At 33.5% G+C, this 67,452-nt stretch overlaps 6 protein-coding genes and 1 long non-coding RNA gene across 9 annotated transcripts; 4 read left to right on the plus strand and 3 right to left on the minus strand.

Annotated features, from left to right (window-relative positions):
- Positions 1-2,831: 2,831 nt before the first annotated feature.
- Positions 2,832-5,367, minus strand: LOC126709623 (uncharacterized). Its single transcript, XR_007649446.1, has 3 exons — positions 5,131-5,367; positions 4,126-4,192; positions 2,832-3,158 (listed from the first exon to the last, which is right to left on the minus strand). It is a non-coding gene; the product is annotated as an uncharacterized LOC126709623 (long non-coding RNA).
- Positions 5,368-10,013: 4,646 nt separating this feature from the next.
- LOC126709581 (F-box protein AFR) lies at positions 10,014-11,629 on the minus strand. Its single transcript, XM_050409874.1, has one exon. The coding sequence runs from the start codon at positions 11,391-11,393 to the stop codon at positions 10,287-10,289; it is 1,107 nt and encodes a 368-aa protein (XP_050265831.1). The 5' UTR covers positions 11,394-11,629; the 3' UTR covers positions 10,014-10,286.
- A 12,674-nt stretch (positions 11,630-24,303) lies between these two features.
- On the plus strand, positions 24,304-30,852 carry LOC126709295 (pentatricopeptide repeat-containing protein At5g10690). Its single transcript, XM_050409482.1, has 12 exons — positions 24,304-24,610; positions 24,738-24,920; positions 25,090-25,222; positions 25,449-25,546; positions 25,763-25,924; positions 26,031-26,099; positions 26,495-26,630; positions 27,738-27,970; positions 28,724-28,801; positions 29,230-29,298; positions 30,027-30,203; positions 30,561-30,852. Exons 1-12 carry the CDS (start codon positions 24,443-24,445, stop codon positions 30,819-30,821), a joined length of 1,767 nt encoding a protein of 588 aa, XP_050265439.1. The 5' UTR covers positions 24,304-24,442; the 3' UTR covers positions 30,822-30,852.
- Positions 30,853-32,993: 2,141 nt separating this feature from the next.
- LOC126709016 (54S ribosomal protein L24, mitochondrial) lies at positions 32,994-39,250 on the plus strand. The gene is made up of 2 exons (XM_050409080.1): positions 32,994-34,334; positions 38,653-39,250. The coding sequence occupies exons 1-2, from the start codon at positions 34,138-34,140 to the stop codon at positions 39,083-39,085; spliced, it is 630 nt and encodes a 209-aa protein (XP_050265037.1). The 5' UTR covers positions 32,994-34,137; the 3' UTR covers positions 39,086-39,250.
- Positions 39,251-39,954: 704 nt separating this feature from the next.
- LOC126708210 (uncharacterized) lies at positions 39,955-40,329 on the plus strand. The gene has a single exon (XM_050408012.1). It carries the CDS (start codon positions 39,955-39,957, stop codon positions 40,327-40,329), a length of 375 nt encoding a protein of 124 aa, XP_050263969.1.
- Positions 40,330-42,784: 2,455 nt separating this feature from the next.
- LOC126709915 (suppressor protein SRP40) lies at positions 42,785-46,735 on the minus strand. Its single transcript, XM_050410283.1, has 2 exons — positions 46,515-46,735; positions 42,785-44,316 (listed from the first exon to the last, which is right to left on the minus strand). Exon 2 carries the CDS (start codon positions 44,311-44,313, stop codon positions 43,000-43,002), a length of 1,314 nt encoding a protein of 437 aa, XP_050266240.1. The 5' UTR covers positions 44,314-44,316; positions 46,515-46,735; the 3' UTR covers positions 42,785-42,999.
- An 8,505-nt stretch (positions 46,736-55,240) lies between these two features.
- On the plus strand, positions 55,241-60,840 carry LOC126707915 (E3 ubiquitin-protein ligase MBR2-like). Of its 3 annotated transcripts, none has more exons than XR_007649164.1 (6): positions 55,241-55,409; positions 57,431-58,631; positions 58,734-58,784; positions 58,857-58,955; positions 59,185-60,231; positions 60,425-60,614. XR_007649164.1 is itself a non-coding variant. In XM_050407654.1 (6 exons), exons 2-6 carry the CDS (start codon positions 57,456-57,458, stop codon positions 60,581-60,583), a joined length of 1,665 nt encoding a protein of 554 aa, XP_050263611.1. In that variant the 5' UTR covers positions 55,241-55,409; positions 57,431-57,455; the 3' UTR covers positions 60,584-60,840. The 3 variants fall into 3 exon arrangements, 2 of the variants coding, with proteins under 2 accessions (XP_050263611.1, XP_050263612.1); XM_050407654.1 differs by having other exon boundaries at positions 59,185-59,364; positions 60,425-60,840; XM_050407655.1 differs by having other exon boundaries at positions 55,260-55,409; positions 57,428-58,631; positions 59,185-59,364; positions 60,425-60,840.
- The last annotated feature ends 6,612 nt before the right edge of the window (positions 60,841-67,452 follow it).

The following is a 67,452-nucleotide window of genomic DNA, read 5'->3' on the forward strand; positions in this document are numbered from 1 at the left end:
TTTGTTATGAAAACAGCCTATGTATGGCTTTGAGCATTTGAGTATGTTGAGGAGAGCTTGCTTGGAAATGTCATGTGCACCTTGTGATTGAGTAGCATAATTTTGCTAGATTATATGCACTAGTTTCTCGAGGATGACTTGTGCTTGAATTGGGTAGCTTGTGAATATGGCTTTGCCTTTGCTTGGGCAAGTTAGTAGACATGTTACTTGGTTCTCATGCCTTTGTGGATAGGTTTTGGCTAAGCGCACGTCTTGCTGTTTGTGCGCCATTTTTTTTAGCGATATTTTGATGAGCAAATTTTCTTTCACAGAAAGCAACCCATATATATTGAAACTTGACTCACCACTTGGTAGTTGACTTACTCTCGACATTTATTAAGTTGCTATTTTGTTAGTTTCAAGAAGCCCCCACATATGGGCTGCATTTTCGCGCATTGCGGCTCATGGTGCATTTGTTCGTCACCATTTCATAGGGCGATCACGTTCTCACATACAATGCATAGGCTTGCTAAGTTCTTGAGGAAGAATTTTATCCTCACGTATAACAAACTACCATGTGGCAATGAGGTAGTGATCCATTGCATCGACTTTCCCATATTTTCAAGGGATGGTTATGTCCTCACATGTAGTGGATCATCGCGCTTGAATTATAAGACATTATGTTGGCTTCCCTACCGCTTTGTAAGGTTTGCCGTTAAGAAAATGTTGGCTTTCCCTACTTTGTCGAGGGCATTGCATCCTCGCAAATAGGGGTCTTGCCACATATGAATGATATGACATCTCGCCGACTTCCTAATCATTCAGTAGGAATTTCCTTTTGAGGACGTATTGGCTTCCCTACCTTGTTGAGGGCTAGTTGTGCCCTCACAAGTAGGGGTATCACCATAATAAAACGTCTCATTGGCTTCCTAGCCATTTGATAGGGCTTACCATTGAAAGAGTATGTGTTTGGCTTTTCCTACCTTATTAAGAGTATTTTTTACCCTCGCATGTGGAGGCTTTGCCGTAAGAGTAATTTGTTGGTTTTCTTACACTTCACAAGGTTTCTCATTAGAAGAAAGTTTTGGCTTTCCCTACCTTATTGAGAGTATTTTTTACCCTCGCATGTAAAGACTTTGTCGTAGGAGTAATTTGTCAGTTTTCTTGCCACTTCGCAAGGTTTCTCATTAGAAGAAAGTGTTGGCTTTCCCTACCTTATTGAAGGCATTGCACCTTCGCATGTAGGGATCTCACCATGCTTGGATAACATGATAATTTGTCGGCTTCCTAGTATTTCATAGGGCTTGCTTTCGAAAATTGGTATAATCGAGATGTATTGTTGTCGCTTATAAATGAGACGACAAAGCGACAAATGATATGCTTCATGATGAGTTTGGCTATGACCATTGCCATTGCTTTTATGGAGTGGATTTCCAGCAACTAGCATGTGATTTTTGAGCTTTTTGACTTCAATATCTAAAGCGAGGTTTGTCAAAGAATTCTTCAAAGGCACGCGCACAAACCCTTCTTATTGGTTGGCTTAGTTGCGGATTTCATTTGCAAGAGTTGAGTGACAATAATAATTTTCTTGAGGATGAAAACATTGAGAGAGGTCATGAGGAAGAGAATGAATGTTCCCCTATACCCATATTTCCACCCCCCTAAGGTTCGGAATTGTGAGATTGTTGATCGGAGGAATGGATTTTTGCTCTGAAGTTTCAGCTCCCTAGGTAGAACGTGGTTGGTTGTTTTTTTAGTTGAAGAAAGACTCTTGTATTAAGCTTCAGGTGTTGCTCTCAGAGTAAAACCTCCTCCCCTGTTTTGAATCTGATTGTGGAATTTATATTGAGTTTAGGGTGCTCTAAGTGACTGGTTTTTGGTCAATAGAAAAGGCTTTGGACCCCAAGGTATTAAGCAAGTAGTAATTTTCAGGTTTGCTTTTGTTTGGATAAAAGGAAGGATTACTTTTATCATCATTAAGGGAAACACTTGACTAAACCCTCATTGGCTCCTCATTTTCAGTTGTTTCAGACCATTGGGAGGCTCAACTAGATGAGAGCTAGCAGCTGAAGTTGGCCAATGAGAGCTAACCATTTTTAAAGGAAAAAAAGGGTTTGGACAGAAACTTTGGGCCGCAGTCACCCAGAGCATTAAGTTGTTTTGGGGTGGAAATTTTGAATACAAGACCTCTTCCATGAGCCTGAGATGCTACCAGTGTCCCTTACCCACTTGGTAGCACGCATGGGCTAGGCTCATGCAAAAGGTCCGAAAGGAACTAACTCGTACCCTCCAAACCACACTTTCTCAATTTCCCCATAAGTTGCATGGACTTGGGTCATGCTTAAAAGAATAAAATATAATATAATACATGAATTGAGCCCACAAGGAAGTCAGGCTTGTTTGAATCAGGCTTGTAAGAAATGTGTCGTGAAAATGGGTATCAACAATAAGTTACACCTATATCTGGTTTAGAACTATGCAGAGACAAAGGCCCCCATCCTCAACAAACTTTAATATTTTAATTTAATTTATTAACATTAAATCTTCATAGAGTTTGGTCTTTCAAAATTAGTCCATCGCGCGGTAAAAAAAAAAAAAAAAAGCGCCAAGAACCTTATTTCTCTTTATTAGCACCTCGTGGTTTTCTAACAAACACGGTCCAAAATCCAAATCCAATTACAAGAGCAGTGTCACGACCCAAACCTGTATTTCAGAGTTTAGAGCATGACCGGCACGTTAATATCAAGTTTACCTCAATATTAACACGAACCAACCTAACTGAAGGTACATATCAAGAATTGTTTGTTCAATTCTTGCTTAGTGTCTTGCATAAAAGCCAATATATACAAAAATGATGGCAACCCTGACATTTCATTTCTTTCGAACTTGGAAAATAACACCTGGCTGAAACTTAAGGTATTCAAGTAAAAATTTACATAGCTAAACGTTTAGCAAAACTCTTATTACAAACCTAACCCCAAAGACATACAATTGGGGTTCAAAACAAACTACAGTACCAAATTACATATGTGCTCAAAGGATCAAGTACATCTTGATTCCTTCTATATAACAAAAGAGCTAACTACTATACAACAAAACTCTACATTCTAACAAAACGAGAAAACATAGAATCCTTACCACCTCTAATACTCTCGCTGCTTCCAGGAAGAACCTGTGCACTGAAATATAATAGGATGAGCTGCGAAACCCAGTAAGGTTTTAAAGCTCCATGGGCCTTTAATAAGAATGCATGTAAAACAAATAGTTTATGGATATGCCAACTTTGATCAAATAGCCTTCATACTATTCATATTGCTCTTAAATAACTTATGAACTTTTCAAATAAAAATATTTCATTTTCCTTTCATATAAAAAAATAAAAGGACATAATAAGGAACATACGTATAATTTCGTAACCTTATCTTTAAAACAAAGACTATAAAATGTTTCATCATAAACTTCTTTTCATGAGAGCTTTTAATTTTCATAATGCATTTTAACAAAATCATTCTCTCATGCTCAATAACATAATGTAGCTATTCATAACATATTGGTTAGTCCACCTTTGATAAGCCTGTACAGAGAAGGCCTCATCACATTTGGGTAACCTCGTGTGCATGATATTGTCCTCTTTGAGAGGCCTGATGGCACATCTCCTCAAGGTTTTATTCCTCCCCGTCGTCCGTACACATTGGGGAGAAGGCCTTATTCATATTAGAGTTACGAGCAACCCCATTTCCTCTACTTTAAATGGCCTAGAGTTACGGGCAACCCCATTTCCTCTACTTTAAATGGCCAAACAGATAACATTTTTCCATGGAAAGCCAATAATTAACCCCTATTGGCTGAGTTCAGAACATAACAGTGGAATAACCCGAACGCTATATTTTTCTGATAGCTATACTTTTACATAATTATTTCATAATAATAGCATATCCACTTCATTCTAAAATATTATGTTCATGACATAGGTACTAGCATTAATATGCAAAAATTATCCTGTACATAAGATTTGAACAACTCACGAACATATACTTTACTTAAATCATGCTTATATGTAATATCTCAAATCAAAAAGTTTTAATGCATATTAGTTTTCGAAATAAACTTTATACTTATTAAAAGCACACGTCACAAGTCCCTTACCTGAAAACAGAAGGCGCGAGAGATTGTACGCGGGGAGCTCAAGTATCCATGTTCTCGTTCTCGCCACCTAAACGAAAAGAACCAAAACTTATTATGGACAAACTCTTCCTAATATATAAACTTATACCTAAATCACCACCTAACTCTCAAACTCAAGAAAATCCTAATTCCCATCACATAGAGTTTCCCCAAAACATATAATACAATCATCAAACACATTTTGCAGCCAAACCATAGAAAAACCAATCCATAAAATTTATATATGCTTCAAACACACCAAAGGATGAATGTATAAAATTATAGCTCAAAACATACACCCTAACTTGAGAATTAAATCCACAAAGTTAGGTGTAGCATAGATTGTTCACTGCTCATTACAGTCACGTATGCTCCATTTGTAAAATACAAACGGGCTGTCTACACACCTCCAATTATCATGAAATTTTATAGGACTACTCCCCTGTATGTCTAGTATAAACCATAAAAATTTCGGAGTCAAATCATTAACCCATGATTTACTAAAAATCGCACAAGACAGTAAACTCAAATCTGTCCTGACAGAATTTCTTGCAACTTTCAAATTAAACCACTAATTTTATGTTCATCCAAATACTGTGAAACCACTTCTATAACAACCATATGTGTCTTAGAATTCAAAAAAAAACTATTCCTTGCATCCTAACTCACAAAATACAATTTAATACAGAATTTTCTTGTAGTAAACATCAAATCTGTCACAGAGTCAGCTTCAGTACATATTCTTACAAAATCATCAACAAATAGCAATAGGTCTTAATTTCATTTGGATATTTTTATACCTATATTATACATATTAAATTACCCTAATAAGCATTCAATAGACCACAATATCATCAATATTTCAAGTAACTAAAACAGAATCACCAAATCAACTTCCAGAAACAGAGTAGAGAACAAAGAGGGAAAATAAACAAACAAATTTTACTATCCAAATACACAAAATCAGATGAGGTTTAACTTACTTACCCACACACTTTGAAGATAAAATCTTAGGGTTAATTGTCTAATTTCTTCTTCAAAGAAACTAGAATTTTTTGGTGAGAAAGGGAGGGAGAGATGTTGCCGTGTAAGGAAGGAAGAAGAAAGAAGAACAAAGAAAGGGGAAATAGAGAAAGAAGAAAAGCAGCTGCTGGACTTCAGAAGCAGCCAAGAAAATCAGAAAAGTAAGAAGACTTTTGGGGTTGGGTACGTGTATGGCTAGGGAGAAACAAATATCACAAATACCTTTTCCAATTTTTCTTGCATTCACACACACATATAAATATATATATATATATATATATAAACTTTGCATTCACACTTACTTTTTTTTTTCTTTGCATTCACACCTATCTACAAAGAATAAATAACACATTACCCACACACACAAATATATATTCTTAATTTTATAAAGTTATATCTAACACATTAAAATGGCATGCATGTTCTATAATATCACAAAATCAAAGTTTCCTGCACTTAAAAGTAATTAAAATAATGACATGCATATAAACTCATAAAATTAATTAGGCAATTAGGTTGGGGTGTTACAAGCAGGGTAGCCCATTTGGGTTGGCTAAGTTCATTCTAGCTTTGGGGATACAATACTTGACAACAATGACTATAGCCCATAGGCAGTTTTTTCTTGAGCCCATCTCAAGTTCAACATAGCTAGCAAGACTATGTTTTTACTTTTTAGCTCTTGCAGCGTGAAGGCCCAAACCCCACTTTTCTTGGGCTTAACAATCTTATTCAAACAAGCCGAATGGAGTTTACCATTTTCATCCCATAGCTGTTTCACAGAAAACCTTTTGTAAAGATAGTTTTTCACATTTTTCTATATATATGAAAAACCTTAATAAAAAGAATGCTTATTTTCTGTCACTTGTTTTCCAATAAAAATATTCGGAAAACAAGCTCTCTCCTTCACGGCTCTTAACCCCTATACATATTCTCTTTTGTTTGCCACGGGAAACAATATTAGTTTGGCGCTCTTTCACTCTTTTTCACGGTAAACACTCTTAAATCTTCTTTTCCCTTCACTTTTTCTCTCTTCTCAGTTCTCACGCCCACACTGTCACTCTCTAGTCTCTTCCCTTTCCATTGATTTCACTTTTTATTTGTCTCTCTTTTCTCTCTGTTTCTCTTCCCTCTATAACATTATTATCTTATAAGTTTTTTTTTTTTTTTTTTTTTTCTCCCTCATAGATCTATCAGTAGCTCTTCCTTGCAAGGACGAACAAATCTGTAGCAGTACTTTTTTTCTTTGTTTTCTCCCTCACAGATATGGTGTTGAACTCTTGTGTTTATTTGTTTTCTTTAGTACTTAATGTTGGCTTTGTTTGGGCTAGTGCTACAGATTTTTATGCATGTTTATTAATATTTATGTGTGAAGCCAAAACCAATAGGGTCTTTTAATATAACAACCCCACATGATTTTTAGGATGTGTGAAATCCCTTTTTTTTCTTTAATCAATTGACAAGTGCGGTAGGAATTTTAGCATTTCCAAAGTAGTGTGACAATAAAACAAACTGCTTCATTATAATCAGTAGCGTTTCCAAATAATCCTTATAATCAGTTGACGTGTGCAGTAGGAATTTTACTATCACACTACTTGGCAGGTGTTACTTATCATCATTATAAGGATTCTTTAATATGTGAATAATTTACCAATAGCATTGCAGTGATTTATATTGCTATACTTATCATTATATACCTATATACTTATCATATAACAGTGAATTTTGTTCATTCCTTTGTTCCAAAAGATTGCTATTAACAGTGAATTTTTTTCATTCCTTTGTCCAAAATATATTAGATAATGGATGTGAATTTTTTTCATTCCTTTGTTCCATAATATATTAGAATAATCAATGTTCTTGTATATATGTTCCATGAAAATTTTATTTTTAAGTATACATTTAATTTATAATTATCATATTTTTGGAATGTAGATGGATAACTCATCACTTTTTGCTGCCACAATGAGGGCAGCTACATCTGTTATTGCTTTGAGTGTTGTTCTTTTGAAATGGCTAAGATCTAGTAGTGTTATACCTAGAGAACCTCATGTCAATCGAGACTATGAAAGAGAGTCATATATGAGTGATATTCTTTATAGAGGTGATGCGTGTTGTGTCCATAATATAAGGATGAGACCCTTTGCTTTTTATGCGCTATGTAGAATTCTAGGTGAGAATAATTTACTTCAAAAGACCATTCACATGTCCATTAGAGAACAAGTGTTAATTTTTTTACACACTATTGGGCATAATGTGAGGTTTTGAGTTGTTGGTGGGAGGTTTTATAGATCAGTTGAGACAGTACACCGATATTTTAAGCATGTCCTTAAAGTAGTTCTACAATTGTACAAACATATGATTAGACTACCGGACCAAGATACACCCTTGGAGATAAGGAATAGCAATAGGTTTAGCCCCTATTTCAAGGTAAGTTTTAAAGGCTTTCATTTTCCTTTTTTTATACGAATAAAGATGTAAAATGAATGTAACTTAGGCTGCATTTGTTTCGATTGAAAATGGATTCGGGAAAACAAGTTACACCCTATCGTGTGTTTGGTTGTGTATGGAAAATTTGGTTAAACGGAAAATCATTTTCCGTTGACTGTAAAATACCCACCCCAAATCCGTAAATCATTTTACACTTTCATTTTACCTTCAAACCATTTCCACTGTCGTCAAAAAATTTCTCTCCTCACTCACTCTCATCACTTATGCCAAGCCCAAGCCGAAGGACAGAGAGAGCTATTGTCGATGAAGCCCAGATCTAGTCCCCGACCCACGACCCCACCGGTCTGATCGCACCACTCAAACCCATTGCCAATCTGATCGTGCTGCCTCAGCTTCTTCGTCGTGCTCAAACCCATCTCCGATGAACCCAGCTAAACCCACCCCGATTTCACCACATCCCAATCCCCAACCCATGGCCTCACCATCGTGCCTACAAGCCCCTCTGCCGACGAAGGTAGTTTCTCATTTACTTCACCTTCGTCCTCTCTCTCACTCATCAAACCCATCCTTCTTCCACCCACACAGTCACTGCCTTAAATTTTTTTTTTTTTTTAATTGTAAAATAACATTTTTGCTTGGCTTTTGGAGGATTGGTGGTTGGGGTGATTCATAGGTTTCAGTGGTGGTGGGTTGGGAGTGAGTTTAAGCATTGATGGTGGTCGATTGGGGGTGGTGGATCATTGGCTATGATGGTTTGTGGGTTTCAATGGTGGTGGATTATGGGTTTTGGTAGATGGTTTTGATATTGATTTTGAGATTAATGGGTTTTGATTTTGATTATGATTTTTCAGATTAATTGGTTATGTGGTGGATGATGGTAGCTGGGTTTGGGAGCTGAGAAAATGTGAAAAATTTGTAGAAAAATAGCATTTTCAGAATGTTACCAAACACCAAAAATCGTTTTCTGGACTATTTTCCATTGCAGAACCAAACACCCAGATTTCATTTTCCTTACGAGAATTCACTTTCCCCTGCATTCATTTTACACTCGAAATTCGATTTATATAGAACCAAACGTAGCCTTATATTGGTCGTAATTAGTATTGTATGGGAGTGATTGATGGAACTTATGTTCGTGCATTTGTTCCACTTCAAATTCAAGGAAAGTTTTGTGGCTAAAAGGATGGAACAACACAAAATGTCCTTGTTGCTGCTACCTTTGACTTAAAATTCACTTATGTATTAGCTGGTTGAGAAAGAAGTGCATATGACTCACATGTCTTAAATGACGCATTATCCAGGCAAAGGGGATTAAAAATTCCTGAAGGTATTATAGGACTAGAAAGTGATTTTATTATAGATACTAGCTTTGGGAGTGATTTCTTTTCCTTTTTGGCTATAAACATGTAGGTAAATATTATCTTGGTAATGTCGGTTATGGAGTTTGAAAAGGAATTATCTTCCCTTATCGTGGTGTTCATTACCATTTGAAAGAGTTTAGTGATAACCCACCAAGAAATGACAAAGAATTATTCAATCTTCTCCATTCTATTTTACGCATACCAAATATCAGAAAACATTTTCATACGCATACCAAACATCAGAAAACATTTTCAAACTCATTTTTAAGGTCATTACTAAATACCAGAAAATGAGATAGTTTTCCAAAAAATATTCTCTAAAAAATGGCCAATTTTCTAGAAAATGTTAATGCTAAAACAAACAGAGCATATATAAGTAGCGGAGTAGCATTTATCGAATTGAAAGTTATAAGTAAGAAATATTATGCCCACAATATTTTCATAACACTTTCATAACAAATCTTAAGTGGTAGGATGTTATTAGTTATTATGGGTTGGCAAAAAAATAATTTAAGTTGTAAATTCAAATTTGAATCAATATCAACTTATCACTTATAATTTATTGTAAAAATATTATTAATAAGTGATGTGCAAGCCTGAAGCTCATTTCTAAATTTTTGGACCAGGCTTGGGCATAAATAATAATGTTTGTATCGGACTTTCCCTTCACGGTGGGATCCACACATTGACACACCGTGGAGTGTGTAATAATATCTAACCTAAAAGATAAGTCCCTGGCCCAGTCAGGACAACTTCTTTCATCAATCATTGAATGTCATAATGCACTATTGTATAGTTTTTTTTTTTTTCTTTTTTCTTTTTTGGTTAAATATTGTATAGTTTGTAGATGCAACTTCTGTCCACTTCAACTTTTTGTTAAGTTAGCTTTTAAATATTAAAAAAACTCAATTATTGAGTCTCCACTTATCTTTTGGATATGAATCCTATTGAAACACTACAACTACTAATAATATAAAAATAAGCAATATCATTAACTATCAATATAAAAATTTCCCAACATCAACAAAGCTTCAAAACAAAGTAGAATCTTTTTTTTTTTTATTTAATTAACACGTAGAATCATATACAATAACCTAGCCAAAAACAATTGAATCCTACTCTGTCGGCCTTATCAGAATGGCAATGAATCCAATATTTTGAGTAAGACCCGTACCACAACAATATCTACAACTTTGCACAATTAGTTCATGGGGTGAATTGTGAGTGAAAAAATTATAAATCCATTTTTTTTTTCCATTACCCACGACTCACCTGACAAAAATGGTGAAAATTGTGCTTTTTGAATTCTTATTATCCATAAAGCACCTGGCAATTCAAAGCAGAGAAGTCGCGAAAAGCCTCAGGACCATCCACTATTTCCCACTCTACCTTAAAATCTCCATTTCCAACTTCACCTACTTTCCCTAGAGCGACCTTCAATCCAAATGACACCACGCAAATTTTCCCATCCACACCATTCACAGCCAAGGGCTTATTCATTTCCTCACGTGGGAACTTTTGTCCACCCACGTACCGCCACGTGTCACAATCAGGATCGTACACCTTCAATGGACAATCTCCATACTCTGATATCACAAACAGCCTGTCACCCAAAACAACACTCAGTCCTGTCCACCCCTCCCTCATCGCTTGACTTGCCTCTCGCCACGTGTCACAATCAGGGTCGTACACCCCACCCCTCGGCGAAAATCTTACCGGCCACGTCCACCCTTCCGTAACGTACATCTTGTTACCGACCACAGCAGAATCGTACCTTTTCAAGCACGTGTCCATATTAGCTACCGGAGTCCACGTGTCACCTTCTGGGTCATAAGACTCAACGGCTGTGATCGCCCCAGTTGAGCTGGTCCCACCTCCGCCAACGGTTATGATCTTCCCATTAATACTCCCAGCTGCGAAACACGATCGTGGGGTCAGCATGGGAGACAAAACCGACCATTGATTGGTTGATGAACGGTACATGATCGTGCTCTGTGTGGAACTCTCCGTATCTGATCCCACCCCACCCAAAACAAAGAGTTTCCCCTGACGTGGCAGTGAGACACACACAAAGCCAGGAGGGCACTCTGGCATCGGAGGCAAGACAAACCAACGGCCGGACCTGGGGTCAAGAGCATGCCACTGAATCCTGGCCGTTGATTTGTGAAATGCAGAAACGAATACGTAAGGCAAAGAGAGTGAGAGAGCATTTCTGGTGACAAGAAAAGTTGGGTCGGTGATGAACCTTTTCCATGAGGAACAAACTGAACGTACCAAAGGTTGTTCTGGGTATGGAACACGAAGAAGACAGAGCTCGACGATGTGGTCTGGTAAACCTGGGATCAACGGCACAGAATTCTTGTCAGCTTCTTCGGAATCTTTGGTTTCTAGCTTCGATGAAGACCCCGGAATTGTCATTCTTCAAACTGAAGTTTGACAAGGAATAATAATTATAATAAACTACTTTATGGTTGCTGAACCTGAAAGTTTTAGAATTCGGAACTTGTAAAAAATGGGTGGTATTGAGTTGCAGAGAAGTATTTTTGTTGTGCTAAATATATAGCCGAAAAAAGCCACAGAGTCAAAGATATAGAGAGGCAGAGAGATAATGAATACTGATAACGTGCGATGATTCTTCGAGTTGTTTAGTGCTTTTCTGCCTACTGTCCTTTTTTTTTTTTTTTTTTTGGGAGGAAATAGTAATACTGTCAATTTTTTATTTTTTTTAGCGGTGTGTTAATGTGTTCAGTATTTTTACTTAGGATAAAAAAAATAATCGTTATAGTCACTCCCAAAAAAAAAAAAAAAACGAAGCCTTATCGCACACGCTACATACGTGTAATGAGGTTTTTTTAGATAGTTTTTATTTTTAATAAAAACTTAGGGTAGTTCTTTTTTTTTTTAGACCACATGGTAGGTTTTTTTATATGAACAGGGGTAGTTTGGGTTGGGTAGACGTGGGCAGTGGGAAGTTTTATAAAACAGGGGGTAAACTTGGGTAGGTCTTTTGTTTTTAATTTTTGTCAATCTACAGTTTTAAACTCTTTTTATGGTTTTAGAAATAAGGATAAGTTAATTAAATTAGGAGTATTTTTGAAAGTTAAAAAGACAATAACTAACTTTTTAAATCCTCTTAATATGTAGAGATATAAGGAGAAGGTATTTGGTATCAAATGATATCATGTTAGCGGTATCAAAATTCAATAAATATAAGATATGTTGGTAAAAAATAACTACCCTATTGACAAAAGAAAGACACGTGTTAGTGAGCAATTATTTTTACGCACATCTCTTTTGTTTATTAGATTTTGATATGGATGATGTGATATTATCTGATATAAAATACTTTTTGTATAGAAGTTAAAATTTTATATATTTATTAAAAAAAATTAAAATAGACTTACTCATTCATCACTAATAAAAAGAAAGGACGAAACTAATTTTTTTAGTAAAACCTGTAACTTTATTATTACTCCCTCCGTCCCACTTTGTTTGTCCTCTATTCCATTTTGGAATGTCCTAAAATATTTTCCTATTTCTAAAAATAAAAGTCATTAATTTACTAATGTTCTTATTATACCACTATTTTATTAATAATTCAATTTTTTGATAAATTTATTTAAGGGTAGTTTTGGAAACTTATACATTTTTAAAAGGTAGACAAGACAATAAATGATGTTCCCTTAAAAATTTTAATTTTTCAAACAGGACAAACAAAGTGGGACAGAGAGAGTATTGTTTTTAAAATAAAAATAATAATAAAAATTCGTTTGTTAGAGCACGCTTATTGATATTTCTATTTCATAATTGAAATTTTATTTATTTAATGTATTTATTTTATCTAAAATATATCTATTTTCATTAAAGAAGATTTTTTTTTTTTTTTTTGATAAAGCATTAAAGAGGAACTTAAATCCTAAGGAAGAATGCATGTGGAAACAATGGTCCCTTACGGCCTGGTTGAATGAAGGTGATAAAAACTCTGGTTATTTTCACTGTAGAGTAAACCAAAGAAATAAACGCAACCAAATTCTGGGCTTAGAAGATGGGGACGGAGTTTGGGTTGAAGAGGAAGAGGTAATGGGCAGAGTGGTGGAATCTTAATTCCAATACTTGTTCACAACCTCAAATCCAAGTCAGTTTGATGAAATTCTCATGGGCTTGCAACCGGCGATCACAGAGGACATGAGTGCTGCCTTAAGCCGTGACTACAAGGCAGATGAAGTGCTCCTTGCTCTCAAACAAATGGCCCCACTCATTCCTTCGGGCTCGACGGTATGTCTCCCATTTTTTACAAAACTTATTGGCATATTGTTGGTGAGGATGTAGTTTCTATTGTCCTTAATGCACTAAACTCGAGTATGGTTCATGAATCTCTAAATTCTACCTTCATCTCCCTTATCACAAAGGTAAAAAACTCGAAAAGTGTATCAGAGTTTAGACCAATTAGCTTGTGTAAAGTGGTATACAAATTAATTGCTAAAGTGGTGGTCAACCATTTGGAAAAAAAGTTTATCCCATGTGATAGATGGTTCTCAAAGTGCTTTTCTCTCTAGTAGACTTATTACTGATAACATACTCGTGGCTTTTGAGACCTTGCATTACCTTAAAAGAAAAATCCAAGGCCAATTGGGTTTTATGGCTCTAAAACTTGATATGAGCAAGACTTATGACCAGGTAGATGATAGTGTACTCTTTTGCCGGGCTACAGTGGAGGAATGTTAAAGGGTCATTGATTTACTCTTAGTCTATGAAAAAGGTTTGGGGCAGAAAAATAAATAGAGAGAAAACAAACATTTTCCTCAATGCCAACACTTAACAACTAACAAATTTGGTGTAAGAATTAAAACTTACAAATTTTTTAAACCATGAATTTCTAAAATATGTAATGGTTTTTCATTTTATATATATATATATATATATATAATTTAGAATATGATTGGATCTAGATTTTTCAGTTTTTGCACCCTAATTCACTTGCCACAAAAATTAAAAAATTAGATGGGACACATGACAAAAAATTGAACTTCATTTAAAATTCAATTTAGAATCTAATTAAATTTAGACTTTTTGATTTTTGCTCCTTATAATTTATCACTTGACACATAAATTTAAAAATTAGATGAGACACATGGCTTAAAATTAGATTCCAATTTATAATTTAATTAGATTTCTCTCAACTCTGGCTATATATATATATATATATATATATGTGATTTAGAATCTAATTGAATCTAGACTCTTTGATTTTTGTACCTAATAATTCACTTGCCACAAAAATTAAAAAAATTAGATGAAACACATGGTACAAAATTGAATTTCAATTAAAATTCAATTTAGAATCTAATTGAATTTAGACTTTTTGATTTTTGCACCTAATAATTCACTTGACACACAAATTTAAAAATTAGATGAGATACATGACACAAAATTAGACCTGATTTAAAATCTAATTGGATCTAAACTCTTCGTTTTTTGTACCCAATAATTCACTTACCACAAAAATAAAAAATTTAGATGGGACACATGACACAAAATTGAACTTCAATTAAAATTTAATTTAGAATCAAATTGAAATTAAATTCTTTGATCTTTGTACTTAATAATTCACTTGACACGTAAATTTAAAAATTAGACAAGACACATAGCACAAAATTAGACATGATTTAGAATCTAATTGAATCTAGACTATTCGGTTTTTGCACCCAATAATTCACTTGCCAAAAAATTTAAAATTTTAGATGGGACACATGGTACAAAATTGAATTTCAATTAAAATTTAATTTAGAATCTAATTGAATTTAGGCTCTTTGATTTTTGCATCTAATAATTCACTTGACACAAATTTAAAAATTAAATAAGACATATAACGCAAAATTAGACTCCAATTTAAAATTTAATCGGATTTTCTTTGGGTTTTAGCTATATATATATATATTATATATGATTTACTTATTTAACTTTTTTGCTAAAAGTTAAAAATACAAGTGGATTGATGATTTACTTAAAGTACTGTAGTCTGTAGCAAAAAGAGAGCTAAAAATCTAATCCCAAGCGTACACGTGTCCATCAAAATATTTGCCTCTAAGCCTTCTATTATAAAAAACAGAATACATGAACACAAATCCGAAAAACAGAGACAAAGGAGAATCATCTGATGAGGGTTGAGTTGATCTCTTCCGAAAAAGTATTGGTTGAGTTGATCTTTCCAGAGAATGGATTAGTTGAGTTGATCTTTTCTGATAAAAGATTTGTTGAGTTTATACCCGATTAAGCGCAATGATACTAGCATGATATTGATACATATATGTATATATATATATATATATATATATAAAACATTGGTGAATCTACCGCAAAATCGTTAGAAGTATATATTTTAAACAGTTGTGGACTAATTATGATTACTGCTGTTAAGATACGCAGATCGTATTGTATTGTATTTTTTTTTTTCCTGGGTGTGTTTTACTTTTGTGTACCAATTTTTTTTATTTTGATGGATAAAAATTCATTTGACTAACATATTGGTAATATTTAATCTTATATCTTATTAATTTTTTAGATAAGCAATCTTGTCTTATTAATTTAATACTGTATTTGAATTTTGAGTTGGCGTCTCACCTAATTACCTCACGTTCTAGTTGTACGTGATCTGTTATTAGAAGATTTCCCCCCCTGAAAATCATATACCAACCTCTTATAAGAAAATAAGTGTTTCACGTTTGGATTGACATTTTATTTATTTATTAAAAATGAGTAAATTTGTTTGTAGATAAAGCAACTGAATAGCAAAATAGGGGTTTTACTTTTATCCATAAGCAAAGGATAAATTAGGAACTTTATCACTTAACTAAGGATAACTAAGTTCAAAGAAATAGGGTAACTCGAGTAAAATAAGGATTTCTTTATATCTATTATGTTTATTATTAATGACAATAGACTAAAAATAAATTAGAAAATTACAAGAAATTCAAAATTAGAATGAAACCAGGAAATCAATTTGAGATACAAAAATAAAAATTAGACCAAAACAATCATGATGAACCACATCACTGTCACTTTGTTTAAGAAGATTCAAGCCCTTTACTATTAGCAAAAGTCATATACCAGACTACCAGTGCAATAAATTTTCTATTTGATTTGTCCCCTATAGAAGACAATAACCCGATTGAATGATAGTATAACTTAATCTAATCACCAAATAAAACACTTTTCTTTGTACAAATAAATATCTCCAAATATAACTTATAAAATTATATATAAACTCATTTGGTGTAACTTTGAATATTGTAAGCGTGCACAAGGGATTTTTTATAAGACCTACTCAAAATTAAAAAATTATAAACTATTTATTTACATAAATATTGTGTGATATAATTGTTATGATGTTGAGATTCTAAGATTAGAATTAGAATGCATGTAAGAACTCCATGTTAACAAATTGAACTATCGCATCTTTTCATTTACCAACCCACTTTAATCCAAATAAATAGCATAATTACAAGAAAATTTACCCGTAATTTATTAATAGTATATAATATATTAAACTTTTTTTTTGAGAAGAATATAATTTATTAAACTGAAAGCTCAATCAGAAATTCAAATTAGAGTTTAATTGTACTCCGATCTTATACTAGGAGTATCATTCTTATTGTCCTATAATTTGATATCAAGTATCTTTGAATTTCATGTTAATTGTGAAGTTTCATTTCAATTACAACCTTTTATGACTATAACTTATTAAAATGGTTGATTGTGAATAATATACAACACTGTCATATAAACTCATCACTTTTTCTTCACTATTCATCGACGACTACGCTGTTGTTGTGACACAAAAGTTGTATCCTAGACTTTCTTTTTCAACTATAATCAAAATCATATATCTAAGTCAAGCGCCTTGTAAAGTTGTAATTTACTTTGTTAACATATTTTGATGTTTTTAATTGAAACATCTAGGAGTAAGATTTCTCTTCCCGTCGTAATTATTGAATTGTAAACTTATTGTCTGTTTCATAGAAATATAACAGCTCACAGCATGACAAAATTGACACACATAAACTGTATTTTGAATATGTAGTGGTCGTGACAAATATTAAAATGCACCAATATTTTATCACTCCTGTCTACAATCAGTAAGAAATGGCGGAAAATCATGCAACCAAATCTTCATGTCAGAACATTTGAAATCATAAGCAGCTAAGACTTTTGCAACGAACAGTTTATAATAATGTTATTAAATTGTTGCTGAAGTTAGTCAAAATTAAGCTACCCTCTCAAATTATATTAAAAGTATAATTTAAGCCACAATGATATATATATATATATATATATCATTGTGGAATAAAAAAGATACAAAGAGGGGAATATAGATTTTGTGATATTCCAATTTGATTGATTTGTATGATTTATATGAGTATGTAATGAGTCTTACATCGAGCATATACTGGGTTAAATTGAGCTTTATTAACAACTATAAGGAATCTCAATTGTGACTAGTCCTTTTGAGGTATAGCGTAGATGTGGCTAACGCTTTTTCTTGGGTCGTTACATATGGTATCAGAGCCGGCCCAATAACCTCATGTGGGCTCAAGACACTACCCTATAAAGTGGGCCCTAACAAGGATATTAGGGATTTAAGTGGGAAAAATTGTGATGTCCCAATTTGATTAATTTGTGTAATGTGTATGGGTATATGATGAGTCCCACATCAGGTATGATGTTCTTAATTAATATGTTTGAAAATAACATTTTACTTTAATTAATTTTAAGAGAATGAAATAAATTTTTCTTAATATTAACTTTTTTTTTTTAGTAAACAGTAATACTTATTAGAACACACACGAAAACAATAATAGTTTTTTAAATCGGGTTTATAATACATTATATAACCAAAGTACAACTACAAAAGGGCCTAACATTTGTAATTATAGACTGGAATTATAAACAACAGATACTAGACACACACAACCAATATGGGACAAACACCCTTATTCTTTACTAGACACACACAACCAATATGGGACAAACATCCCTATTTTTTTTTTTAAGTAAACAGTAATACTTATTAGAACACACACAAAAATTATAATAATGTTTTAAATCGGGTTTATAATACATTACATAAATAGAGTACAATTATAAAAGGGCCTAACCTTTATAGTTGTAGACTGAAGTTATAAACAGCGGACACTAAACACACACAACCGTTAACCAATGTGAGACAAACATCATTATTCTTAATTTTAACTTGGTTTAGCACATTTTACAATACGCATTGAAATACATTGATATAAAAGATTAACATTTTATTTTATATTATGTCCTTATTATTATTTTTTTCATTTTTTTCACGTTAATATGATATTCACCTGTTTTTCATTTATATATGGTGGTATACATGAAAAAATCACATCTACACCCAAAAAAAAACCAATTAACATGAGAAGGATTAAATTTAGTTTTTTAGGTCTTTTTAAGGGATTTGTAGGGTTTTGTTCAAAACCAACTTAAATCCTATGACGCATGGCGTGAGACTCACTATATCAAGGCATGTAACAAATTATTGAAAGGGTAAATACTAGATGGAGGAAATTTTGGAAGGGGTTGGGGTCCTTAGGGGTGGTTGGATGAAAAAAATGTCAAGAAAATTTTATATAAATGAGAAAATTTTTTAGTAAACACATCGGAAACAAAACTGCATAAGAACACAGATTTACATGAGGATGAGAAAGAGAATACGTAATCACCTGGTCTTCATACAATGATGTTACTACGAACTTTGAGCTTTGAAACTTTATTTTAATAAAAGAAAATGCTAAAGTTAAGAATTGCCTAGTTATAGTCTTTTAGTTTAGGCAGTTCAAAACCAAACTGATTATCTGTGTTCGCCTAGTTGGATTAACTACCAGAAGTCTTTGGTTTCCTGGTTGGATTGATTTTTATTTTTATTTTTATTTTTTTGAGTAAAAGGTAAGTAAGGTTGGATTGATTATATGTGGTTGGTTGATTCCTAGTTTTTTATTAATAATATAATTAGGTTGCGTTTGACATTGGTTTAAAAAACCAGTTTTTTTTACTATTCAGTTTTTTTTTTGCTACTATTCATTAGTCTTATTGCACTTTTTGGTACTATTCATGGGTCTTACTGTACTATTTCAACTATCTTTTAGCTTTATCTACAGTACTTTCAGTAAAAAGTTTTTAGTTTCAGCTAAATAAGTTGTTTCCAAACAGACTTTTATGGTTTGTTTGGAATTCATTTATTTTACTGAAACTGAAAATTTTTTGCTAAACGTACAGTAGAAAAATATAAATGTTAATTGAAATAATACGGTAGGACTCATAAAGAGTATCAAAAAGTACAGTGAGACCCATAAATAGTAGTAAAAATAAGCTGAATAATAAAATAAGTTGGCAAAAAATAAACTAGCCAAACAAACACTTATATTAGGATCAAAATTATCGTCCAAATGAGTCATGATAGACTTCTAGGTATTCTCTCTCGCCACTTTGGCATTTTCAAAACTCTCAAATTTCTCACCTGTTTAACTTTAAACTAAACCAATCGAAATGAATAATGACAAAAATGAAAAAACCCAATCAAATTATTTTGCTGTCCAAGGGGTCAATTTGGAGTTGGAAATTGGTCTTTCTTTTTGGGGGTAGTTGGAATGTTGGATATAAAGTAATGAAGCTAAAACATAGATCAATTATATAAATTGACTCCATTCATATTTTGAATTGACTCAATTCGATTGAGTGATGGAGAAGTTTAAAGCCAAAAACATGCGTATTAAAATGCTTATGATTTAAACCTTTCAACTACCGTCATTAAGATGGGGTCCTGTAGAGTATGGATCAATCAAACACAAAAGTAGGACATCTACTCTCATTTTTGTTTTTAGAATTTAGATATGTTGAGAGTTGAGGCCCCCACCTCCTTCCCTTTTAAAACGGTGTGTACCGTCTTTTGCGTATCATGGTTTGACATATCTATACTATATATTAACATTATCACATTCGCTTTGAACGTGTAATAAGATTTTTTTTTAGATAGTTTTTTTTTAATATGAACTTGGGGTAGGTTTTTTTTACTTTTTATTTTATTTTAAAGAACATGGGGTAGTTTTTATTTTTATTTTTTATAGAAACATGGGGTAGTTTTGGTTGTAAACATGGGGTAGTGGGAAGTTTTATAGAACATGAGGCAAGTTTATAAACATGGGTAGGTTTTTTTTATTTTTGTCAATTTATTGTTTTAACCTCTTTTTTATGTTTTAGGAATAATGATAAGTTAATTAAATTATGGATAATTTTTATAGTAAAAAATGCAATAAATAACTTTCTGAATCCTCTTAATATATAGAGATAAGAGGATTCCCCTATTGGAACTGGACTTTTATATAGTTTAAAAATACCTCATTAATGAAGAGTAACTTTATTTAGAAAAAAAGTTATAAATGTCAAATAACAAATTTCATTTTGAATTGAAAAAGAGAACTCCTAAAATTTAGGATTTTTTTCCCCTTCATGTTCAAAAAATAAATTATTCTAAAGTTTATCCTTTTTATTTGTTTGAAAAATAAAAATATATATTTCTAACATAGATACAAAGTATTAACCTTTACTCAAAAAAATAAAAGAGTCATATCTTAAAGACTAGTGTGTGTGTGTATATATATATATATATATCATCAGTTAGACCCAAGTGTTTATTTATTTATTTTTTTTTGGAAAAATTGAGTCTACAACTTTTTTTTTTTTTTTTTTTTTTTTTTTTTTTTTTTTGTGTGTGTGGAGGAAACAATGAAATGATGTAATGAGTAGGTAAAAACAGTTTACTAGTTTGTTTGGATTAAATCTCCCTTAATCATTATTGTTATATATATATATATATATATATATTTAGGAATACCTCTTCCTTTATTAAAGTTCAGTAAAACATAAATGTGGAACTAGATATAACATAAAGCATGTTCATAATATAGATAGAAGAGGAGTAAATATAGATTGAGATCCAGGGCAATAACAATACATTTTGAATGGTTTAGATCAAAAGTTGAAAGATTAACTTTTGATATAAACCATTGGGTTAAGAAAGTTAAAAAAAGTAAAAAAGTTAGAGAGTTAAAAAAAAAAAGTCAGAAATTCTGAAAAAGTGTGTGAGAGAGATTGTATTATTGCACCGGATCTCAATCCGAGTAAACACTATAATATAGAATATTGTAGTCTCAACTGGGTTTTATAAACACTTAGAAGTTCAATGAAATGATGTAATGAGTAGGTAAAAACAGTTTACTAGTTTGTTTGGATTAAATCTCCCTTAATCATTATTGTTATATATATATATATATATATATATTTTTTTTTTTTAGGAATACCTCTTCCTTTATTAAAGTTCAGTAAAACATAAATGTGGAACTAGAATATAAGATAAAGCATGTTCATAATATAGATAGAAGAGGAGTAAACATAGATTGAGATCTGGGGCAATAACAATATATTTTGAATAGTTTAGATCAAAAGTTGAAAGATTAACTTTTGATATAAACCATTGGGTTAAGAAAGTTAAAAAAAGTAAAAAAGTTAGAGAGTTAAAAAAAATAGTCAGAAATTCTGAAAAAGTGTGTGAGAGAGATTGTATTATTGCATTGGATCTCAATCCAAGTAAATACTAATAGAATATTGTAGTCTCAACTGGATTTTATAAACACTTAGAAGTTCAATAAATTATGTAAAATGGATAAAAATAAGAGAAGTGTTACGTCCATAATATTTTCACAACAAATTATAAATGATAAGTTGTTATCGGTTTTAATTTGAGCTCATTACTGAAATTATTTTTTTGACCATTTAGTAACAACTAATGACAACCTACAATAATTCAATTTATAATTTGTTGTGAAAATATCATAGATATAACATTTTACTTAAAAAAAAAAAACGGTGGAAATAAATCGTTACCAACTTGGAGAAGTAACCTGCTCACAAAGTAGCATTTCAAAGTGAATGATTGGGTCTATCCGAAAAAAAAAAGTCAATGTTCGGGAGCTAAACTGTAGGCCGGTTCGCCTGTAGCTATTGCTGCTTTGGTCATAGGCATTAGGTGGTAGACAAGGCTTAGTTTCCAAACAAGGCTGAATTCTTCTTACTCATAACAAAGTTTCTTCTCTTTGAGAAATAGTCTCAATTATCAAAGGCATTAAACAGTTTGAGGTGTTTCTAATATAGAAATCAGCCAATGCAGCTGTTGACCGTTTACAATTGAAATTGGATTGATTTGCACTGCACACTCACCGTCTATCTAGTTCACACTTTATCTAAAGATGACCTTCTTGATTCACCTTTCACGTAAGAGGAAAAGTCACCGACTAAAATTGAAACGGACAATGTTTGAATCTTTGTATAATTACCGAACAAAATCAACATGGAGTATCAATTATTAGAAAAGATTATTCCACTTAATCAAAGAGCAACACGCGTCCTTAATTCATAACACAAAAAGATTTCATGAATCATCCTTAGCCGTTTTACATGTCATTCTATGTTATATCAACACAAGTAAAACAACCACATTTGAAAACAATTTTATAGAAAGAATAATTGGAAAGGATAAGCATATATGTTCGGGCTCTGACTTACAAAGAGATAGAAAGAGAAAACGAGACTAGAATAAAAGTAAGGAAAAAAAAGTAAAGAAATTTTTTTTAATTATCTATATAATATCTAAAAGCTAAACCGTATTATTTATTATTGTTATGCTCTTGTTGAATCATATTAGAGTAGCATTTCAGTCAGTTTAGTCCAATTCAGTTTATTTATCAAGAAAATTTTTGTATACGATCGGGAATATCAATAAAGATAAAATAATGTACTCAATAAGGCAAGAAAGACATATTTTAACAAAGCATAGGAAACCTGTTTAGCAAAGCTACGACATACGATAATGTGTTTGGCAAGAGGAGAAAATATATTCAGCAAAAATGGAAAAAACATGTCCAACATGGCTAAATAATAATTTTTATATTCCTTATGAAATGGTGGTTTTAACAGTTGGTTGATGAAAAATAGGGGTGAGACAAGCAGATAGATGCCTCTTTTCTTTTTCTTTTTTTTTCTTTTTTTTTTTCATGTTTATATTTATCTTTCCTAGTATAGTCTTAGTCTTTTTTTAAGTGCATTACAAGTTCACAACATTAGGCATCCTGATGGGATAAAATCAGGGGTTTCCTCACCTGGGGCTGAAGGGTTTTATTGGTACAACAATAAGGGCTGGTAAAATTTTGTACTTGGTTTGGTAATTCGATTATGATGAGAAAATTATAAAGCTTTATCTCCTAATTACAGTTTAAGAGAGCAAAGTATATGGATTGGTTTCATACTTACATTCTAGGAAATGAAATGAATGAGTTCTTATCTTATAACCCTCAATTTAAACTCATAAGCTAATGAAAATTAATATTAGGCATTCACTACACATAATCAACAAATAAAATCAAAAGCAAAACTAATGAAAATTAATATTTTTTTTCTTCATCTTATGTTAAAAAGACACAAAATGAACATCACAAGTAATTGAAAATTCATCTCCATTATATTACTTGTTATTTCAAGTAATTATACATTATTATATATAATTTAACTACCCTAGTTATAGCTTATGGTATAAAATCTTACACACAAATATTGTTATTCCTTTTTTGTGGGTTCCTTCCGTATGAGATTAGGTCTAGTATCTATTTAGTACCCGTTTGGATCCCACGTCTGGCACCTACGTTTAGCGTTTTGCCTTTTTTTTTTTTTTTTGACCAGCGCCTTGCACTGTTCATGTCCCATGAACAGTGCATTAAGGCAAATGAACAGTGTTTGGGGGAGTGAACAGTAAGCCAAATTATTTTTTTTTGTTTTCAGTTTTTAGCAAAATAAGTGATATCCAAACACACCCATAGTACATTTTTTTTTTAATTTTTTTTTAGCCTTTTGAAAATAAGCTGTTTGAAAAAATTATACTTAAAAAGTGAGGGAAGAGGAGCTAAGAGTTTTATAACTTAATTGACATCTCCTAATATTTTTAGCGGAGATATTTAGATTCAAATCCTCCTCTCCTATGTATCAATGTATATTTTTAATAATAAAAAAAAATAAAAAAATAAAGTGGGGATGAAGACATTTCAATGGACTTATTGGACACATAACGATGGGCTATATTTCATAGACTTATTGGACACATAATGATGGGCTATGTTTCATAGAGACAAAAGAGCCGAGTCCGGCTAGGCCCAAAATGAGGATCACCACCAACGTTACCCGCCAATAATTTTCCCTGCAAAGTAGAGAAAGAGAGCAAACTTGGTCCCTTTTTCTGATCTCTCACATTATCCACTTCCACAGTTCCAGCCGTACTACCTTTACTCTCTCTCTTTTCTATGGCTGATGGGTAATTACTATAACTTACCCAAACAAGAATGCATCAGATCCACGCCTTCTCGCTCTCTCACTCTATATCTATATGTTCCTCTTCCTCTATTCCCACACGGCGTCGTTTCGTCACCAAACCCTCTCCTTACAAACCCAATCTCAAGCCACTCACCTCCCGCGTCGTCCAACTCACTCGTCGAAGACAACTTCATAAGGTCTCTCTCTCTCTCTCTCTCTCTCTCTCTCTCTGTGTGGAATATAAGCACAAAAAACCTTGAACAGTAGTGATGACGAGGTGGTTTTTATGAATTGTTATTATATTTATTTTACGGTGTGTTGTAGATATTAGAGGAGATCGAGGTTGCGAAGAAACGGCACGGGAAGCTGAACACAATCGTGATGAACGCGGTTTTGGAAGCCTGTGTTCACTGCGGCGACATTGCTTCTGCGCTTAAGATTTTCGCTGATATGTCACTCCCACACGGTTGTGGCGTTGACACTATATCTTACTCTACACTCTTAAAGGTATAACTTCTTCTACTCTTTTTTTTTTATTCGATGTTCACATTTAAAATTTGAAATGCGTGATGTGTATGGACGATGTACAGTATGGAGTGTGTGAGAATCAATGCCCTTTTCTGTTATCTTGAGTGTGATTGGAGTTTTTTTATTTATTTAAAATATAATTATAAAGGGGTTGGGTCTGGCTCGAAGAATCGATGAAGCATTTGAATTACTTGAATCTGTGGAGCAAGGCACTGCTGTGGGGAATCCAAAGCTTTCTGCACCACTTATCTACGGCCTGCTTGATGCTTTGATTGAAGCTGGTCAGTGTTAGAAAATTGATAACATTGGTCTCTTTTTACACTTCTTATTTATTGTTGGTTACTTTTACCAGATTCATAACATAGCTTTTATGGTATTTTTGGTTTTGTATTTTGGACTATGATTGAAATTGTTTTTGTTTTTTATTTAATGTTCAAGCTGCAAATTGCTTTATTACAATCATATCATGCTCACTGATATGTCCTCACTTGGATTGCTGTAGTACAGGAGATTTACGCCGTGCTAATGGTCTTCTTAGGCGATATGGTTTTGTGCTTCGTGAAGGCGGTAATCCTTCAGTCTCAGCGTATAACTTATTAATGAAGGTTCGACACTGACCTATCTGGCTATCTGTGAGAAAAGTGCAAATTGCAGTGTATGATTTTGTTTTTTTGTTTTTTGTTTTTCCCCTTAGTGCTTTAGCATTAAGCTCACCAAATTGGAGTTGTTGATGATGTGGTCTTGAGTGTTTGATGTAAATTATCTAACTCTGAAGCTCAATTATGTTGCCTAAATGTTCTCTCTTTTTTAAAAACTTTCAGGGATATATAAACACTGGCCATCCTCTGGCCGCTATAGCCGTGTACGAAGAGATATTGCGTTTAGGGTTAAAGCCTGATAAGCTCACCTATAATAAGCTAATCTATGCTTGTGTCAAGACTGACAAATTGGACATAGCAATGCACGTGTTGGAGGAAATGAAGGTCGCAAGCATGTATCCAGAAGGCCAGTTTAGAGCCTGGAAATTGCTCTTAAATAGCACAAGAGAATAGCCTAGATTACTAAAATTATACATTTTTCTTTCTTCAGGACAGAGCACAGAAATTTGGCCATGATGATCTTTTCCCTGATGTTGTCACCTATACAACATTACTTAAGGTTGGTTGCTCTTGTGGTTATCTTATTGTGTAATTTATATAATGCTTAATTTGTAGAAGTTCAAATGTGTGCAGTGCAAAACATTATCTACGTATTTCAAAAACATTTACAGCTGTACAGTATCTAAAAGTTATTAGTTATGACATCATAGCATTTTTTGGCAGGGATTGGTGAAAAGTATTTGTGTCTTCCTCTGTAAAACATGTCTTTCTTGATTCATTATAATCACAAATTGGAACTATGATTGATTCTTCTTTTGGTAGGATACAATTAGCAGGACTTTGTCTTTGAGGAAAGGGCCTTTTAGCTTTTCTTTTGGTTAATGTAAAATTTGTATATTTGTCTTGTTGATTCAAATTCTGAGCAAGATTTCTTTGTTCTTTTTTCTTTGGTAGGGTTTTGCACTTTGCAAGGATCTGCTTTCACTTCAGAAGATTGTATTGGAAATGAAGTCATGTCATAATTTGCTTATAGATCGAACTGCATACACTGCAATAGTTGATGCATTGCTAAATTGTGACGCATTCAAGGGTATGTTACATTTGAATTTTCCTTCAGAATTCTGAAATGGTGACCAGGTTAGGTAATGGATTCAGATTTGGATTGTATGGTGGCAATCCAAGTTTAGATCCAATATAATTTATGTTGCGTTTGTTCAGCATGTGTTGATATGACTTTAATGAATGGTAAGACTCAACTATGAGCCAACACATATCTCACAATTATCTAACTAGTATAAAATGTCATTTAAAGATTTTGTAGTACTTGAAAATCCAAATAGAATTAGTTGAATTATGAACAAGAGTTGGAGTTGATTTTCATGAATATCGTGTAGCAAATATCCTAGCATTCTCTCACTGTTTGTTAGTCACATTCTACATATTATAGTGTCCTCTCAGTATGTAACTTTCTTGAATATATTCCTGTGAAAATGACTATAAACCTAGCAGTAAAGTGGAGTAAAATTAAGAGAATAGTTAATTGATTGCTAGGAATCCTCTAACTGTATTCTTTATTTCTTTTTAAATGACTACATACTTACTTAATTGGGGCTAGATAGATGTAGTTAGGTGCTTCCAGAGTGTCATGTTATCTGAAAACCTATCAAGGACAGCTATCTTTTTGTACAAAATGTAAGGCAACAAAGAATCAGCATGTTCCAAAAATTACTATATGAACTCATTTCTCATCAGAAAACAAAAGGAAGAGAGAGAGAGAGAGAGAGAGAAGGGGGGGGGGGGGGGGGGGGGGCTGTTTGCTAAATTAGTATTAAATGGATTATGAAACTGGAGGGTCTATTGACATAAAAACTATTAAGCAGAGCTCATGTTACATTTAGAGAATTTGGCTGAGAAGCACCAAGCTCATATTGTTGAAATAAAGCTTGTATATTTGCATGCTGATATTCACGTATACACACTACAAAAGGGTGGTATCTTTTAGTGGCATCAATATCTGTTATCTGAACCCAGTTTCTTGTGGCTGGACAATGTGAAATTCAATTCTTCTTATTCTTCCCGCTTAATACATTTCAAGGCAGATCCAGATCCTGTTTTAATGTATTAATAACTAAAACATAAATTCGTTTTTACAAATATTAAATGTTAACACTTTAAAATCTCTGTCTGTGATGTTTAGATGCTCTTTGTATATTTGGAGAAATGCTAAAGCAGGCTGGCAGAAATTCAGACTTGCGACCGAAGCCTCATCTCTATCTTTCCTTGATGCGTGCTTTTGCTGGTAGAGGAGATTATGATATGGTCAGAACCCTGCATAAGCGCATGTGGCCGGATACTGCTGGAACTATCTCCCTGACAAGTCAAGAAGAAGCTGATAATCTTCTCATGGAAGCAGCTTTAAATGATGGCCAGGTACTAGAGCTGGTTATACATAATCATCAACATTGATGTCTTTTCAGGCATAGATGTCCTATTTTTCTCCAATTACTTGTGTTTTCCCTGATGATGGTTGGTGCAAATTAGTTATGGCCTATAATAAAAAGTATACCCTGCCTCTAGAAGAATGTGTAAGCTGATTGCTATCATTCAATCATTTGACATTGTTGCATTATAGCATAAAAAATTGAAATTAAGTCTGCACTAATGAGGGCCCTGTCAGTGGTAATTATGTGCCAGTCATGCTAGCATAATTTTCACCTCCAGTCTCCAAATTGCATTCTTATTCATTGATATTAAGTGGTGTATAAATATGAACTTAAGAATATATGATGACTAAGAGAAAAGAAATTATATTGGATTAGAATCTGGTCAAACATATCTCTGAGCCAACTGTTTTATGTCCTTAATGTGTCACATCTCCTACCCTTGTTTTATTGCCGTCACATATCTGGAACTTTTCAAACCTGTTTGGTGTAGCTGCATGCAATTGTGATGGTCTTTGGAATTTTTATCTCATACATTAACTAAACCATTGTGTACTCATTTGTTTCTTTCTCCCCCCCCCCCCCCCCCCCCCCCCCCCCCCCACCCTCTCTCTTCAACACACAACAAGAAAAAAATACCTTTCCTTTCCCTTTTATTCAGAGCACATCTTCCCATACTATTGTCATGTGCAACTGATGTTAATGTTTTCAAACCTGTTTGGTATTTGGTGCTTGTTTTCAGGTTGATGAGGCTGTTGAACATCTAACAAATATCATTAAAAGATGGAAGGGAATATCATGGACAAGTCGAGGAGGCTTGGTGCGTATCGCATTGTTAATTTCCATGATTGCATAATGGGAATAAATGAAATACAAAATAAACCTCTAAACTACTCAATGTTTTGATGTGATGATTGTCTGTATAATATTTTGTTTGAGATTGATGCAAATATGATATCCTGATTTTGAAGATGCACAGAAAAAAATTGTTTGTGGTGCTGAGCAACTGGCAAGGTGCCATTTAAGTTCCATAGTTTTTTACAGATCCAGAAATCATGTTAAGTGTCTCCTTTAGGTTATATCTTCTGGGTTGCACCATATAATATCACCTGCTTTTGTGCTAGCTGAAAAACTAGCGGTTTATTCTGAATTTCTTGATTTTAATTTTTTGCTCCAGACTTGTTTATCATGCTATTTTCTGGTTTTGCTTTTATATATACTCACCTTTAGTATACATCTGTAATGCAGGCTGCTCTGCGCTTAGAGGCTTTGTTGGGATTCACCAAATCCATGTTCAGTCCTCATCTACTGCCTCAGGTTTCCAGCTTGTCTCTCTGTTTCTCAAATTGTGGAATGTTCATAAGGTCCTAATGACTATTTTTTGAATGCGATACATATTTTAGGTGTCAGTGCATGTAGACTCACTTTTTACCATCCGTGGCTCATATATGGAAGATCACTTAGGCCAAAATGGTTAAGTGAATTCAATGACCTTTATAATCTATAATTTGGTACTTTTGGGCAAGGCTGATAAATCCAATTTTCGGTTCTAGAATTATCACAATACTTGAGTGATACCACCCACAAGAAGCAGATTTAGTTGACTCTTGTATGGACACTATTAGAAAAATGATTCAGTGATTAAATTCATTATTTCCTAATAGTTTAAGATTTTGAGACTAACAAATAATTTATCATGATATCAAAGTAGATGGTCCCAAGTTTGAACCCTATCTCCACTTTACCTCCTACTTAAAAAGTTAAAAATCCATGTGTTAGACCATTTATTAAGCCCACACATGAGGAGGAGTGTTCGAATAACTCTTGAGTGTGAAATCACCATTTCCTAATAGTATAAGCTTTTGGAACAATCAGTAAATTATCAGACCTTTTAATTGAGCATTCTGAATGTTGGGTGCAAATGCTAGTTTCCCTTGTTTCATATTTTTCAGCACTGCTTGACTGTCTTCATGATATATATTAGTTTTTCCTTTTGATGTAGAAAATTTTCTTTTAGGTTGCCTGAGTACACCATTTCTCTTCAGGTATCACCAGATGAACCAATTGAGAGTATTATGATTCCTTTTGAAGCATCTCGGCCTCTACATGGTACTCTGGCCTTGAAGAAGGTGGTTATGCGCTTCTTAAAAAATCCAGTTGTGCCTATAATTGATGACTGGGGCAGCTGCGTAGGACTATTGCATCGTGAAGACTGCAATGAGGTTTGCTTATTTTCTTTCAGCTAACCATGTTGAGCTTCTTTTGTATTTTACATCCAGTTAACTTTGTTGATTCAGTTTGTTGAGATTCATCTTGTAATTAATCATATAGACAGTTGTAAATAAGTCTGTGCAAGATATTTTTTCTAGCCAGTGTTGGGTAGACCTTGTTCTTAGAATTGTTAGGATAATGCAATCAAACTTCGTGTTAATTCTTAGAATGTAATTTCTACGTTTGCAAGTTCATCAGAATAGTGATTATGAACATATATACTCTTTGTTATAATAGTGATGAGAAATTCAATTATCTGTAACACAGTGAATTAAAAAGCTAATACAAATTTGTGTGTTCGTATTCAGTTGGATGCGCCACTCTCAACAATGATGAGAAGCCCACCTCCTTGCGTAACAATCATGACATCTATTGGTCATGTGGTTGATCTAATTTTGGAAAAGAGATACAAAATGGTTATTGTTGTAAGATATAGCAACATATATGGTACTCCTTACAGCTCAGGCTCAAGGGCCTTTGGAGTTTTTACAGCGGAACAATTGTGTAGGCTTGTAACATCAATATCAGAGTTGCCTGGGCAAACGCTTTCAGTCTGTAGAAGAATGTAAATATTTGATGATATATTTTTGTTTTTGTCTTTATTTTTTCCCCCTCTTCTCCCTCGGTATTTTCAATTTTGCTTGGCTTCTTTTTTCCCCACTTATTCCTTCTTGTAAATTCAGTTTTGCTTGAATGAGTTACAGCCAATGACATTGTGATCTTGAAGAGACGATCTCTGTTTTAGGTAAGAAAATGCAATCGGTGGCTTGGTGCAACATGACGTTTTAATTTTTCATACATATTCCCATTAGGGTGAGAGTAAGGCTTGGACTACTGTGGTAAAATTTTGCCCACATCCTTCAAGCAAAAACATCTATGAATATATTACGATGTAAAAAATAAAAATTTCCACTGATTTATTGGCCTTTTTCACAAAAGCACACAATTTCCTCATTTTTAGGAGTTTGATTAGGCTTTTTTTGGTCTTTCCCACATGATATTTGGTCCACTTTAGTCGTATTTGGTTCTACTCAGTCCACATTGGTCCTATCGGTCACATTGGCCTTTTTCGGTCCACTTTGGTCTTAGTCGGTCTTATTCAATCCACTTCGGTCCTACTCGGTCCACTTTGCTCTTATTCAGTCCTATTAAATCCACTTTGGTTCTACTCGGTCCACTTTGGTCTTATTCGGTCCTATTCAAACCACTTCGGTTCTATTCGGCCCTATTCGGTGTACTTTGGTCCCATTCGGTCCACTTCGGTCCTATTAGGTACACTTTGCTCTTGGTCGGTCCTACTCGGTCCACATTAGTTCTATTCGGTCCACTTTGGTCCAGTTCGGTCTTAATCGGTTCTATTCAATCCACTTCAGTCTTACTCGGTCCACTTTGGTTCTATTTGGTCTTATCTGGTCCTACTCGGTCCACATTGGTTCTATTCGATCCAATTCGGTCCTACTCAGTTTACTTTGGTCTTACTCGGTCCACTTTGGTTCTATTCAGTCTTATGCAGTCCAAGTTGGTCCTATTCGGTATATTTTGGTCTATTAGGTGCATTCAGTTCATGTGCACCTACATAAAGGGAAAAGATTGAAAGTCTTTTTAAACATGAAGGCTATGAATATACAAATGTAACTTTAGGGTATTTACTTATTTGTTTTAAAATCATTACTTTTAAATGAATTGCATGAGATTGATTATACCTTGATAATTATTTAAGTATCTAGTGCAACACACAAGATTGTGACTATTATTACTGATAATGAGTGAAATCAATAGGTTGAATGTTTCGGGTTTCAACGGCGTATGGATGACCTAAAAGGAAAGAAAAAGATTGTCGAAAGTGACAGGGGTAAACCAGCCAAGGATCCTCCGATGATTAAATCATATTTCTCTTTAGGACTCAAGTATAGTGAGTGGTTGAATAGTAGAACGTACCTTTGTTAGATAAGGCTTGGTCCCTTTTATAGAGATTTTTAGAGTGGGTCTACTTGTTAGACTCCACTAACATCATGGGATATGTGTAGACTTAATGGGAAGAGTATAGCGAATTTCGGGGAATTCACCCCACGTCTCAGACTAGAGGATCGTGGTCCGATTGTTCTAGGTCTGTAGAAAATACTTTGAAATTTACTAAGTGTTTGTTGGTCATCTACACCTTCTTGTGGTGTAGATGACTAATATCTTCTTGGACGACCACTTTTCATGTTTGTGGTGCGTCTTTCACCTTTCTCCCTTCTGAAGATTGTCTTGGACATCACTGGGCTTGGACGACCGTTATAGACAAAGACTACTTGTTATGAATCACCATCAACTATATATTTGCAAATTAGTTATATTACATTTTACTAGTGGAGAGGATTGATGTAATAATTTTGTTTTTAGTTAATACATTTAGTATGGTTCAACTTTTTTCACAATTAGTTGAAATATCAAGCCGTAAATGGCATACAATAAAATGATTCCCAGTGGGTCTAGATGAGAATTAATGAAAACTTGCACCTCAATTTGTACATTTTTCTCTCTCAAAGAAAAAAAAATTGTTCATTTTGTTATGAAAATTTATTAGTTATGTAACATTGATCTTTTTAATTAGGGTAAATTCCAGAAAACACCCATGAGGTTTGGATTAATGATAGTTAGGTCCAAGATCTTTTAAAAATGATCAATTTGGTCCTTAAAAGACAAAAAAAACCCTTACACCGTTAACCCTCTTAACCCTCCGTTACTTGTCGCCCTCACAGACCTGCTCTCCCACTCTCCCTCTCGGTGGTTCCTTTGATTCTCACGGCCAAAACACCACTCTCCCTCCCTAACCTCAGATCTGCAACTACCACCACCAGCCAAACCATAGCATCAAGACCCAAATCCAAAAAACCTATAGCAAACCACAACCCCCATCGGAACCGACACACCTCCACTACAAATCCACCCCATACCGGAAACCGTCACTACCACTGAAAACCACCGCCGGCCATAAATCCCAAAGAAAAACACAAAACCCAATAACCCATGATACCACCCCGCAGCATCCCACCACCACCCACAGCTCACCCCTACCAGCTCATAGCCCACCACCATCACCAAAACCCTCAACCACCAGCCAAATTAAACCAACCATCACCATCAACCACCGACCAAAATTAACCAACCACCACTGACCACCTCAACCACAACAGCGAAAAGCAACCCATTACAACCCATTACCAGATCGACCCAAACCACAAAAAAAAAAAAAAAAGAAGAAGCCACAACTAGATTAAAATCAAAACAAGCTGGTAAGAGAGGCAGCAATCGGTGGTGGAGGCGTCTTTCAACGGTGGTGCTTGAGAACGGCGGTGTAGCTTCAAATCGGCGGTGTGGCTTCAAAACATGGCTGAGATCGGTTCAAATCATGGCTTTGATCGGTGAAGGAGGCAGAGAGAGGGAAGAGAGAGAGGTATGAGGAAGAAGAGAGGAAAATCGGTTGCTTGAGAAAAAAAAGGAAAAAAAAAAAAAAAAAAAGTGTAACGGAGGGTAAGAGTGTTAACAGTGTAAGGGTATTTTTGTCTTTTAGGGACCAAATTGATCATTTTTAAAATATCTTGGACCTAACTGCCATTAACCCAAAGCCCCCAATTGAACTAAACCGTATAGATCTTCACTGCAGAGGAGAGCCCAAAACCCAGCCAAACCTTCACCTCCAAAACAGTGAGAGAGCACTGTGTTGATGTGCAGAAAATCAAGCTCCGTTCTTTTCTTTTCTTTTCTTTTCCCATATAGCTCTCACTTGAATCCAATTCCCATACATATATAGTAAAAATCCAAGAATTCAAGCCCCTTTCACTAGCTTTCTCCACCAAAACCCTAGCCAAAGAAAAGATACAGAGACAGAGAGAGAAAGAAATGGCGTTTAGAGGAAAGGAGATGATGAAGAAAGTGTTGAAGAATGTAGGAGAGAAGAACTTGGCACCCGGATTGAAAGAATCACTGAAGAAGTGCATACCGGACAGTAAGGTTGTCATGGGCCGAGCCAAACGCGGCCTCTACGCTGGCCGCCACATCCAGTTCGGCAATCGCGTCAGCGAAGATGGTGGCAACAAGTCTGTAACTCTCTCTCTCTATATTTATGTGTGTAATGTGTATTTGTGATTGTTTTCGCTTCATGGGTTTTTGATGTTAAGATTATATGATTGAATGAATGAATGAATGGATGGATTTTGTTCATATGGTTTGTCATTTGAAATCTCCTAAAAATAGGACCTTTGACAATCTGTATGTAGTAGGATCAAATTAACATTTTTCTATGTTATGGTTTGGTTTCAATTTGTTGAAGTCTTATATTTTAGGCTTTGATTGGCATTAGTTGAGAAGAATGTGTCATTATGTAATTATCTTATTTGTTAAAACCTGAAATTACAGCTAGTCCGAGAGCCAAAATGCTTTCAATTTTGTTCATATGGGTGGTCATTTCAAATCCTCTAAAAATGGGACCTTTGGCAATCTGTATACAGGATCAATTAACATTTTTCTCTGCTAAAGTTTAAATGTGTTTCAAGTCTTATACTTTTAGACTTTGTTTGGCATTAGTTGAGGAGAATTTGTCATTCTGTGCTTATCTAATCTATATCTATATAATATAATAACTAATAGCCGAAACGTTTGACTTTTTGTTGACCACTCCTTATTACGCCATATGGCTACATAAATTAATGCCACATCTACCATTAAAAACATAGAACAATGTATCTTTTCATTTGGTGCTTATACAAACCATTTCAGTACAATTTTTTGCTAATGTTGGCGTTCAGTTGCATTGTTCCAGCGGGTAGTTATAAATTTTACATATTTCCTAATAAATTTTAGTTTATATTTCTTGAGACAAAACTCAAAAACTTCAAGTTCATTCTGATTCTTCACCCTCTCTCTCTCTATATATATGTACAGTGGAGAACCTTTGGTTTTCACAAATATTTTTTTGGGAGGTTTTAACGCTATATTCCATTATAGGTTTTTTGGTTTATTATTTGGGTTTTAAAATCTTCCTCCACAAACCCTAGAGGTAGGTGTTTCACAAACCCCAAACGCATGCAACATAGTAACGTCTTCTCCTCTGTCTCCAGTCCACTTTCTTCTTTAGTGTAGATTGTTAGGTTTAGTGTTTTGTATGGACTATAATTCATCAATTTTCTGACCTTTTGATATCTTAGAAAGTGTTAAATTTCTTTTTCGATTAGGTTTTTGTGTGTGGCATATGGGAGATACTTTGTAACCATTCTAATTGGATATTTTTATTGTAAAAAAATTAGATGGTGATAGGCTTAATTATGTGAATTTGACCTTACAAGAGAGGTTTGTATTTTTCATGGTTATAATATTTATTTTGTTTTAACTATTGTATGAAAAGGAAAGATGTTCCTTATAATACCTGAACCATGTCTTGAAAAAAGTCTTCAACTCCTTGCTACAAGAAATACAAACACCAAGATGATGCTATTAAAAATTCGGTTGGCCCTCTCTTTTCAAAATGTTTTAATTTTTTCCCTGTTTTTCTATTTTGTCGTTTCTTATAAGATTTTTAATTGTTTTGAATTTAATTTCTATTCTTATATATGTTTGAATCATATTATGAAGGTTTAGTGTGAATTATTATTGAGGATATTTCATGAGTCTTGGTACTCTTATTGGGGACACTGTTAACAAATCTTGTAAAAAGATTTCAAAATTTTTTTTTTTTTTTTTTTTTTCATTTGTGTATTATGTTTTTGTAGCAAAGATTTGATTCTCAGCTGGGCATTATAATTTGTGGAAATTTAATGCTCTTTTTGTCTACAAGAATTTTCAATGCTATTCTATAACTTGAATGCTATTTTCTTATCAAGTGGTGTTGTTGCTGTTGTGTGGACCAATTCACATGGTCCTATTCTTTGATCAGGTTTACAATTGAGGTACACTATTAACAAATCTTGTGTGTGGAAGATTTCAATTTTTTTTCTTTTTTTCATTTGCATATTATGTTTTAGTCATAGGACTCCTAAGTTGAGCAAAGAAATATGCAGATACAACATTGTTGCTACTGTTAAGGATCCAACTAATCACCCATTAAAATTAAATTATACCCAACTTTTAATTGATGGGTAGTTTGTCAATGCCGTATCAATTAAGACTTCCCAACATTCATGGACTTATTAGTAACGCCAATGAATTCTTACTCAAATATATATATGATATGGCTATTTGATATTGGATCTATTTGATATTCGAGCAGTTGCTACTTGGTACTTAAAATTGCATGTTGGGGAGAATTATGCTAGAGGCATTATGTTAATCATTATGTTTTAAACATAAAATTGATTGAAAATTTCATAATGGCTTACCTTCTGTGCATCGCACGGGTTAGCGACTAGTTTGTTAAAACCTGAAATTACAGCCTCAAACTGGGAATCCCAGGGGTGAAATGCTTCTGATTTGTGTAAGCTTTTATTGTAAACAACTAGACTGTGCATATATGATAATGAATTAGAAATTGGAGAAAAATTAGGTGCTGTAGCTTAGGTCCCCAATTAATTTCAATCAAGTTGCTGAATTCTTTTATTTTGTTTCATAGTTAATTTTCTCCAATGACTGGACTGTAAGAGAGAGAAAGAGAGAGCTTCTGCCTCAATATTATTTATTACCCAATATGCTTAAAACCATACTCAAATTTGTATTGTGAACGTTCTAAAAGTTGCTACAGTATGAAGAGTAATGGTACTCTGTTCGTCCTTCTTTTTGTTCTTGAATCTGTAGAAGGTTGTATATATCCACCAAAGTTTAGTTCAATCCCTTGTATGTGACTGATTACAAATTTCGGAGCTGGTACATGTTTGGGTCCCTTGATAGAACTTATAAGTGTGTTTTTACGGAGCATTGACCACTAGTCCCACATCCATGTTTTTCTTTTCTTCTTCTTGTGAGAGAAGGTTGGGGGAAATGCATCCATTGACCCCTCCTCCCCTTCCCAGGTTTTTCTTCTTCTTCTTTTTTTTTTTTTTTTTACTTATCAAAAAAAAAAAGAAAAACCAGGGAAGGGGAGGAGGGGTCAATGGATGCATTTAGCAAAGAAAGCTAATCCCATAAAGGTCTGCTAGTTCTAATATGCCCCATCCTTGGAGTTGGTTCATCAATTACTTTACTGGGGCCTTCATTGGGTTTTTATTCTTTTTCACCTATCAAAAAGATTTCATTGATCATTGTACTCTGCATCATGATTGTGATGCTCTCTAGTATACGTCCTGTATATATTGTCTTTTTTCGTCAATAAATTACGTTATTTATAAAAAATAAATAAATACTATACTGGCATAAGGTAAATCAGGATTTTTGTTAGCTGGAAAGTATGCACATCTATCATATCTTGGGGTCTGAGTCCTCATATGATTCATTGCCAGAAAGTGCTTGCAATACTTGGTGGGTACGTAGTAGCGAGGGGATGGAAGGAGGTATTAGTTGAAATTAGAAGACCAATCACTGTTTATGAGTCTGACTTTAGTTTTGTATGATATTAGACACATTAGTATCCCTGGGCTACATGCCCATTGGCGTTGTATGTCCTTTTGGTAATTCATATTTCTGACCTTAGGCAGGAGAGCATCTCCCAATTGAAACTGAGCCAAAGGTCCTTGACTCCTTGATCCTAGTGAGATAGATTCTACATTGCTCCTAACCTTTCGCCTGTAGATTTCTTTTTTCACTGTTAAAAAAGATGGTATTATGCATTAAGAATAAGTCAGAGTTATAGTCCTACCAATCCATTGAAACATAGGAATGAGGCCTGGTGAAGTGATGGAGTATTAAGTATTTGCATAAGCCTCCAATTCCTTGGACTTTGCTATTTGATTGAATGGATTCAATGATATCATATATCTGGCCATCATTGCTGTAGATTTCCTCTAATCAAGTCATCGAATCGTTGTCAAAGATGATGATGACAAATTCTAAATTGTGCCTGGATAAAACATGAATACATCTACTTTTATAAATCTTTATGATAATGAATATTTATAATCTGGACAAACGCCATTCAGGTATATGAAGTGCTTACTTTTTTCATGGATTTGCTTGTGGTGGTTAGGTTTGAATGAGGTTTTTAAAATTTGGCATTTAATCAATTAGCCTTAACACTTCTAATACATGATATTTAATTGATTAGCTTGTTGCAGTTTGTTTTGGATGAGGATTTTAAAATTAGGCATATAATCAGTCAGTCTATACGTTTCTAATACATATTCAGTCTATACGTTTGTTGAAGTTGTCTTGTATTGTTGCGCAACATAAGTTCTGTCTCTTGCTTGCTCCATTTTGGCATTTGAAGTTTTTTGTCTTTTATCAACTTAGAAGTATCTTTATTCATCAGAACTTTTTCTGCAATTCTGGCGATAGGTCAAGGAGGACTTGGAAGCCGAATGTCCAGGAGAAGCGGCTCTTCAGTTACGTTTTAGACCGCCATATTCGAGTGAAAGTCACCACTCATGCCCTCCGTTGCATAGACAAGGCAGGAGGGATTGATGAGTACCTCCTGAAAACTCCTTACCACAAGATGGACACAGAAATGGGCCTCTACTGGAAGTCTAGGATCGAGAAGATGTACGAAGAGCTAGGGAAGAGGGAAGTTGTTTTCTTTTCACCTGAGGATGAAGCCAGGTTTGAACAACGTTTTAAAGATCTGAAAGTGGCCGAGAGGACAGCTCGTAGGGATGCCAGGAGACAAATGTCTGGTTGGTCAGACAAACAGAAGCAGATTGAGGAAGGTCAAGTGAAAGATCAATTGACTGATGAAGAAGCCGCTCCCGAGCAGTGGGCTGCAAACTCTTAAGTTTTGGACCATTCACCATCTTGGAATGTTCCCCCATCTTTGTTTTTTATTGCCCATTCGAAATTTTGTATCTCTTTAATGTTTGTTTTTTGAAGTAGTCTTTAGCTGTATCAGGCCTGATGGAAAAATATTCAGCAGAAATCAATTATCTTTTTCAGATGGAAATTATTTGATATTCCTCTGATGGATCATGAGTTTAACAGAACATAAAAGTAACAAGAATGTTGTTACTGGACTTAACTTCTCATGGTACAACGTCTTATAACGTCGCTAATATAATTTCATTTTTGAAACAATAATGCTATAGATAAAACAAATTTTACAAGCCGTTCTTAAATTTGTTTTGTTTTATTTTATTTTTTCTTAGTCTGTATAAACCAAAACTTGGTAAGCAAGTATTTAGTCCCTTCACCGACCAAAAGAAACAAAAGTCATCTGGTCACTTTACCAATATTTCTTTACAGGAAAAGTACAGTCCAAAGACTCAAAATTTGTTAGATAATAAGATATGGTTGATGTAATATCACTATTTTAAATTATAACATATTACCTCAACACTTATACTTAAAAAAAAATAGAGTTATGTAGCCTTCTAATAACACTTTATATTAGAAATATGTGATTAAATGATTAAATTTATCATATTCTATTAATTTAAACTTTTGGAATATTTCACACTTCTTTTCCATGAAAGTCCAACGCAAATAGCTGTAACCTTAACAGTTCACGCGCAAATCATATCTAACGAATAACACGTTATCTTCTCTCGTACTGAAACACAGTATCTTGTCCAATAATTCACTATCACTTTCTCTATAAAAGCCTTTAACTTCACATGCTCTTGCGTCAAAAGTTCACTTCAATAACAAATGGTTAAAGAGAACTGGCCATTACTGGGCCACCTAAAGAAGGCAGTGAAGAAATTAAGATTTTTGCTTAGCTTTGACCTACTGCAATGGCGCTTGGCTTCAATTACTGGCAGTGCTTCCACGAGGCGCCGGTTGAGCTTCAACGATCGCCAGGGCTTGCATGGTTGCATAGAAGATGAAAAACTCGACGAAACTGGTTCAGCCAAAGTGTATCAACGAGCTAGAAGTTATGGTTCAGATGATGATATTGATAGAAGGGCAGAGATTTTTATTGCTAATTTTCGACATCATCTTCGTTTAGAAAGGCAAGTTTCTTTGGAGTTAAGGTACTATAGAGGGGCTAGTTTCAAAAGTGAAGAAGACATTGGATTGTAATTTTGAAGCTGGTTTGTCGTTAATTATGGTTGAAAGTTTTTACATGGGTTATATACATGATTGGTATACTATATATGGATGAAAAAACTGAGATGTTTTGAGGATTGATGAACTATTTTTGAGTTATTTTTATTTTCTGATTTAGTTTTTCTATTGAGTTTCTTGGGGTTTTGATTTTGCATTGCTTGTATTTGTTCTATCAATATTTCCGATGGAGCAGTTCTTAATGAAACTTGAATTGTGTTTTCCTTAACTCACTGTTTCTGAGTGCAAAAACTTTGTTTCGAGGATTTTTGCCGTTGTTAGTCCTTGTTGGAAGAAATTAGAGTATTAGACAATCTAGGAAGAAACTTTAAGACTAAGGAACAGAACATGCTATCCAAACTAAGCTTAAGCAACATAGACAGCTAGCTCACAACAATTTCCGCAGTGTGAAATTTCTGAAAAGAATAAGGTGAAAAAAGTTTGCCTTTTCATCTATCATATAAGTGTTTTATTTTTTTTTGATATGAGTGTTATAGTTTAATGACACTAGCATGTAATTCCATACAAACGCATGGATGCATTTAAAATTAAACAAAAATTTTTATTATAAAAATATAAATAATTAGTCAAATTAATTTTTTTTAAAGCATGTAATACATGCATTCATGCATACATATAGATACATTTAAAATTAAACACAATTTTTATCATAGAATATAGATAATTAGTCAATTTTTTTTTAAGTAAATGTAATTAGTCACATATTAAAATTCTTATCTAAATTTAATACTACTTATGATCATTTTTTTCTAATTGTTAATAAGATAGAATGTGTGATGATTTTTGTTATGTGGTGATTTTTATTGAGTATATGTGATTTTTTTTTTTTTTTAATTTTATAGTTTATTAATATTATATTCTTAGTATTTTGCACTCATTAACTCACTTGACACAAAGATTAAAAAACTTAACTAGAGACATGGCACATGCTTAAGTGGAAAATTGTGGTGTAGTTCCCACATAAATTTAGACACATGGTTTAAAATTGGATTACAATTTCAAGTTTTAATTCAATCTCTAAGCTTTACCTATTAATATATATATATATATATATATATATATATATATAGATAGATAGATAGATAGATAGATAGATAGATAGATGACTTATAAATTTGAATTTTTTTTAGTTATATGATTATGTTTTTTATGGTTTATTATATTGGACTCATCGTTTTCTACACTAAATTAATTAATTTGGCACAAATATTTAAAAATTTAGATTAGACAGGACATGTGGCGTAAAATTAAACTCTAATTAAAATTCAATTTTTACACTAAATTAACTAACTTGACACAAAATTCTAAAATTTATTAGATGAGACATATGACGCAAAATTATACTCTAATTAAATTCCAATTTGAAAGTTAATTGAATTTTCTCTTTACTTTACCTATTATTATATATATAGATATATAGATTACTCAATTATCTTAATAAGGAGAATCTAGTTTGAACATGGAAACTCCTCTCCCATTTATTATACGAAAAAAAAAAGGGTTTTCTTATTGATTTAGATCTTTTGTAGAATGTCCATTTAAAGGCCAAGATTCAATGTGGTATAAATCTAGGACCTAGATTTTGCCAACTCATTTAAAATTTAAATGTGGTTAAACTAAACCAAAAGTTAATGTGTTGGTAAAATCTAGACCTTAGATATATACAACTTTGAATCTTGGCCTTTGAAATGGACACTCTCCATTTCAAGAAAATTAGAGAGAAGACCAATTCCTTCTTTTTGCCACTTGGTTTAAAATACCATTAACTTGTTTTAGTAAATTCTATCAAATTTGTGGTCCATCTTCATTATAGGATTGCTAGTTGTCAAGACTCGAGTCAATTCTTATCATCAGTTATCTTTTTTCTTTTTTCTTTTTTAAAATTTTTGCTTATGATCACATTTAATTAATTCTAAGTGGTAGTAAATGCTTTATTTTTTTCGGTTTGTTTGGGAGGAAAACATTTTTTTATAAAGTACTTGCAACTAGCGCGAGGGAAGGAATTTGAAGACATGTTTTCTTTTTTGGAAGAAACCGACAATGTTATTGAACTATAAAATTCTTGAAAAAATAGAAGTACAAGTGAGGGAAGTGAATTCAAACACAAATGTTCCTCCATGGAAGACATGGATAATACTACTCAATTAATGCTCTTATTAGTGACATAAAAATACTTGTTGCAACACCTAATTCAAGAGTTAATAATGTATATCAGTTTAATTTATTTTATAATTAAGCCATTCAATAAGTTTGTGTACACGAAAGAATTTATAGAATAGTAAATTTTATAATACAACTGTTGACATTAATTTACATCTCAGAAAGGAAAAGCAAAAAAACAAAAACCTATGTATAGAATCTATAGATTAGTCTATGATTCATACACTAAAATGCAATTAATACAACAGTATCAACAAATAGGGAACATTAACAAACATATAATGGCAACTTCCCCCATCCAAATGATGTGGTTTATTAGATAAAATTGTTCATGTCTGAAATCTGATTTGAATGCTTTCACTCCAATTTTTTCTTTTCTGAATTTTTCTATCACACTCTCCTTAGAATTGTAAGTAACGTATGAGTTTAATTATGTCGAACTGATTTAGGAGAACAAGAGGGGTTTCATTTGGATGGGGTTTCTATATCTATGACAGTCTCAAATGCCCCAACCAATGCTTTCACCTTGTTCTTCCTCTTCTCCAATAGCTTGCTTGCAGTTTCCTCAATCACATCATTATATGCTTGAGTCTCCTTCTTTCCCTGTCCCACTTGGCGCTTAGATGATACTGTATTCACCACCTCTGGTTTTGTTTCTTCAACGGCACCAACCTCCACATCTTGTCCTTCCTTCAAGTTAAGCCCTTCACTTCCTCCGTCCACCTCTTCCTTCTCATCCACCATGTTGCCCTCGTTCTTGTTTTCAGCCTCAGAATCGTCTCCTTTGACCTCCCCTTTGTCTTCTTCGACCTCCACTACCGCCTCACTTATTGCCACACTCTCTTCTACATTGCCTTCTTCTTTGCTTTCATTCTCTTCTCCTCCATGTTCATTCTCAGCTTCTTCTTCTTTTTGTGCTCTAGCTTCAGCTTCTTCTTCTTTTTGTGCTTTAGCTTCAGCTTCTTCAATCTGAGCAGTCGCATTTGCTTTTATTTCTTCAGAAACTTCAGGAATGTCACAAGGCTTGACTTCATGCTCATCTTCAATAATACTGTCGACATGATCAGATTCAACAACACTACCATCCTCAAAATCTTCACTTTTTGGCACTTCAGAAATGTTACTCTCTGTCTCAGCCCCAACTTCCACGTTCACAACTTCTTCAACCTCATGAACCAAAGTTTCTCCCTCCTCTTCACTTTCATGACTCGAAGTTTGTGTTACATCAAGACCCTTTGTCGAAGCCAAAGCATTATGAAACTCCTTCTTAGTGGCTGCAGGATTGGTACTGCTCTTAATGGTGCCCTTTGCATGCAAAGGCGCCTGTGGTTTACCAAACTTGGACGTTTTTGGAGTCCTATCCGCAATTGGTTTCAGAGAATGGGTACCTTTGGATGGAATAGTATTAGAACGGACTGTTGTGGTTTTCTCTTTCAAGCCATGGGAGACAACAGCACTTTGTGGCTTACTATCAGAGGATCTTCTTCTATTCAAAGAACTGGCCTTCTTTGCTGTGTCTTCGGGGCCAGGTTTCTTCGCATTCTTGACAGATTCATGGCGTGAGCTTAGCGTTGGCCTAAGATAGTGTGGGAGTCGCTTTTCAGTTGCAGCAGCAGTAGTAGTAGTTGTAGAAGAAGAAGAAGCAGCCTTGTGATCTGTAGAGCTTGTTGTGGATGGTTTTGGACGAGTTTTGGTGATATTGGGGGCACGAGACTTTGAAGGGGATATCACCATCTTCTCCTTCCAAGCATTATTACCTTCTCTCTTCGTAGTTGCCATATACTGTTAGGTGTTTCGACAAAAATTGAAAAAAATGAAAGAGCAATGAGGATGTATGTGCAATTGGGGGAAAAGACGAGCAAGTTTAACAAACAAATGGGTATTGCTAATTTCAACTATTACATAAAAGTTGTCCCCAATAGTTTTTCACACATTCACACATACATATAGATGAATTAATATATGGTGTAGATTTTAAAATGTAAAAGACATTGACACTATGTAAAGTTCAAAGAAAGTACAGTCATTTGGAATTTAAAAAAAAATAGCCAATTTTATGATTCATTGCATCACATCATCATTGCCTAAACTCTGTACATTCCACAGCTATCATTTTTCTTTTGGAGGAACTATATACTATTTGTGCTCAAGCTCAACTGCCTATTACTACATTTACCAAAGATTGCTACTACATATATTCGCTAACATGAAGATATTGAGTTGCTTACTATAAGACCTTTTGAAATTCATTATATTATAAACCAATTTTAATAAAAGTATAAGAATAATATAAAGGCCCTGCCTTTTTTTTCAGTTGATATATTGATTGTTAGAGGTGGAGGATTTAAACCATAGATATCTTCATTAAAAACACTATAAGGTATTAGTTGAATTACAAAACTCTTGACAAAAGGTCTTGTCTAGTTTTAAGTCACCATACCATGAGTTGCAGTAAGTGAATATAACTGTTTTATTTACAGTAAGTGTATATGTTCATATTTGGAGTTAATTTGTAACATCTATTGGTTTCAATTCAAAACCAATAACATCGAATAGACAAATAGGATCATATATTCTAAAATGTAATCACTTTAAATAATGTCATTCTCTTGCTCTTTATCAGGCTCTTTTATGATGCTCTAGACAGGGATATGCATATTAATACAAAGAATATGATAGGAATTGCCCAGCACATCAAACATAGAAGTCAATTGAAGTGTTAGAATTTTCCTCGTGGCTAGCAGAGATTGATGTCTACACCTTAGACACGGTTCAGCCTCACCGGGCTCGACCAAATACCATTATTATTATTATTTTTTTTTTTAGAAAGTTTCAACCTATAGTGTCCGTTCCTGATGATAACTTTTTAATTTAATTACTTTTGTTTGAATAATAATTAACCTTTTTTTTTTACCCTTCCTCGATGTTATCATTTTTTTTCAAATTTTTTTCAAGAGAATAAAAATATCAAATTATGTGCATGTGAATGCAAGGATCAACTTATGCTTACACCTAATATAACTTAACTTTTTATTGAGTAAATAGTTTGAAAATCCTACTATTGAATTATAGTCTATGTTCTTAACAAAGATGCCAAATTCACCCTAATTCCTTGATTCTGATCGTTCAAACTTCAAACTTTTGATAGTGAAAAATATTTACTATTAGGTAAAAGACATCTCATGCATTATACATCTACATACATACATACATACATATATATATATATATATATATATATGTATGTATTCTCTCTTAAAACATTGAAACCTATAAATGTTGTTGTGAGAGGTAAAATGCATGAGATACCGTCTTTAGGCTCAAACCTCTCATAACCAAATGACTGTTATAAAGCCCACAATGTTGCTTCAAAACGATAAAAACGTACAAACTACTAAACCATTTTACACACATACAACAGATGACTGTTGAAATAGCAAAGGAATGATCTAAAATTTAAACTACCGAGAACCAAATCCAACACCAAATCATACCTCTCTCCCAAAAGAAGTTGTGAGTTTATCTTCCAGGACAAGTAACTGATAATGTTTAATTATTCATTATCTTTTTTTCAGAAAAAAAAAAAAAAAAAAAAAAAAAAAAAAAAGAGCCCCATTACCTTATTTTTCAAAAATTCTTTTGATTCAATTGCTTTGTGCTCAATCAACATAAATTGATTTCAAACCAATAAATTGGGCAATTCATGAAAGATTGCTTTCTTGTAGGAAAATTTTATATCAACATGTCAACGAGTTATAGTAGCGCACACACAAATTAGAACAACATACTCTTTTTCAATGCCAAGATAACCAAGAAAATAAAATAAACATTGAAAAACATTATAAAAATTTAGTTTTTCACCATATCTTTGACAGCAAAAGGAAGCAAAAAACGAAGAGATACTAATTTTGACATGAAAAACAAAGGTACCATGAAAGAGTAAATATATGGTAAAAGAGAGAGAGAGATATGTAGCGTACCTTGATCAAAGAAGATTCATGGGAAGAATAAAATAAAGGGAAGAAAATTCATTGAAAGATGAAAAATGTGAAGGGAATTAAAGAGAGGCTTAGTTAAGAGTTTTGGGGTTTGATTTGATTAAAGAAGCGCAAATTACGCATAACTCAAGGTGGTGGTATTGGTGGTGAAGGTGTTGGAGGCCATGAAATGAAAACAAAATTTTGTTCGCCAAACAAGCGAGACAGGTGGGGAATTGGTTGACTTTTTCCTAGGCAAAAAAATAAATAAATAAATAAAATTAAAATTAAAATTAAGAAAGAAAAAACAAAAAACAAAAACAGAAAAACAAAAATAGAAAAACAAAAACTAAGAATCTTCCTTTTCTTTGGGTACCAACATAACAGCTCTGCCTAGGCTCCATGCTCCATAATAATAACATGATTTTATTGGGTACATTTATTCCATGTGACTTGAAAAAGATCAAATGCCTCGCCATATGATATGATCACTATCAACTTTATGGTTTAAAAAAATGTACCTATTATCGAAAAAAAGGTTTTAAATATGTACCAGCCAGTCCATGGATATATATACTTTTTAAGGAGTCCATGGATGTATGATCATTGTAGAGTGTGGACATTTTGGATGGTGCCCATCTTACCTGTCTCATTGCTCTAGTAGCCTTAATTAATTAGTAAACTAATTCTCCAATATATATATATATATATATAGTGAATGACTATTTTTGTTGCAATTAGTCTAAAGTTCAACTGGTGCATTCTTATACATATACTCGGCAACTTAAGACACAATATCTAAGAAATTGTACCCTCACAGTCCAATTTTTTTTTTTTTTTGATAGAAACAAGGTTCAAGTTTTGTTTTTTTGTTTTTTGTTTTTCTCTAAGTTAGATATAATCAGATGAGTTTGAACTCACCTTACACAATCCAGCTCTTAATTCTTGGAATGGTACATTAATAACCTCCTTACAAGTCCGGCCTCCCAGTTCATTATAAATACTATTTTTCCATAATTTATTTTCTAATTCCATGATTATCTTCTCAAAAAAAAAAAAAAATCGATGATTATTTTTGTACTGCCTCTTGACATGCCTAACAGAAGATTCTAAGTATATATTTCCAACGAAGCACATATCTTTTTAGGCTAAACGAAAGTGGAGAAACTTTGTAAACGCTATAAAGTGGGAATCTCATCTGGCATGAGAAAGTGCTGCCCAATAACATTGAATCCCACCAAATTAACACTACTACTTATTTTTCAAAATTAATTTACAAATGAAATTAAGATGAAGAAATTGCATGCATTTCCATTTTGCAGATTGTGAGTCAAGTTTGATCGTATTCGTGGGTTGGGGTAGGTCAAAAACTACAAGAAAGGCAGTGTTTAGTTATTTAGTTTCTCTTCTCAAAAAAAAAAAAAAAGTTATTTAGTTTTTTTTTTTTTGGATAAGTGGATTTGATTTAAGGGAGCTGTGTTCAATAAATTAAAGAAAATGCATAAAAAAACAGTTCTATAACTCCTACCACACCAAAATTAGAAAAAATAAAATGGAATATTAACCAAAAGCTGACCGGCCGGTTCACCAGCTCAACAGGCTTGATCATTAATATTAGTATTATAATTATATATATTGAGAGATAGTATCAAATAATCTAGATTTAGAAAATACAGTTATTGAGTATTTGAGAGAAAAAATTAAATTGCTTTTAATAGTCTTTTAAGAAAGACCAATTTGGTCTAGTTTATTTGTCAGTGTAAATCCAGTTTACTAACAAAATCAATTAAATTTTACTCAGTCCCATTTACTTGACAAAACTATTTAAGGGAGTCTTAGCAAAAAAAAGCTATTGACAAGGGATTGAATCATCTAAAAATGAGAACAACGGCCAAGAATCTTGTAACTCAATTGGTTTGCACTTCTTAACGTTCCATAACATCCGAACTATTTACAAGGGTTGAATCATCTAAAAATGAGACTAACTGTTAAGAGTCTTGTAATTCAAATATTTTCATAACATCTGAGGTTCAAATCCCCCCTAACTTAATATAACTATCGAATTATCAACAAAAATAAAAATAAAATAGAGATTGACTTAGTTTCAATTATAAAACAATAAACCGCACTTGTTGGCCCATTCGCAAAGAGTTTGTAGATATTTTGCTCCCAATGTGTCACATTAGGCTTGATGAATTTATTATTTTTTGTAACAGTTTGCATGTAGTATCTCTCTAAATTAGATGATAATGTACCCTACAAGTGTAGAATTTATCCCCATGCGAAAAGGATGTTGATATCTCCCCTCTCTTCTATTGTATTATTGACTAAAGCTGCAGGAGACTAAGCTTGCATCCATATTAAAAATCCAACTTTGTGCCTTTTAATTTAGAAATGGTTTGAGGACCTAAAGCATGCTTGGTAAGTTGGTTTCGATATGTTATTTTACTAGGTGCTCGGTGACACAATATTGGATAGCATGTTAGTTTTGAAAATTTGCAAAAATGACAAGTCAATTTTGGGGACAAAATGCTTTTTTTTTTTAGCAAATGGGAACAAAGTTAGACAGCAACATATAAGTTTTTATAAAAGCTCTAAAGAGTTGCTTCTAGGGACTTTAGGTTAGTTCTATATGGCTTTGCCCAAACACACGTCATCTTAAAATACGACCTAGCTAATATTAGTGGATGAAGCCAAGTTGTATGTTATGCTTTTCTTACATGAATAATTATAATATGAATCCGGTCCAATTTGTGTCACACCATGCTTTGCTTTCTTTCTTTGTATGATACAGGTCATTACTTCATTAACATAAAATATTTTTAAGCTTATCTCTTTCTGGCTAGCAAACAAGAAGTGGGAAGAATTTAACAATTTTGTTAGGGACACAACTTTGGTTTGTGGTGGGAGCTTGGCCCTCTCTACCTGAAACACTTGGCAAATATGTAGATCATATCGAAAATTTGAAACTTTTTTTGGCTAAGTGCCCAATAGAGCCAAATCCAATACAAACAATTAGTCAAAGAGTGATGCGTATTCTAACATTAATTCTAACGTGAATCCCTTGCCAATTACTTCCTTGAAACAAGCCATTGCTTTGCCTCATTTATTTTCCTTGTTTAATTACTCATCCAAAAAACAAGAATGCCAAAAAAACAAAAAAGAAACAATAATTTATTACCATGCATTCTTAGCATAATAATCACTCCACAATTGTAAAATACAGGGGACAAAAGTCAAAATTCAAATTTTCAATGGAAAGTTTCACACTTATACAATTAAATTAAGCTAAAGTATAATTTTATCTAAGATAAAAATAAATAAAAAGATAAAAGATTAATTTTTCCGAATTCTTAGGAAAACTCCATTGAGGAATTTTTAAAAATTCTAACTAGTTATGATTATTCATCAGTGTTTAAACAATTATTGACTAATATTATTTTAGTGTCTATTTACAATAATGATGATATAGGCTAACAGGACAGACAGCTAGCCACCAAATTGGCAGGGGAAAAAGGCTTTCTTTTGAGCTTCCTTGGCAACCTAGTCAGCCGCTTTGTTTGCCCACAGGATCAAGCAACTTCCACTTTACCTCTTGATAAAAACAGGAATCCACTTAACATCTTTCACAATTTATATCTATTTTCCAAAATCTTAAGGCCTTAAATATAATCACTCTCAAACCATGTACTTCAACAAGGTTTAGAATTTATTACTATTCAGATTATAGAGCCAAAGTCATGGTTTCTCATTGAATATACTACCCCCAAATTACTTATTTTACAAACATTTTTTTTTTTTTTTTTTGGTTGAGAAGAACTTATTTTACAAACTTGATGGTCAAGTTTAGAAAAGGAAGAAGGAATAAAAACTCTCTGGTCATCCCTTCAAGTTAGGTATAGAAATGCCAATAATCTTCAGCTACCTAAATGTATCTATGTATATATTATAAATCTATGTGCACATGTAACTAATATATCAGATATTTAAGTAAAATTGAGCATTTCATATTTGAACCGCGATGAATTAACCATAAATTTGAGACTTCTAATCAATCAATGTGATATATCTAGTAATCTAGACATTTTTTTTATTTGTTTCCTAAATGAAATTCTCATTTAAAAAAGAATGTGACTGAAATATGGTAATTAAGCTATGTTAAAGATTCAAATCCAAAATAAGTCTATTTTTTTAAATAGAAAAAGGGCAGCTTATAAGTACAATAAACAATAAAAATAATAAGAAGGAAGAGATGGCCATGCAAGGTAAACGTGCCATTCAGAATCAGAAACGATACAGAATAGTTCTTTTCTCCTTAATTTTGTGATGGTTCTCGTGACCAATATTTAATATGGATAGGTATTGGGTACTAAAGAAAATGATGTTGGACCAAAAGCTGTATTGCCGTGGTGTACACTACTAAAACCAAATCTCTCTCTCTCTCTCTCTCTCTCTCTCTCTCTCTCTTTTTAAACATAAATCTTTCTCATTGTGAAAAAAAAAAAATAATAAAAAATTTCTCTTCAAGGTTTTTTGTTTCCCCCAATATATGTGAAGATGGGGTGGGAAATCGTCATATACTCTCTAACGCTTATCAATCGTTAATGCCATGTTTGGAAGTTTGGAGGGAGAGAAAAGTAGAGGGGAGGAGAGTAGAGAGGAATGATTATCATCTACCTTATTTAAATGGTTTTAAAATTAAATAAGGGGATGGGGAAAAATTGGCATTTTCATAGTTTGTATTTTTGTTAATATGGTAAGGGTAAATTTGGTAATTCATTTAGTCAAGCATTTCTATGCTTTTTTTTTTTTTTTTTTTTATACAAGATAGAATTTCTACTTTAGTCTTATCTAAGTGTATATGAGTGTGAAGTTTCTTTTTGGAAACTTAAACCCTAACTCTTACCCCCCACACCCCACAAGCATTTATACTTGTGGAGTGACCATCGCACAAAGGGTACGCGGTGGTATTTCTATGTTCTACTATTTCTATGTTCTACTCTCCCTCTAAATCTCTCAAATTTGGGAGAATTAAAAATAAATGGTTAGAAATAGTTAGAAGTTAGAATCCCTTCAAATCCCTCCCCCCTCCTCCCTTATAAAATATCAAAATAAGATAATTTAACTTACTCTCCCTCCTTCTACTCTATTCCCCTCTACTCCTCCTCCATCTAAACAAGCTATAAATTGTGAAGATTTATTTTTCCCCTGAAAATTTCTTTTGACTAAAATTGCTACATTCTAGTATTCTACACTTGAGTTGGGTTGACCCACTCCGTAGTAGGAAAAATGCTCAATTTCACATATTTAAGTTCCAAATCATTCATATTTGTCAAGTTAAAAATGTATAAATTTGTAACGTTGCTACGTTAACCATATAATTGACACTATTTATTTTACATTTAGTTTTTTATTCTTTCTTTACGTATCTCAAGGATGAAGGAAGAGAGTCGATAATAGTTGTTGTGTGTGAAAAAAGAGAAACAATTAAAAAATGATGTTTTAATAAAATGTTATGTAAAATAGATAATGATCTGACGTAGGGTGTTATGAACAGTAAATATGTAAAACAAAAAAAGTAGGATCTTATACTAAAATAGATAGAAATTTGTGCACAAACTGATATGAATGCACTTAGAAGTTGCAACTACAAGTATTACTTTACTTAAATAAGAAATAAACATAAAATTGGGTCATTTTTAGAATCTATATATAGTACTATTTATAATATCTATTAATAGTTGCCCTATTTGAGTAATAGTTTCCTTATTTATAATCTCTATTAATAGTTGCCCTATTTATAAAACTGAATATCAATCTTCTAAAAAAAAAAAGGGTAAATTATGTATTTGGTCCCTATCCTATACACTATATTTCAATTTGATCATTAACCTTTCAATTGTGTCAATTTAGTTCCTAACCTTTCAATACTGTGTCAATTTAGTCCTTACTATTATCTTTTGGATGAAAATTGATGACATGTCTATTGACCAAAATAAAAAAATTAGCTTCCATTGATGTGATAATAAACTAAAATTTTATTTTGGTCATTTGCCATATCAACAATTTTCATCTAATATATAATGACAATGACTAAATTGACACAATATTAAAATATTAGGGACCAAATTAACACAATTGAAAAGTTAGGGACCAAATTGAAATATAATGTAAAAGATAGGGACCAAATATGTAGTTTACCCAAAAAAAAAAAAAAACCGATTATCAAAACTTGCCCAATTTAAGTAATACTACTTTTTAATTTTTACTATTACTAAAATAAATATATAATTTAGGGAATTGGAAAAGGAAAATTAATATATTTTTTATATCAAAGATTCTAGAGAGTTTTATAAATTAACAACTATATAATTTTTTTTCATAAATTCTATTCTCATTTTATAAGAATGAGAGTTTGAAAGACAACACATAAAGCTAAGAGCCTTATAACTCACATCCCAAACAAATACGTTTTGAATTCAAATTCACCATCTCTTTTTGTAATTATTAAATTATATAAAAAATAAATGGAAAAAGACAGCACATTAAAAAAAAATAAATAAATAAAGAAGAAGAAAGAGATGATACTTTATTTATCCCTACCACTAAAAAAAAAGGGAATTCTAGGCTTTTGCCCTTATTTTTTAAAAAAAATCTAGCAATCCCTATTTTGAAATTATTTAGGTCCGAGTCCCTATTTTGATTGATTTAAAATCGAGTTATCTTAAAAAAAAAAAAATTTATGGAACTCGAGTTTATGGAGCTCGAGTTCCTTTCAAGAAACTCGATTTCATGTAACTCGAGTTCCATAATTTTTTTTTTTTTAAAGTTTGATTGCCTATACTTGATTTTTTACAAATCGAGTTTCAAAATAGGGATACAGACCTAAATAGTTTCAAAACATGAACATATTGCTAGATTTTTTAAAAAATAAGGGCAAAAGCCCATTTTCTCCCTAAAAAAAGAGTGAAAAAAATAATACTAATAAAGAGTATAAATTCTATGTCTACACTTTAAATCTCTTCTAAGGGACTAGGCTTCTTCCAAAAAATAATGTTTTTTCTTTTTTCTATAAAGCAGGAAATTTGATAAGCCATGCATATTAGATGAAAAGGTAAATTCTAACCTAAAATTAGGCACCATGTAAGTTGACACCTGGCTGATTTTAAAGGATGGTTGATGTCAACTTCTCAAGAAAACCATCGAACACCCTTGATGCGTTAGTCACTCCACAAGTATAAGTGCTTGTGGGGTGTGGGGGACAAGGGCTAGGTTTTAAGTCTCCAGGAGGGAGTTTCACACACATATTCACTTAAATTAGACTAGAATGAAAATTCTATCTTGTATAAAAAAAAAAAAAAATCTCAAAAAAAGTTTAGATGCATTCAAGAAATATGATATTAAATATTGGTGCGTTGGTTACTCCACAAGTATAAGTGTTTGTGGAGGTGTGGGGGACGAGGGTTGGGTTTCAAGTTTCCAAGAGAAAGCTTCACACACATATACACTTAGATTAGACTAGAATGAAAATTCTATCTTGTAAAAAAAAAAAAAAATCTCAAAAAAAGTTTAGATGCATTCAAGAAATATGATACTGAATGTTGGTCAACAAGGTAGAGAAATGTGATATTGACTGAAATTAAGCCATTGAACCTTCAAGAAATAAATAAAGAAAGAAAGAAAAAAAGGTATGGACAAAGCTGAAAAACCAACAAGAATAGTCAATTTAATAAATTAAAACCATTTTTGTCTAATATTATAGCAGATGTACCTTTCTCCCATACGGTGTAATCAATTGAATAGAATGAATCATTTTCTTCACCTTAATCATAATTAAGAAGGATAAATAAAATAAAAAATTGTGGACGAAAACGAAAAACCAACAACAAATGTCAGTTTCAGTAATTAAAAAATAAAAACCATTTTCATCTAAAACAATTTAAAATCGTAAAGATTTCTTTAAGAAAAAAATTGACTTGCTAAACACAAAATACATAAGATAAACAGATAATAAATTTCCAAACTATGTTTAATTTTACAAAAAAAAGAAAAAAAAATTATAAACTAATAACGAATATGATTCACCTCATTAGAATTTATATAAAATGATATTATGAAAAGAGGCCTCTAGCCAACAGCCTCATTGCAGCTCATATGGGTATTTCTAAAAAGTTGCACGTAGTTTGAATTAAACATCTCCATTATAATTATCGAATCTACAAATAAAATCCGATGAGTTTTGAACCTTGTTAATACTAAAAATCAAACGATATTTTCTCACAATATTATTGGTTAAAATTCTATCTTATATATATAAAAAAATAAAAATAAAAAACCAAAACAAAAAAACCTATCCAAATCTATAATATATATATCCAAAAAGCACTAAGAGGAAAAAAGAAATACGTGTATATATAAAGGCACACAAATTGTTAGAGGAATTAGGCGGCTCAGCCGGTGTGGTGGGGCAGAGGGGGGGGTAAGGTAATATTCATTCCCTTCCGTCCACAAAAAAAGTGCAAGAGGTTGAAGATGACGTCATAGTAATCAAGAGCCGTTGATCCTTCCATAAGCATCCCCAATCGGACGGCTGTGATCTCACCGAACACATTTTGGGACGGCTTTACTATAGTATCTTTGTTTGTTTTTCTCTTTTTAAATTTTTTTTTTTAAAAAAAGTAACAGTGCTGTGTTTCTGTTGGGCCTCCTAAAAAGACTCCTTAATTAACATTGGACTTTGCTTAGCCTCGGATCTTCCACACACGTTTGTGCCTCTCTCTCTCTCTCTCTCTCTCTCTAAAAACTCAAAGCTTTGTTTGCTCTTTGAAGTCTAAAAGCTGTGAACTCTGTCTCTCTCTTTCTTTCTGGTATTCAAAGGAGAAAGAATATAAGATAAAGGTACAAAGAGAATTAAATTTCAAACCTTTCTGCCGCTTCTGATGAATTCAAATAATATTCATTGGTTTCCTTATGTGGGTGTAGTTTATATTTTATTTTATTTGGGTTTTATTCCTGTGGGTGAATTTTGTTATCAAATATTTGGGCTTTATTAGAAATGGGTTATTTATTATTTCTGTCAGTGAATTTGAAAAGATATTCTCTTTTGACAATGGATTTTTATTGGTTTTTAGCTCTGGTGTACAGAAAATTGTCTTGTCTCAATCAATTTTTCTGTTTGGCTTCTTGGAAAATATTCAAATAGCTTTCTTTCTTTCTTTTTTTTGCTATATGTTTTGATTTTAATCTGTGAAACTTGGGTTCTTTTTATCAATGGTTTATGTGAATTATATTGAGGGAGCTATAACCATAATTGTTTTTTTTTTTTTTTTCATCTTTCCGCTTTTTATTATTAGACTTTATTTTTGGTGGGCTTGTTGAGCTTTACCTGCCCTGAAATCACGGAGAAAGAGTCACTTATCAAAAGAGAATTCTCGGAGAAAGAGTCATGAACAAAAATAGAAAAAACAGAATGATTGTGTGGAGAAAAATTCATGCAAAGTTGATGTCGTTAAACAAATTGAAAAACACCCACTTTTTATGGGAATGAAATATGGGCATGTAGCCATCTGGGTCCTCTTTATACTCGTCTGTTTCTTCCCTTTTAATTGTTCAGAGATTGCCTAAATTGTTTGGTTGTTTTTATTGGCAAGTTTGATCACTTTGTAACCAAGGTCTTCTAATGTCCTCGTGCTTTCTCTCCTCTTTTGTTTCTGTAAAAGTAAAGTTGTATTCGCATTTGTGCAGTTGTTTGTGTTTAATTATGATCAAGTTTTACTTTTTAGGAAATGGGGTTCTTCTGTTACCTGTTAATTGCTCTACTTTATGAAGTTTTTGTTTCTCAATTGATATAAAAAATATTGTATTTAATTAAAATTTTATTAAATTTAGATCACAAAAAAGAGGTATTTGATCGTTTTATTCTTTTTGAATTAGCAGATGGAGATGGTACTATTCTTTTATTTTCATCCTTGTACTATTGTAGAACTTGGCTGTAACTCTGATTGCATATAATTATTTTTTTTTTGGGTGCTTGACTGCTTGTTGTTCTATTGATTTTGCTTGACTGTTTCAGTTAATTTTAATAAAACTATAGCCAACACATTGGAACTCAATGTTATTAACAATCTGAAATATATATTTCAAAAAAAAGTTTTGAAATTTTATGAGTACATTAGAAAATTTTGAAGCCAAAATTCTGGAAATTTATTTTGGCATGGGAAAGAGCTTACTGATCTTCAGCTCTAAGCAGGTGTGAGATGTCAGCCTTCTAGAAATAGAGCTTGGGGTTTGTTTGCAATGTCACTGTAAAATAATTCAGGAAACTGTTTCCTCTGTTTTAACTTCCTACAGATTTGTTGGATCAATAAATTAAAGTTAAGTTCTTGTTGGAAATATCAATTATAATGCCATTCATGTCTCCCATGATCTTAGACTTGAATAAGGTATCAAATTTTGTATTTGGTAGTCTAAAGATTTGGAGCATATTTTTATGCATGAAAGATGTTCCAATTACTTTTATGTATTGTGATTAACAGTGTATATAATATCGTTTTTCCTTGGTGAAAATTTATATGTATGTTCTGCCTTATTTAGCCAAAGCTTTCGTATTATTGATTCCTAGGCATAGTGCTCATTCCTATTTGTTTGTTAGGCAATTGATTTTGCTTGATTTCTCCTACTTTAGGTCCCCTGAAACTGTAATTACATGTCTACCTAAGAAACATTTGGCTAACTTAAGTAATTTACACAACTTTGTATGATTTCCGTCAATGATAAGTGCCATGTGTGTTGCTTATATTTCTGTTATGGATTCTTCAGCTGTGAAAATATTTTTGTGCAAGCAATTTTGTTCTTCATGTTAATACCAACCTGGTGGAGGTTCCAATGATTTGAAACATCTGTTTTTGCTCTTTTAGCAGATTTGAAGGGTACACCTCCCTATTCATGGATGAATATTCTGGAAAAAGAGCTGTAGATGGGATTGTGGTCTCTAGAAAGGGATCTGGTCTTGCGTTGAGAGAGAATGCCAACAATAGAGAACATAATTCTCAATTCTGCAACCGAATTGGTTGCAATGGCAGACCGAATTCTGCAAGAGGTGTTCAATATGGCTGTTCAGATAAGGCCAAACCTTCAAGGCCTTTACGCTCTTCTTCAAGTGGCAAGGAAATAATTGGAAGTTCCTCCAAGACTTCCTCTGTGATCAGCAAGGGAAGAAAATCTATCACAGAGCCTTCAAAGAAGTTATCATCTCAGTTAGAAACTGACTCATCTGAAACTAGTAGTGTTCAGGATGAACCTGAGGTTTCAGAACTCACTGCCCCACCTGGAAAGATTCAGAGAGGGTCGGAAAAAGTGGAGTCTAGCTGTGTCACATTAATGGAAGAGGGAAGCTCTAGTGTAGCATCAGATACAAGATCTCGAAGGAATCTTCATCAGGGATCCAGATTGCGCAACCAAGATAATCTAGTGGCTTCATCCGTGTCTTTGGGATCTAAGAGCACTGTCCAGGCAACACGTGCTGGTGCAAACAGGTATGGTTTAAGAAATCTCAGATGTAATTCAATATCAGATGTCATCCCATCAGGTTGCTCATCCTCAGAATCAAGTTTCAGTAAAAGGAAGGATATGGTAAATAGGAGAAATTCTGAAGGAGAAAGTAGCTCTGCTGCCAGAGGAAAGAAGATGAGTGGGTCTTTGTTGGAAGGACGGAGCTCCAATTCTAGCCCCAGCATATCCATTTCTGATTCAAGACGTGCTAGAAATATTCCTTCTCACAGGGATAATAGTGTACCATCAGTTAGGAATAAGAGACCAGTTAATAGTCACACCAGGGCAAGGCTCTCTAATCAAGGACATATGAACAGTCTGTCACCAAATGAGCCCTCTGTTGCAATCCCACAAATGCTTCAAACTGGCATATCTAGTGACATGAATGGTCCTAGTTCATCACATCAATTATCATCTGAAATTCCGTCAAATCATGCACTTTCTTACAGTCGGCCTGGCAGTAGCAGTGAGCGTTTGCACGGTATTAGGCCAGCTAGTCCTGCAGAAGTGGGCATTACTCGCTCTTTGATGAATCGGGACAGCATCAGGCGCTACAATGGAATTGCAGAGGTACTAGGGTTTTAGAAATTTTATCAAGTACATCTCACTTAGTATGGTCTTAAAAGAAACCTGCACCACATGGCACGTTTTTTTTATGTAATCTTTGTGCAGGTATTAATGGCACTTGAGAGGATCGAACAAGATGAAGATCTTACATATGAGGTAGTTGTTTATGGGTTTTCTTCTTCACCTGATTTACTGTTCATTGTTTAACTCTTCTTTCTTGTCTTGCAGCAAATACTTGTTCTGGAGACCAACTTGTTTCTTAATGGCCTATATGTCTATGATCAGCACAGAGACATGAGACTGGACATTGATAACATGTCATATGAGGTTAGTTATTAACTTATTATGTTAAAATGGTGCTAAATAGACTAGAACACAAGTGTTTCACAGCATCTTTCTTCTGTCCTATCTTCTTGTAATTATTTTTTGCTTTTATTGCTTTATTATTATGCATACTAGAATTAAAAGAATTTAAATAAATAATTTATGAGTTATATAATTTTATGTGTTCAAAAGTAGTACACGTTTGGCAACCCATTTTACTGCTACATGACAGGAATTATTAGCCCTGGAAGAGAGGATGGGAACTGTGAGCACAGCACTAACAGAAGAAACATTGTCAGAATGCCTGAAGAGGAGCATTTATGAGTCTACAGCTCCAGAGGATGCAGCAGCAGGCTGCATTGGGGAAAAGGATGTTGGGAAAAAGGATGATGTCAAATGTAGTATATGCCAGGTTTTTTTCTCTATGATACCTACTCCATAACTGATTTCATTTGCTTTTAATTAACATTGGCAGAGTAGTTAGGTTTGGATGCGGCTGAAGTCAAATTCAAACCACTTGTGGTCAAGAACACTAACATGGGAACACCTTAGTTTGTAAATTCTTGAGCTAAATCAAGCCATTTGAGTATTCTGGTTGCTGCTGGGATTGGAATAGGTTTCAGTTACTCTGTAGTGCCTGTTTGGCATTGTTGTAGGGCTTAATTTCTCATCTGGAGCTTTTGTGATATAGAGCTTTAACTGAAAAGCTTTTTAATGTTTTGAGTGTTTGGAAAATTACAATGAATATTGCTTTAAACTTCTAGGTTTATAAAGCATGAACAATGAATATTAGAGCTTTTTCCTAAAAGCTAAGCTCTCCTTAAAAGCTGTTTTCTTTGGCAAAAATTGCCAAAACATTTCTCAATTCCAGCTAAAAGAGCTTTAATTCCCTTAAACACTTCTCAACCTTTCCAAAAGCAAAACCTGAGATGTGCTGAGAATGAATTTTTAAGAGAACTTAGGTATTGAATTCATCTAATACCAAAATCAATAGAGGATTCGTGACTAAAAAAAATTACAAATCCTTTGGGCCAAGAAAGATGTCCAAGGTTCGAATCCCCTCTCCCCCATTGTTATAATTATTGAATTATGAAAAAAAAATTTACATTCCCTTGGCAGCTTGTTACTCTTTTTTTTTCTTTTCTTGAATAGACAGTTTGTTACTCTTTTTTTTTTCCTGGCCTATTTTAAAGAGGGGGAAGGGTGGCACTGGGCTGTAAGCCCCATTGACTATACAGTTTGGTACTTGATCAACTGACAAGCCAATATCTTGCTGAAGGTAATTTTGGGTTGTCATGGTTTTTCAGTATGTATTAAACTGGGTGTGCTTGTAAATAAACTAATGAAATTGTTCCAGTTAGTTTCTGGATTGCATTAACCAATGATACAAGCAATCTATCAGCTATTGCCATGGGTTTGAAATGTTATCTTTTCTTTTGAACTTAAAAAGTGTCTTTTATGTTTTTGTGCAGGAGGAGTATGTTGTTGGAGATGAACTGGGTAGATTGCAGTGTGAGCACAAGTTTCATGTGGACTGCATAGAACAGTGGCTGGGGTTGAAGAATTGGTGCCCCATTTGCAAAGCATCAGCAGCGCCCTCACCCTTGCCATCACCTTTGTCACCCTCTTAGTTCAATTGATTAAATCAGTTGCAGTCTTTAGTTCAATTGATTAAATCACAGTTAAAGGAGACTGTCTTTTTCATTTTGTACAAATTAAGTGCGTCTCTGCCTTAATTCATTCTTTTTTTTTTTTTTCTTTTTTCTTTTTTTCTTTTATTGTACATAGGAAATCTCTTTCATCTCAAAGAACTAATAAACCCAGGCGATTGGCTTGATAGATGAACTCTTACATTGAAATTGTGAATAAAAATTCCTGTCTCGAAGAATCTCATCTGTAATTTTCTTTATTTTAGTTCTTCCCTGGTCAACCCCTCTGTTGTACTAAAATTGGTTCAGTCTCTGTACTTGATGTTAGGCGTAATACAAATTTTATCACATAAATTCTATAAATTGATTGTAACTTTAAACAAAACACAAAAAAGTAAGATAAAAAAATTATGTTTGTTATGTATTTTTAATGGACAGATTACATCTCTTAATAAATTTGTACATCTTTGAAAGATAGCTATGAAGAAAAGTGGGTATATCTTCTAACCAGATATTGGAGTGCCTCAAGTTCCTAGCATATTGAGCCAAAACATGAGCCACTTTATTTCCTTCACAAAGTATATATATAAAAGTAATATTAAAAAAAAAAAAAAGAAAAAAAAGAAAAAAAAGAAAGAGCTGTCATGTTAGATTGTATATCTTTTGTACTCTCTCCGTTCCACTTTTTTATCTTGTTTGAAAAGTCAAATTTTTTAAGAAAACATCATTTATTGTCTTGTCTACATTTTAAAAATGTATAAGTTTCCAAAACTACCATTAAAAAAAAATTATCAAAAAATTGAATTAGTAAATTAATAAGGGTATAATAAGAACATTAGTAAATTAATGACTTTTATTTTTAGAAACAGGACTATTTTGGGACATCTCAAAATGAAATAGATGACAAAAAAAGTAAGACGGAAGAAGTAATTAGCAATTCATCGGGCATCTCATTATGTCGGCTGGAATCATATCTTATGATGGGGAGATCACTAGTCCAAAACTCCCTGGGGGTTGGGGGAGAAGTAGAACTCCACCGTGCATGATGAGGCACTTTGTAACATACTGCAATCCATGCAGATCCAATGGTGGATGTAGGCATGACAATTATGGTAAGAACTCGATATCAGCTTGATGAAGTAATGGTGTGGCAGGGAAGCAAATAATTGATAGTTGTGTATTTTCTTTTGCGAAGCAAAAGCTTGTGAGAGCATTCTCTTCAATCTTTTAAACCCACTGCACTCTACTCTACTGCCTCTCCCTTCCTCCCATCCAAACTGGCCATTAATGCCGAGAGAAATGTTTATAGGTTGGTTGCAAAAACAGTGGTTATTTATTGACAAAGTGAATAAATTATTAAAGCAATGTTGTTTTATTTGTCTATTTTATGTTAAACTCTGAATCAAATTGAATAAGTTGGACTTAACTGATATGCCCGATCAAAACACCTTTGAATTCAGGACTGCTTTGAATTGACCAAAACAACATAAATCTTATATCTGATTTCGATGAGAGAACTTAATGTAAAGTACCTAAAGAATTGAACCTATGTTTTGCTCTTTCGAGTTGTACGTAATGTGCAAATGGAAAGTGTGGATAATAATTGCCAAAAACTGTGTTTAAAGTAAGATGTCCTGAGAAATAATAATCATGTTGAAGATACATAATTTTTAAGGGTCTATCCTTTTCTGCCAAAACTATGAGCATATTTCCAAGTAATGTATGAAGATATTTGTTTGTGGGAAAAACTAAAAATGGATAACATCAAATGTTTGAACATGCTACTGATTTAATTATAAAGTTGTGGGCAGTAGACACATGAGAAATGGGGGACTGATGGGATAGAAAGAAGTGTGACATGGAAACAGCATGCTCATATGCACAAACAGAAGCAAAAGAGAAGTGCATTAGAAGAATGTTGTCACAAAGCTCACCTGCACTTCCCTGGAAAGGCACCTGTTGCGTCTTATAGCCAAGTTATCAAGTTGCTGTGGCTCTTCAACTTGGTCCTCAGTCAAGAAATGAGAATGGAGATCTCTGCAAAGCAACCAGACCAGGAAGTGGAGAGCACTGACCAAAAATAATATGAGATGAAACTTATCATACGAATCCCTGAAATGCATTTTGCCCCATTCTGAAAACGTGATTACTGAGAGACATCCTTCCCACATCTGACCAATCTTCCCAAAAATTATGGTCTCAAATGACTGACTATATGCAGCAACATTCAGATGAGTATGAAAGTGAAATTTTGTGTTTTCCATTCCTACGTAATTTAAAATGAAAAATTTTAGTGTACATAGAAAATAAACTTTACAGTTTTGAGATTGCCTTCCACATAGAAGTTAGTTTTCAAGCTGTCTGAATAATACTGTCACATAACACAACAATTGCTACCTTTATCACTGGCGCAGGTCAGCTTATGCATAAATTTCCCTAACTTTTTTGAAGTCCAAATATACTCGTCACAAGGATTTTTTTTTGGGGGGGTGGGGGTGGGTGTGGTATGAATAGGTAGCAGCATTATTTTGAACTTCCTCAAATTTTCATGATTTATAAGTAGCCTGTTTCCCTCATTATCCCCAGCCTTGGGACTTCCATTAGCCAACTCCCCTAGCATAAAAGTTACAGTATTTGAGTGCAGTCCTCCAAGAACAATCCACATGTTTTATAAAGCTATGACATCTATAAATTCAACAATCAAAAGCAATAGCAAATATCATTTACCAACGGTTCACCAAAACTCAATGAATCTTAGAACCTGCCATCAAGTCTTCCACTTTTTTGTATAAGTGAAATTGGGTATCAAGTCTTCCACAATATTATCCATACATACAACTTCTCCCATTTGTAACTGTTCTGCCATTATGTTTTCCATTATCTGCCAGACAAGAGTAGAGATAAAACTGGAAATAGAACTTATTCCCAATAGAAGATTTAACATTGTCCGGTAGAGAATAGTCATTAATAAAAATAAAGCAACATAGCATTAAAACAAATGTGTACATAAGCAACCCCTCTCTTCTCCCACCCCCCCCCCCCCCCCCCCCTTCTCCTCTCTCTAGTTGTTGGTATGAGTACAAAATAGTGTTAAGATTTGTTTGTATACATTCGACATGCCTAGTTTTTGTAAGTTCCTTGAGTACTTAGATTTTTTTTCTTCTTCAATTTATTGTTTTTCCCCTTATTATCTAGTATTTTGTTGATTTTAGAGACAGGACATGGCACAAATCCTATGGAATGTCAATTGAGCAAAAGATTAAATTTTTTGAGAGATTAATCGAGAAGTAGTTTCCTAAAATGATTTTGTTATTTGTGGGTCAAATAACTGTAATATGTGCTAGGCATTTGACGTATTTCACAAGCTTGTTAGTATTATGAATAGTAAAAATATACGTCTTAAAGTAAAATTTTAAATATTTAAGAGGTTAGAAATTTCAATAAAGCATAAAATTATTTCATAAAATGTGAATAAAGTTAATAATATATTGAAGATACAACATGAATGTTCAATTTAAGTAGAAATTTAAATTTGTATAGAACTCATTAATCTTTCTATTAATCAAGAGTCTCTCTAATGTTATTTTAGTCATATGGTTTTCAAGTTAATGCTTACATAACTATGTATATATGTGTGGATGTGTAGTTTGAGTTCATTTAGTTGTATTTCCCCCCCACCACCCCCACCCCTCCCCCCCCCCCCCCCCCCCCTCTCTTCCCAACAAAATCCCAAAAGAACAATTCCTTGCTCCACGTCTGTACATAGCAATATCATTTCAGAACTTTCTCAGATTTCCTACTCGTTGGCTGTACATTGCATGGAAAGATCAAGATATTTGGTTATGACAGAAGACAAACCTACACGAGCTGAATGCACCTTCAGGCAAGCAGACAGGCATTTATGTTAAAAAGTTTTACTGGCTGTTGTTAGATCAATTCTTGGTCACACACAGCTCTGCATCATGGGTTGAGGATATTTGATACTCAAGCCAACACAAATAGTGGTGGATGACAGCACATAATTGGGGTACCTGGGCATTCTGCTTGGAAACACCCATTTTTGGTTGCTTTTGCAAGGATACTGAATATGTATGCTTCTCACAGCAAAGAGAATACAAACAATTCATGCTCAGACCTCATTCAATCTCCAGATTAGCTTGACCAGGGGTAATCTGATTCCTCATCAAAATAAGGAAAATGGCTGCTTCAGCAGTGTCCCAAGATAGATATAAGCCCTTCAAACAGGAAATAGCCAACTTTTGTGAGCGCGCGTATGTGTACACTCATTGGGGACAAACCAGCATTACCATAAGCAATTCTTTCTTGAACAAATTTTCTCCAGCAGCATCGGGCAGTGATATATTAGTCATTGCATATTTAGGTCCACCTCCCAACTGTTTCATTGCATATGGCCGTGACTGCTGCTTTGAGACAGGATGCCTTTTTAGCTCAATCTTGATACTCCCACCAATTAAACACCAGTTGTAATAAAACACTTCAAAAACACACTGACCCAACAAGTAACAATAAATAAACACATTCCTTTAGAAGGCCCTCAAGGGTCCAACACTGCTGTGAGCTCCTCCAGATGTTTCCCAAATGCCTCATTTATGTCACCACCAACAAAATGGCTAACAAAGGTTAATGCAACCCACCTATGATAGTTTTGACCATAATAGATTACTTGTACTAAAATTCCAATGGACAGACTGCTGCAGATATTACTTCAATGATAACCACTTCAATTGGACCTCTGCTATTGTTGAGAAACTGAAGCGAGTACTTGAGGAAGATGCAGTGGCATCTGGAAGTCACAAAATCATTCCCACATGTTACATTATGTTTATGGCTTGTGTCTTTCAGACGTGTTGATAAGAGTAAGTCACCTTCACATTGTTCCAAGAGGGCTACGCCACTTCTGATAATAATTCCCAGCTTGCCTTTCTCAAGTACATTGGCAAAACAAACCATCAAAATGGTGAGTATTACAAATCCTACTTTTTTTTGTATTAGCCAACAAGTACCATTTGGAAACAATATCTTTGTAAATCTCACAGAGAAATTGAAGAAAACCTCACTACTTCCAATCTGTACAGAGGCTTTTGCTCTTACTAAATATACTGTTTAAGGCAAGCAGACAAATGGCGTGCTATAACAGTATGAAAAGTTTATTTCCTTCAAATGCCAAGTGCTCTTGTTCCTCTCAATTCACTTTCTCATCAGATTCTGACAAACGGCAAATTTGGGTGGCCCCACCTGTGCTGGCTACCTGCTCAAAGTTCTACAATACAATTGTGAAAGGCATGAAGTACCGGACAAATAAAGCCAAAATTAATGCTTAACTAACAGAAAGAAACATCTTCATTACTCAAACAAATGTACTAGTGTGTTCAGCATTAGGCTACAAAAGTTGACGGGACAAGGAACTGAAAGCCAACCACACCCCCCCATCCAAAAAATCAAGAGAACCCTGATCAAATGTTTTACACAAACAGGTACATATTTCTAATCAGTATACCAATCGTGTTAGACAGAAATCATTCTGTTCAATTCCAAACCTCATTTGTAAGGTTGAACTAACTTATTCTGAATAAATTTCTTCATAAATCCTAAATCTCAAATTTTAGTTTGCAAGCTGGATGTTTGAGATTGCATGAATTTTAAACTCATCCAAATCAGACTGTCTCACTCCTCTGAAGAAGATGGAACTTTTTTATTTCCTACAGGAATTAAAAAAAAAAATGGCGTAGCTCCAACGCATCCAAAATAATATATTTAATAGTTTCTCATGCCACCTCAATGTTTTACAGCTAATTAAAATATAAATTCTGAATGGCCGTTGAGAACTTACAGGAAAGTTTCAGCAAAGATTCTGGTTTCTCTAAGTGGCTGCAATTTTGATTTTTTACAACCTAGACATCAAACAAAAGAAAATCATTGAGCATTCTCTCGTCCTTCATAATTTGCACAGGTTCGGCACAGCTTTGCATATGTAAGCAATTACTTGACAACAAACCAGCTTTTAGCTTGACTTGAATCTACTGCTTCAGGGCACAGTGCTTTATGGCTCTTTGCACAGATTATGCTAAACTGAAGAACCACTGCATGTATTAATTTGTTAGAATAATGGTTAAATGATTAAATTCACAATTTCCTAACAAATTAAGGTCTGGGGACTAGCATAATTCATCATGATATCAGAGAAGGTGATCCTAGGTTCAAACCTTATTTCCACTCTACTTCTCATTAAAAGAAAAAGTTAAAATATCCTGCATGAGCTTAACTTTTAGGGCTAGTGGTCATTTATCAAGATTCAACATACAAGCACATCAAAATGAAACCCATCTATGGCCTTGAGGCTCTGCAATCAACTTTGTACATTCTGTCAGTATCTCCTTAACAAATACCTCCTCCCCCCCCCCCACCCCCCCCACACCTTTTTTTTATTTTAAGTTACAGATGCACCTGGTGGGTCTTGAACCCAAAATCTCACCCTCCATCTTACTCTTACAAGGTGAGGAGGTGCCGTTTGAGCTATAGCTCCCCACCTTTAATACTATCAAAATGACTACTACTTGAAAGAGTCAACCTTCTCGCATCCCACTTATACAAGATGAGCAAAATGAATTTAATGAAACGAAGGAAGAAATGAATTCACATTTCTGACAAGGTCCACTTTTCTACATCTTCAACTACAGCTACTTCAATATGAACTTCATTATGCCCGGAAACAAAAGCATCCTTTATTGCCATGGTTCATGAGTCCCTGACCAACAGCTCTCATTCTCAGATTGTACAATGAGTCCAACAGATGCAGAGTCAAATCACTAATGATAAGCATGTTGCGCTCT

This window comes from Quercus robur, chromosome 12, assembly GCF_932294415.1.
Source record: "Quercus robur chromosome 12, dhQueRobu3.1, whole genome shotgun sequence".
Taxonomy (NCBI): Eukaryota; Viridiplantae; Streptophyta; class Magnoliopsida; order Fagales; family Fagaceae; genus Quercus; species Quercus robur.

Excerpts from the sequence above, each read along its gene's own strand:
- LOC126709016 (XM_050409080.1), top strand. The coding sequence starts at position 34,138 with ATGGCGTTTAGAGGAAAGGAGATGATGAAGAAAGTGTTGAAGAATGTA. Across the intron at positions 34,335-38,652 it reads AGCGAAGATGGTGGCAACAA|GTCAAGGAGGACTTGGAAGC; the intron begins GTCTGTAACTCT and ends TTCTGGCGATAG.
- LOC126708210 (XM_050408012.1), top strand. The coding sequence starts at position 39,955 with ATGGTTAAAGAGAACTGGCCATTACTGGGCCACCTAAAGAAGGCAGTG.
- LOC126709915 (XM_050410283.1), bottom strand. The coding sequence starts at position 44,313 with ATGGCAACTACGAAGAGAGAAGGTAATAATGCTTGGAAGGAGAAGATG.
- LOC126707915 (XM_050407654.1), top strand. The coding sequence starts at position 57,456 with ATGGATGAATATTCTGGAAAAAGAGCTGTAGATGGGATTGTGGTCTCT. Across the intron at positions 58,632-58,733 it reads GCTACAATGGAATTGCAGAG|GTATTAATGGCACTTGAGAG; the intron begins GTACTAGGGTTT and ends ATCTTTGTGCAG. Across the intron at positions 58,785-58,856 it reads ATGAAGATCTTACATATGAG|CAAATACTTGTTCTGGAGAC; the intron begins GTAGTTGTTTAT and ends CTTGTCTTGCAG.
- LOC126709581 (XM_050409874.1), bottom strand. The coding sequence starts at position 11,393 with ATGACAATTCCGGGGTCTTCATCGAAGCTAGAAACCAAAGATTCCGAA.
- LOC126709295 (XM_050409482.1), top strand. The coding sequence starts at position 24,443 with ATGCATCAGATCCACGCCTTCTCGCTCTCTCACTCTATATCTATATGT. Across the intron at positions 25,223-25,448 it reads TGATGCTTTGATTGAAGCTG|GAGATTTACGCCGTGCTAAT; the intron begins GTCAGTGTTAGA and ends GCTGTAGTACAG. Across the intron at positions 30,204-30,560 it reads ATCGTGAAGACTGCAATGAG|TTGGATGCGCCACTCTCAAC; the intron begins GTTTGCTTATTT and ends GTTCGTATTCAG.